This window comes from Xenopus tropicalis, chromosome 8, assembly GCF_000004195.4.
Source record: "Xenopus tropicalis strain Nigerian chromosome 8, UCB_Xtro_10.0, whole genome shotgun sequence".
NCBI lineage: Eukaryota > Metazoa > Chordata > Amphibia > Anura > Pipidae > Xenopus > Xenopus tropicalis.
This window is the reverse complement of record NC_030684.2, coordinates 143,246,380-143,318,468: the sequence shown is the minus strand read 5'-3', so window position 1 is coordinate 143,318,468 and position 72,089 is coordinate 143,246,380. Positions and strand designations below refer to the sequence as shown.

Genomic DNA, 72,089 nt, shown 5'->3' with positions numbered 1-72,089 from the left:
TCACTCTATTTTTCATTCACTCACACTGTGAGACTGTGCCATGCTGAGAGGTAGGAATGAACAATACAGTTACTCTGTTTCCTGTAGGTAATTATATATTGTCCGCTCTATTTTTCAGGTGAAAAGAGTTAGCCAGCCAGTCGTTGGGACACAGGGATCTCCTGCTGTACATTGCCATGTAAGTGTGCAGTGGCCCCCAAGAGTGCTTCTGGTGGACTTGGTTCAATTGGACCCCCCCTTTCCTTTTAGGGAACTGTTATTAATGAATTTCTTAGGACATTGGATCAACGCTTATGGATTTACTATTTGGCTTGTATGTTTTATTCACTTTGCACTTGTTTTTGATCATCTTATGTATTATTGTTTTGATAAATCTATGTACCATGTGGTATTATCTGTGCTTAATCGCTGCACTATCACTGGTGAACAACCCCTTTAGCCTTTGTGCAACAGGAGTGGGGGGTATTTAAAGAGTTTAAAGAGGCTGTTCATTGGTTACATTCTATGTGGGGGGTTTACTTGTCCTTTAAAGTGAGGAGACCTTAAATCCTATATATAATATATATATATATATATATATAACACTTCCAGAGAACATGGTTTGTCCCAAGGCACTTGGGGTGACTTTAACCCCTTCCAGAACTGGAACTTTTTTGTCGGTGAAGTTTAGTACTGAATCTTTACAGCTTTGCTGTTCTGCCCCAGCAGCCCCTGGGCCTGGCTTGGAGGGAGGGAGTAAGGGGGGTTGGCAAGGGGGCTACTTTTTTAAATTATAATTGTAGGTTGGGGCCCAAAAAGCACTGCCCTGCCTGGGGCCCCATTACCTAATAATCTGGCTCTGCGTGTGATATTGGTATCTAGATGACCTTTTGATGATTTTTTTTGCCAGGCAGGGATTCGCGGCAAATTTCCGCGTTTTTTTGTTTTTTTACCTAAGCTGATCAGAAAACCCTGCGCTACACTGATGAGCCTCCATAAGGGTGAAGCCGGTCTGTAGTTGGGAATCTGATCAGCTATTATCCCGGCATTTGCTTTAAACCCAGTGGGGGAGCTTTAGCCTATAGGATAAGCCCATGTAAATGGGATTTTTGTTTAGGAGTTTGGAATTCATTCCCAGAATTCCTTTTGTTTTTTTTCTATAGAAACTGTAACTGACTGTACATCCAATGTTTCCCACTGTAAATGCCTGAAATATCAATGGGCAGTTCTGGGGCTTTTCCCCCATCTTTGCTATTATGTGTAGGCAGGGGCAGGAATACAGGGGCAGTTAGAAGAGCCCCCGCTGATATGGGTATTGAACCTGGGCCTCATGAATAATAGCACTGGGGTTGGAACCTTTCTTTCTAAATATTATTACTGGGTTATGTGCAACACATTCTCATGATTTATACTCTCTGCTGAAACTGTGCCCCCTACTGATACAACAGCACCCCCCAGTGACACAGCACCTCCTAGTGACACAACTGCCCCCTAGTTACCCACACTGCCCCCTACTGATACAACAGCACCCCTAGTGACACAACTGCCCCCTAGTTACCCAACTGCTCCCTACTGATACAACAGCACCCCTATTGACACAACTGCCCCACAGTTACCCAACAATGCCCCCTAGTTACACAATTATAGAAGCTGTGAGTGACTTTCTGGACCTTTTTGCCAATGAATGAATTTCCTACAATCCTGCCATTCCCTTGCCCCTGTATACAGGATTAGTCTAGAGAAACAGCTTCCCTGCCAACCCCCCCACACACCTGCCACTATATGCCATTTACATCCCCCCATGAGTAAGATGTGTGCACATACACAGTGAGTATTCAGTGGGAGGTGTGTTCCCAATAAGCCCCACCCACCCACCAAATAGGCCCCACCCCCAGATAACTGCATTACAAAGTTGGCATCTCTAAAATAGGTTGTTTTTAGTTGATAACTTTGCCCCCCCCAGCCAGGCAGCAGGACCCACAGACACGGGCCCCATCCTCAGTGCAGAGATATCTCAGCAGCTCCCTGTGGGTACAGAGCAGTGTCTGTGCCCAAATAATACAGTTGGCACAGTTAATACATGTTGTGCTGCCCGGCTGGGTGCCCTCATGTGTGTAGCACTTACCTGCAGGTACAGGGGGGGCCCTGGGCTTTGTGTAAAGCAGGAAACACTCAGCTATGTTACACAGAGTCTCATTCTTCCTCAGTTCAGGCCGTATCTTATATCTCCATCTGCATTCAGGGCAGGAAGGTGTCCCCCACGTCACCATATTCTCTCCCCCTGTTCCCCCAATACAGCGCAGGCAGTAGTTATGGCCACAGGGCAGGGTTACAGGGTCGGTGTAGATCTCCCGGCACAGGGGGCAGGTCAGTTTGTCTCTCAGATCTGAGTGGTGCATCTCTGAGAGGAGAGAAAAAAATGGAAATGAATTCCTACCCTAGAATCCTCTGTCAGTAATTTACCCCATAGGGGCAGAGTGACTCTATATACCCCTGTATGAGTGCAGGTTCCTACTCATGAATCCCAGCGCATATCAGTGAGTGTATGGGCTCTGTACATTATAGTGCCATTTATACCCCAGCGCATATCAGTGAGTGTATGGGCTCTGTACATTATAGTGCCATTTATACCCCAGCGCATATCAGTGAGTGTATGGGCTCTGTACATTATAGTGCCATTTATACCCCAGCGCATATCAGTGAGTGTATGGGCTCTGTACATTATAGTGCCATTTATACCCAGCGCATATCAGTGAGTTATGGGCTCTGTACATTAGTGCCATTTACCCAGCGCATATCAGTGAGTGTATGGGCTCTGTACATTATACCGTAAGTTGCCAATTTATACCCCAGCGCATATCAGTGAGTGTATGGGCTCTGTACATTATAGTGCCATTTATACCCCAGCGCAATATCAGTGAGTGTATGGGCTCTGTACATTATAGTGCCATTTATACCCCAGCGCATATCAGTGAGTGTATAGGCTCTGTACATTATAGTGCCATTTATACCCCAGCGCATATCAGTGAGTGTATGGGCTCTGTACATTATAGTGCCATTTATACCCCAGCGCATATCAGTGAGTGTATAGGCTCTGTACATTATAGTGCCATTTATACCCAGCGCATATCAGTGAGTGTATGGGCTCTGTACATTATAGTGCCATTTATATCCCAGCGCATATCAGTGAGTGTATGGGCTCTGTACATTATAGTGCCATTTATACCCCAGCGCATATCAGTGAGTGTATAGGCTCTGTACATTATAGTGCCATTTATACCCCAGCGCATATCAGTGAGTGTATAGGCTCTGTACATTATAGTGCCATTTATACCCCAGCGCATATCAGTGAGTGTATAGGCTCTGTACATTATAGTGCCATTTATACCCCAGCGCATATCAGTGAGTGTATAGGCTCTGTACATTATAGTGCCATTTATACCCCAGCGCATATCAGTGAGTGTATAGGCTCTGTACATTATAGTGCCATTTATACCCCAGCGCATATCAGTGAGTGTATAGGCTCTGTACATTATAGTGCCATTTATACCCCAGCGCATATCAGTGAGTGTATAGGCTCTGTACATTATAGTGCCATTTATACCCCAGCGCATATCAGTGAGTGTATAGGCTCTGTACATTATAGTGCCATTTATACAGAGACACAGACAGTGTTGCACTTATTTGTATTATTATATTCCATATAGTTGAACTCTTACCTGCAAGGTAAATTGGCCTTACAGGGCCCCTTATGGCAGCTCCTGCTACGAGAGAAGTTTATCTCACACTCATCCCTGCTCTGGCCAGTCCTATACTCACTCTTATTCCATTTACTCACACTCACCCTGCTCTGGCCAGTCCTATACTCACTCTTATTCCATTTACTCACACTCACCCTGCTCTGGCCAGTCCTATACTCACTCTTATTCCATTTACTCACACTCACCCTGCTCTGGCCAGTCCTATACTCACTCTTATTCCATTTACTCACACTCACCCTGCTCTGGCCAGTCCTATACTCACTCTTATTCCATTTACTCACACTCACCCTGCTCTGGCCAGTCCTACACTCACTCTTTTTTTCATTTACTCACACTCATCCTGCTCTGGCCAGTCCTATACTCACTCTTTTTTTCATTTACTCACACTCATCCCTGCTCTGGCCGGTCCTACACTCACTCTTTTTTTCATTTACTCACACTCATCCCTGCTCTGGCCAGTCCTACACTCACTCTTATGTCATTCACTCATACTCATCCCTGCTCTGGCCAGTCCTACACTCACTCTTATTCCATTTACTCACACTCATCCCTGCTCTGGCCAGTCCTACACTCACTCTTATTCCATTTACTCACACTCATCCCTGCTCTGGCCAGTCCTACACTCACTCTTATTCCATTTACTCACACTCATCCCTGCTCTGGCCAGTCCTACACTCACTCTTATTCCATTTACTCACACTCATCCCTGCTCTGGCCAGTCCTATACTCACTCTTTTTTTCATTTACTCACACTCATCCCTGCTCTGGCCGGTCCTACACTCACTCTTATGTCATTCACTCACACTCATCCCTGCTCTGGCCAGTCCTATACTCACTCTTATGTCATTTACTCACACTCATCCTGCTCTGGCTGGTCCTATACTCACTCTTATTTCATTCACTCACACTCATCCCTGATGTAACCAGCCCTATACTCACTTCTTATTTCTTAAATTGCCCCCTAGTAACCCAACAGCTGTGAGTGACTTTCTGGACTTTTTTGCCAATTAATGATTGGCTGTAAGGACTTTCTTACAATCCTGGCAATCCTCAGTGTAGTGATATCTCAGCAGCTCCCTGTGTGTACAGAGCAGTGTCTGTGCCCAAATAATACAGTTGGCACAGTTAATACATGTTGTGCTGCCCGGCTGGGTGCCCTCATGTGTGTAGCACTTACCTGCAGGTACAGGGGGGGCCCTGGGCTTTGTGTAAAGGTGGAAAGGTTCTACTATGTTACACAGAGTCACATTCATCCTCAGTTCTGGCTCTTTCCCATATCTCTGTTTGCATTCAGGGCAGTAAGGATCTTCTCCCCTCTCCCCCTGCTTTCCCCCTTTTCCCCCAATACAGACCCGACAGTAGTTATGGCCACAGGGCAGGGTTACAGGGTCGGTGTAGATCTCCCGGCACAGGGAGCAGGTCAGTTTGAGTCTCAGGTCCAAACTGAGCATCACTGAGAGGAGAGAAAACAAAACTGGAAATTATTTCTGTACCTGAACCCTCTGTATGTAATGTACCCCATAGGGGCAGACTGACTCTATATACCCCTGTATCAGTGCAGGTTCCTACTCATGAATTCCAGCGCATATCAGTGAGTGTATGGGCTCTGTACATTATAGTGCCATTTATACCCCAGCGCATATCAGTGAGTGTATAGGCTCTGTACATTATAGTGCCATTTATACCCCAGCGCATATCAGTGAGTGTATAGGCTCTGTACATTATAGTGCCATTTATACCCCAGCGCATATCAGTGAGTGTATGGGCTCTGTACATTATAGTGCCATTTATACCCCAGCGCATATCAGTGAGTGTATAGGCTCTGTACATTATAGTGCCATTTATACCCCAGCACATATCAGTGAGTGTATGGGCTCTGTACATTATAGTGCCATTTATACCCCAGCGCATATCAGTGAGTGTATAGGCTCTGTACATTATAGTGCCATTTATACCCCAGCGCATATCAGTGAGTGTATAGGCTCTGTACATTATAGTGCCATTTATACCCCAGCACATATCAGTGAGTGTATAGGCTCTGTACATTATAGTGCCATTTATACCCCAGCGCATATCAGTGAGTGTATGGGCTCTGTACATTATAGTGCCATTTATACCCCAGCGCATATCAGTGAGTGTATGGGCTCTGTACATTATAGTGCCATTTATACCCCAGCGCATATCAGTGAGTGTATGGGCTCTGTACATTATAGTGCCATTTATACCCCAGCGCATATCAGTGAGTGTATAGGCTCTGTACATTATAGTGCCATTTATATCCCAGCGCATATCAGTGAGTGTATGAGCTCTGTACATTATAGTGCCATTTATACCCCAGCGCATATCAGTGAGTGTATGGGCTCTGTACATTATAGTGCCATTTATACCCCAGCGCATATCAGTGAGTGTATAGGCTCTGTACATTATAGTGCCATTTATACCCCAGCGCATATCAGTGAGTGTATGGGCTCTGTACATTATAGTGCCATTTATACCCCAGCGCATATCAGTGAGTGTATAGGCTCTGTACATTATAGTGCCATTTATACCACAGCACATAATAGTGAGCAGTAAATTGATAGTGAGAATTCTTGATACCATTCCATCCTGAACCTCTGGTTTGATACCATTGGGTTTAGCGGCTTTAAGTTTAGGACCGGCCTGAAGGTACCCTCTTTCTTCCGTACTAAGAAAAGATTGGAGTAAAACCCCTTGTATTTTTAAGTATATTAATAGTAAAAAGATGCAGGTTGAGGGTGTGGCCCCATTGAGTTATAATAACAATATGGTTACAGCGGATACAGAAAAGGCAGATGTGCTTAACCAGTTCTTTTCTTCTGTGTATACAGTAGGGGGAGCCAGTGGGCCAAGTCCCACCCAATAGCTGCACTGTTGCCTCAGCTCCAACTACACAGTGGTTGGCACAGGATATGGTGCTTAAAGGGTTACACACCATAAATGTAAACAAGGCACCTGGGCCAGATGGAATACACCCTCGGGTACTGAGAGAGCTAGGGGCAGAATTGCAGTGGCCCTTGTTTCTGATATTCTCAGACTCGCTTTCATCAGGTATGGTACCTAGGGATTGGGGGAAGGTGAATGTCATTCCTATATTTATACAGGGAGTAAGAGCTCAGCCTGGCAATTATAGGCCTGTAAGTCTGACATCCGTGGTGGGCAAGTTATTTGAAGACTTGTTAAAGGATCACATACAAAATTATGTAGTGGAGAATGGCATTATGGGTAGGAATCAGCATGGCTTTATGAAGGACAGGTCATGTCAGACCAATTTAATTGCTTTTTATGATGAGGTAAGAAGCTGGACAGTGGGGGGGAGGGCAGTAGATATAATCTATTTGGATTTTGCCAAAGCATTTGATACCGTTCCCCACAAAGTGAAGTCGTTTGCACATGGATAGAAAACTGGCTACAGGATCGGGTACAGAGGGGGGTTGTTAATGGTACATTCTCTACTTGGAATAAGGTTCTCAGTGGGGTCCCTCAGGGTTCTGTATATTGGGGCCACTTTTGTTTAATTTGTTCATAAATGACTTAGGGGAGGGTATTATGGGTAATGTATCAGTGTTTGCAGATGGCACAAAACTCTGCAGACCAGTCAATTCTATCCAGGATGTGACATCCCTGCAGCAGGATCTTGGCCAACTGGCAATCTGGGCGGCTAAGTGGCAGATGAGATTTAATGTGGATAAATGTAAGGTCATGCACCTGGGATGTAAAAATATGCAAGCCCCGTATAACCTTAATGGGACTGCACTAGGCAAATCCATAATGGAGAAGGAGCTTGGAGTCCTTGTAGATAATAAACTTGGCTGTAGCAAGCAATGCCAGGCAGCAGCTGCAAGGGCAAACAGGGTATTGAGCTGTATTAAAAGGGGTATAGATTCACGGGAGGAGGGGGTTATTCTTCCCCTTTACAGAGCGCTGGTAAGGCCCCATCTAGAATATGCTGTTCAGTTTTGGTCTCCAGTGCTCAAACGGGACATTACTGAGTTAGAGAGGGTCCAGAGAAGGGCAACTAAGCTGGTAAAGGGTATGGGAAGTCTCAGTTATGGGGAAAGACTGGCCCAGTTGGGATTGGTTACACTGGGGAAGGGGCAGTTAAGGGGGGGGGGTCACTGTATATAAATATATAAGGGGGGGCAGTAATGAAATAGAGAAAGTACAGGGAAGAGCGACTAAGCTGATAAAGGGAATGGGCTCAGTTATGGGGAAAGGCTGGCCCAGTTGGGATTGGTTACACTGGGGGGGGGGGGGGGGGGGCGCTTAAGAGGTGACATGATAACTATATATAAATATATAAAGGGATCATATAATAACCTTTCTAATGTTTTATTTACCAGTAGGGCCTTCCAATGGACATGAGGGTGTAGGGAGTGTGTGGGGGGGTCATGCATTTATATTATATCTGGTAATACATAGAACGTCGGTTGCAAATGTAATACAAGGTGTATGCTATACAACTGTGCAAACAGTTGTGTCATTGTTTTATAAATAGCTTACAACTTACATTGCCGGGGGGGCGGTTACATGCAATTTGTTTGTGCATAAACAACAGTGTAAAACATCAAAGCCACCTTTTCACAGGAAAAAGGTGGATAAGAGAGCCAGGATGTTTGGACTTAGCAGACTGCTTCTACTTTTAATTGTACCTATACTTCCAACAGAGGGCACCCACTCCGTTTAGAAGAAGGGAGATTCCATTTAAACATTCGGAAAGGATTTGTTACAGTGAGAGCTGTGAAGTTCTGGAATTCCCTCCCCGAATCAGTCGTGCTGGCTGATACATTATATAACTTTATATAGGGGCTGGATGGATTCTTAGCAAGTGAGGGAATACAGGGGTAGGGGGGATAGCTCTCAGTACAAGTGAGAGAATACAGGGGTAGGGGGGATAGCTCTCAGTACAAGTGAGGGAATACAGGGGTAGGGGGGATAGCTCTCAGTACAAGTGAGGGAATACAGGGGTAGGGGGGATAGCTCTCAGTACAAGTGAGGGAATACAGGGGTAGGGGAGATAGCTCTCAGTACAAGTGAGGGAATACAGGGGTAGGGGAGATAGCTCTCAGTACAAGTGAGGGAATACAGGGGTATGGGAGAATAGCTCTCAGTACAAGTGAGGGAATACAGGGGTAGGGGGGATAGCTCTCAGTACAAGTGAGGGAATACAGGGGTAGGGGGGATAGCTCTCAGTACAAGTGAGGGAATACAGGGGTAGGGGGGATAGCTCTCAGTACAAGTGAGGGAATACAGGGGTAGGGGGGATAGCTCTCAGTACAAGTGAGGGAATACAGGGGTAGGGGGGATAGCTCTCAGTACAAGTGAGGGAATACAGGGGTATGGGAGATAGCTCTCAGTACAAGTGAGGGAATACAGGGGTAGGGGGATAGCTCTCAGTACAAGTGAGGGAATACAGGGTAGGGGGGATAGCTCTCAGTACAAGTGAGGGAATACAGGGGTAGGGGAGATAGCTCTCAGTACAAGTGAGGGAATACAGGGGTAGGGGGGATAGCTCTCAGTACAAGTGAGGGAATACAGGGGTAGGGGGGATAGCTCTCAGTACAAGTGAGGGAATACAGGGGTAGGGGGGATAGCTCTCAGTACAAGTGAGGGAATACAGGGGTAGGGGAGATAGCTCTCAGTACAAGTGAGGGAATACAGGGTAGGGGAGATAGCTCTCAGTACAAGTGAGGGAATACAGGGTAGGGGGATAGCTCTCAGTACAAGTGAGGGAATACAGGGGTAGGGGGGATAGCTCTCAGGGAATACAGGGGTAGGGGGGATAGCTCTCAGTACAAGTGAGGGAATACAGGGGTAGGGGAGATAGCTCTCAGTACAAGTGAGGGAATACAGGGGTAGGGGGGATAGCTCTCAGTACAAGTGAGGGAATACAGGGGTAGGGGAGATAGCTCTCAGTACAAGTGAGGGAATACAGGGGTAGGGGAGATAGCTCTCAGTACAAGTGAGGGAATACAGGGGTAGGGGGGATAGCTCTCAGTACAAGTGAGGGAATACAGGGGTAGGGGAGATAGCTCTCAGTATAAGTGAGGGAATACAGGGTTATGGGAGATAGCTCTTAGTACTAGTTGCCCCAGGGACTGGTCCGATTGCCATCTTGGAGTCAGGAAGGAATTTTTTCCCCTCTGGGGCAAATTAGAGAGGCTTCAGAAGGGGTTTTTTGCCTTCCTCTCGATCAACTAGAAGTTAGGCAGGTTATACAGTATATAGGCATTATGGTTGAACGTGATTGACGTACGTCTTTTTTCAACCTAACTTACTATGTTACTATGTATGTAAGAGACATGAGAGACTGTTCAGTGAGAAGTCGGGTGAGAGACTTGAAATCACTGTCTGTCAAGCTGTGTGTGTGGGATCATAGCTGGTGAAAAATGGCAACATGGTTCTGAATGGTGATAAGCCAAACGGAGTGTCTGATGAATGTGAAAACGGAGACATGACTGTTATTGTGGGTAAGCCAGACAGTGTTTGAGGGGGTGAGTGGGGAAATGGTAGAACTGCCTCCTGATTCTGTGTGTGTCGGTGTGTCGGCCCCAGAACTGCTCTCCGGGGAGCTGAATTGTGTGAGAGAGGGAACTCAGTGTGCTGGGGCTGTTGGGTAACCGGGCTGGTGTACGTGTTGCGATGATTGAGTGTCAGGTATTGAGTGAAACGGGACTGAGTGTCGGGTATTGAGTGAAACGGGACCGAGTGTCGGGTATTGAGTGAAACGGGACCGAGTGTCGGGGTATTGAGTGAAACGGGACCGAGTGTCGGGTATTGAGTGAAACGGGACTGAGTTTCGGGTATTGAGTGAAACGGGACTGAGTGTTGGGTATTGAGTGAAACGGGACTGAGTGTCGGGTATTGAGTGAAACGGGACTGAGTGTCAGGTATTGAGTGAAACAGGACTGAGTGTCGGGGTATTGAGTGAAACGGGACTGAGTTTCGGGTATTGAGTGAAACGGGACTGAGTGTTGGGTATTGAGTGAAACGGGACTGAGTGTCGGGTATTGAGTGAAACGGGACTGAGTGTTGGGTATTGAGTGAAACGGGACTGAGTGTCGGGTATTGAGTGAAACGGGACTGAGTTTCGGGTATTGAGTGAAAACGGGACTGAGTGTCGGGTATTGAGTGAAACGGGACTGAGTGTCGGGTATTGAGTGAAACGGGACTGAGTGTCGGGTATTGAGTGAAACGGGACTGAGTGTTGGGTATTGAGTGAAACGGGACTGAGTGTCGGGTATTGAGTGAAACGGGACTGAGTGTCGGGTATTGAGTGAAACGGGACTGAGTGTCGGGTATTGAGTGAAACGGGACTGAGTATTGGGTATTGAGTGAAACGGGACTGAGTGTCGGGTATTGAGTGAAACGGGACTGAGTGTCGGGTATTGAGTGAAACGGGACTGAGTGTCGGGTATTGAGTGAAACGGGACTGAGTGTCGGGTATTGAGTGAAACGGGACTGAGTGTCGGGTATTGAGTGAAACGGGACTGAGTGTCGGGTATTGAGTGAAACGGGACTGAGTGTTGGGTATTGAGTGAAACGGGACTGAGTGTCGGGTATTGAGTGAAACGGGACTGAGTGTCGGGTATTGAGTGAAACGGGACTGAGTGTCGGGTATTGAGTGAAACGGGACTGAGTGTCGGGTATTGAGTGAAACGGGACTGAGTGTCGGGTATTGAGTGAAACGGGACTGAGTGTCGGGTATTGAGTGAAACGGGACTGAGTGTCGGGTATTGAGTGAAACGGGACTGAGTGTCGAGTATTTAGTGAAACGGGACTGAGTGTCGGGTATTGAGTGAAACGGGACTGAAAGAGAGCCAGATGGAGACGCTGAAGGAAAAGGTGCCTGAGTGGGACATAAAGGCACAAACTGCCTGTAAAACAGAGAGGGAGTATTTTGCTGGCAGCAAAGCCTCTGAATGTGGTATTGAAGTTAAAGGGGAAGTTAAGCCCGTGTGGCTGTGTGTGAGGGCAAACCCCTGGGTCGGAGGGAGAGGAAAGGTTTGTGAGGGCTCTGGCTCTGATGGCTGATGGGTGGTGGGATTCCCAAAATGTTTCTAACAAGTTGTCAGTGGGGAGCAGGAATCTGTATTGTGTGTGTCCGACCCCACTGGAAAGCAGGTGATGGATCCAGTGCCAGGTGAGTCTACCTTAAGGGCCAAGGGCAAGTAAACCTGACAGCCTGTGTGAGAAACTGCCATTAAATGTTGTGAGAATGACACTTGCCCCTTCTGCCCACCTGCCCCTAGTTCCGCTGCTGGATCTGCCCTGCAGGAAGCAAAATGTATGTTTGTTCAGTGTTACACACTCATTGTTATTTCATCTGTATTTGCCCCCCCCATGCTCTTCTCTTGCTCTGGTTTTATTCCCTCCCCTAAATCACACTTTGTACCCCAATGTTTGTTCCTATTTACCTTCAAGGAATCTTTCTTTTTCTTTACTCTCCTGCATTCTTTTTAGGGTTTGCACAGTTTTCTCATCCAGCTTCTCCACCCTGTGCCCCCCGTGTTCCGGGACACAATCCTCACAGATACAGGCTTCCTCCCCCCGGCAGTAATACCCCAGGGGCTTCTGGTGAGTGGAACAATCATTATCTCTGAATAAAGTGATGGAGTCTATCAGTTTGTGATCTTCTGACTGGCTGTGCTTCCACATATGTATGGCACACAGAGAGGCCTCACAGGTCAGGCAGGATTTAGCCGCGGGCACAGGGGGGGCACAGTAAGTGCAGGGGATCCAAGTAGGGAGGAAACTCTTTACTATATCACGAAGGTTCCTGTTCAGTTCCGGGCGTCTCCTATATGTCTCTCTGCATTCCGGGCAGGAACGTTCCACCTCTATCCCCTTCTGCCTGTCCCAATGTCTCTCAATACAGACCCGACAGTAGTTATGGCCACAGGGCAGGGTTACAGGGTTGGTATAGATGCCCCGGCACAGGGAGCAGGTCAGCTCAGATCTCAGCCTAGCAGCCGCCATCACTACCACAAATAGAGAGAATAAAACCAAAGTTGATTTGAGTCCCTGAGTTGCATGAGCTTTACCTTCCCCTCGTTTCTTTAGCTTCCTTACATTTCCACAGGAACCCTCATTCCCTAACTGAATGGCACGGGGATTCCCTAACCCTGCCCACGGGCTCCTGTAATCACTGCCCCAGGTACTGCCCATTAATATATTCCCTTTCCTATTGTCACAGTCTTTTTATTACAGTTCTATTCCAGACCTGAGAGAGTTAAGAGCTGCTGTCACTTATCTGCTCCTGTCTCACAAACAGCTTGAACTTGATGGACACGTATCTTTTTTTCAACTTAGGGCTCTGGCACAAAAGGGAGATTAGTCGCCCACAACAAATCTCCCTTGTTGCGGGCGACTAATCTCCCCGATATGACATCCCACCGGCGATTTACATTTTTGCCTGTGGGATGTCATATTGGGGAGATTAGTCGACTATAGCAAGAGATATATATATATATATGTATGTAATTCTGGAATGTTCTGGGCTAATTAACATGTTATTGCCATATACGGGCATGTTAGGGCGGGGCGGAGAGGGCCATACAGATACAGGGCACTAATGCTCTATAACTCACTGGGGCAGGGACTGATGGGAATGATGTATAATCTGTGTGAGACCTCAGCGCTATATGAATAAACAATAACTATGGGAAAGATTTCCTAACTTCCATGATAAGTAGAACCCCCCCCGGTGCCACAGCGCTGTGTGTGTGTAACTGCACTCCCTGCTGTACCAATAGAACTACAGTAGCCTGTCTGCAAGAATCACTTTCTCTCTGGGATTGGCTTACCTAGAATATGTTTCTCCATATTATCCTCATTCAGCAGCTCCACCCTGTGGCCCCGGTGCTCCCCAGCCAGGCAGCAGGACACACAGACAGGGGCCCCATCCTCAGTGCAGCGATATCTCAGCAGTTCCCCATGTGCGGAGCAGTTTCTGTGCCCAAAGGAAGCGGTGGGTTCAGTTAATACATGTTCTGCTGCCCGGCTATGTACCCGCACATGTCTGGCACACAGAGAGGCCTCACACAGCAGGCAGGATTTAGCCGCGGGCACAGGGGGGGCACAGTAAGTGCAGGGGATCCATATGTCGGCATGCTGTGGGTCAACAGGGAGGAATAGTTCTGCTACATTAGACAGAGTCAGATTCCTGTTCAGTTCAGGCTGTTTCCCATATCTCCGGATACATACAGGGCAGAATAGATCTTCCTCTATATTCCTCTGCCGGTCCCAATGTCTCCCAATACAGCGCAGGCAGTAGTTATGGCCACAGGGCAGGGTTACAGGGTCGGTGTAGATCTCCCGGCACACAGAGCAGCTCAGCTCCTCTCTCACTCCAGCAGCCGCCATCACTGGAATCAGGAAATGAAGCTGAGTCTCCTTTTTACCTCTCAGAGCCCCTGGGGGGGTTATATGGTGTCCCAGCCCAGTAAGTAACACCCGGCCCATGTATTTGGTTTGGGAGTTTCCCGCTGCTCATACACATCCCAGGGCTCAATAACAAAACAGACATACAGGTAATACATTTACATTTATGGTGGAGGTTCAATGATGTTTTGGGGTTGTTTTGCTGCCTCTGGCACTGGGTGAATGTGTGCAAGGCATCATGAAATCTGAGGGTTACCAAAGGATTTTGGGTCGCACTGTAGAGCCCAGTGTCAGAAAGCTGGGTTTGTGTCCGAGATCTTGGGTTGTGACCCCAAACATATGTCAAAAAGCACCCAGAACCAGATCTAAATCCCATTGAACATCTGTGGAGAGATCTTAAAATTGCTGTTGGGAAATGGCCCTTCCAATAAGAGACCTGGAGCAGTTTGCAAAGGAAGAGGGGTCCAAAATTCCCGGTGAGAGGTGTAAGAAGCTTATTGATGGTTATAGGAAGCGACTGATTTCAGGTATTTTTCCCAAAGGGAGTGCAACCAAATATTAAGGGTGCCAATAATTTTGTCCAGCCCATTTTTGTAGTTTTGTGTGACATTATGTCCATATCACGGTCGGCACCCTAAACCAGAACTGATGCCAAGTTCCCTGGTCTCGGCTCGGCTTCACCAGTATTGTGACCGCCTTTGGCTTCGGGAGGAGCCCTCAGATACTCGGATGCCACCTGGACTTAACGAGAGGAACAAGGCGAGGAGTTCTGGCAAGCAAAGGGGCACGACTGTAGTTAAAGTCAGTTAGGCCGAAGATCACGGTACAAATAGGATTAAGCAAGTTCGTCGTCAGGCAGGCTGGGTCGAGGCAGGCGGAAATCAGGGATTGTCAGACAGGCAAGGGTCAACCAGATAATCAAACCGCAGGATTAGGCAAAATCGGAGTCAAAAGTACAAGCCGGAGTCAGGTTACGGATTTCAGAATAGTCAGAAGCAGGCCGGGTCAAAACAGGAAAACACTAGCAGGAATACAGGAACAAAAACGCACAAGGCTCAGGAAGGCACCAGGAATCAAATCCTATCACGGGCAATGAAAAATGGCAAAAAGTCCCTTTAAATGCTTTTGAATTTTGCGCCATTGCGCGCTGACGTCATCACGCCAGTGCACATACACTTTAACAATGCGGAAGTGCGCCCGTGCACTTAGGAAGGAGCCGGCGCAGAGGGAGGACGGCGCGGTGGGCGTCCCCGCTGAGCCGGTAAGGCCCTCTTTGTTACAGTCCAATTTGCTTTTTTTCCTCCCTTTTTTGTTCTGTTCCTATACACACAAAGGGAATAAACATGTGTATAGTAAAAATGTGTTACTGCAATACTTTTCTGTGAGAAATACTTGCCCATTTCCCTCTCTCCCTTTCCCATGTGCCCCTGGAACTGACAATCTATTTGCATTAAACTCACTGCAGTTCAATGGGCTCTTTATACCCAAATCCCGTAACCTTCTGCCCATCCTTGGAACATGGCTCCCCCTACTGGCACTGCCCCCCCTGCTGCCCTCCCCTATGGGGGCCTCTCATGTAGTCAGACCCCTAGGCCTGCTGATCGTCAGGGCGATGGGGTTGGAAAGTACATTTCTAACTCAGCCAACTTCTCTTTCCTTCACGTACCTTACAGCCCCCAGCGTTGGCTTATTCCCCCCAATCTCCCTATGTGTTACAGTCAGATATCACCCCCTGGTCCCTATTCTACTTTCCTGGGTCACTTTGCTGCTCCCACACTTTCTCCCCAGTGACACCCCAGCTCTCACTATAGGTGCCCCCAACATTCCCACTGGCAACTCTGCTCCTCCCACTCCCTCTAACTCCTCCCACTCACAGCTTCATTCTGTCTCTCTCTGAGGAGCAACTCATGAGGGTCATGCTCTTGATCCTTTATTCTCTTATATACTCATGTAGATATTGGTGTTTTAGATTTCTGCTACTAACACTTATATCTTAGTAATTATTAAAGAAAAAAGATTTAGAACAGGACAGAAGCACAGAACAAACTGCAATTGTAGGATGATTTTAGACATCAAGACCAGAGGGCCTTAGAATGGTCACACAGAACAAGGAATGAATCTGTTGTCTCCTGTCACAAGTATCCCTAGTGCGAGGCTGAGTATCCATAGTGCGAGGCTGAGTATCCATAGTGGGAGGCTGAGTATCCCTAGTGCGAGGCTGAGTATCCCTAGTGCGGGGCTGAGTATCCCTAGCGCGGGGCTGAGTATCCCTAGCGCGGGGCTGAGTATCCCTAGCGCGGGGCTGAGTATCCCTAGCGCGAGGCTGAGTATCCCTAGCGCGGGGCTGAGTATCCCTAGCGCGGGGCTGAGTATCCCTAGCGCGGGGCTGAGTATCCCTAGCGCGGGGCTGAGTATCCCTAGCGCGGGGCTGAGTATCCCTAGCGCGGGGCTGAGTATCCCTAGCGCGGGGCTGAGTATCCCTAGCGCGGGGCTGAGTATCCCTAGCGCGGGGCTGAGTATCCCTGGAATATGACACCAACCTGCCCACTATCTCTCCCTTCCCCCTATCTACTATCTGATGTAGCACCGGGTATTGCTGTTAGCAGCCTACTGAGGTTGTGCTCAACTAAATGTGGGGAAGCTTCTCTAAATAAATGAGTTTTTAGAGATCTTTTAATGGCAGAGAGATTGGGAGAAAGTCTGACAGATTGTGGGAGCAAATCCCAGAGAAGGGGTGGGGGAGGCCTCGTAATGTCTTGAATGCGAGTGTGTGAGGGGGCAATGAGAGAGGAGTTGGGGCAGTAGGGGGGGTAACAAGGGTGTTGGTTGGTATCTATAGATAAGTTCAGAGATGTAGGTGGCAAAGTTATGGGCTGCTTCAAATGTGAGAGTCATTAGTTTGAATTTTATCCTGGAAGGTAGGGGAAGCCAGTGCAGGGAGTGGCAGAGTGGCACGGCAGGGACTGGCAGAGTGGCACGGCAGGGACTGGCAGAGTGGCACGGCAGAGGGACTGGCAGAGTGGCACGGCAGAGGGACTGGCAGAGTGGCACGGCAGAGGGACTGGCAGAGTGGCACGGCAGAGGGACTGGCAGAGTGGCATGGCAGGGATTGGCAGAGTGGCACGGCAGGGACTGGCAGAGTGGCACGGCAGGGACTGGCAGAGTGGCACGGCAGAGGGACTGGCAGAGTGGCACGGCAGAGGGACTGGCAGAGTGGCATGGCAGGGACTGGCAGAGTGGCACGGCAGGGACTGGCAGAGTGGCACGGCAGAGGGACTGGCAGAGTGGCACGGCAGGGACTTGCAGAGTGGCACGGCAGAGGGACTGGCAGAGTGGCACGGCAGAGGGACTGGCAGAGTGGCACGGCAGAGGGACTGGCAGAGTGGCACGGCAGAGGGACTGGCAGAGTGGCACGGCAGAGGGACTGGCAGAGTGGCACGGCAGAGGGACTGGCAGAGTGGCACGGCAGAGGGACTGGCAGAGTGGCACGGCAGAGGGACTGGCAGAGTGGCACAGCAGAGGGACTGGCAGAGTGGCACAGCAGAGGGACTGGCAGAGTGGCACGGCAGAGGGACTGGCAGAATGGTGTGGCACAGAGACTGGCAGCAGTGTGACTGAAGTTTATCAGAGCACAGGTCACATGGCTGTGGCACCCTGGGAAATGAAGAATATGGCCCCATGGGAAAAACAGATTACAATGCAGGATTCTGCTGGAGAAGCTCCATTAACTGATGTGTTTGTATCAAACAGGTTTTCCCATGTCAGTATTGCTTTATGGTATCATCAATGTAGCGGAGCTAGCCCATAGGTCGAGAGAAAACTATGAGGCTACAAGGGATCAGTTGTCAAGCAGTTTATCAGACCTATAGAATAGAGCTGTGCATGTCAGTTCTTTCACACTCTAATAATGACACAGCTGATTTAAGAGAAATCTCCCTTGTCGCGGGCGACTAATCTCCCCGAAATGGCATCCCACCGGCTAGAATGTAAATCGCTGGTGGGAGGGCATACGTGGCGCGGCGATTTCCCGAAGTTGCCTTGACTGGCGCCGCATATGCCCTCCCACCGGCGATTTACATTCTAGCCGGTGGGATGCCATTTCGGGGAGATTAGTCGCCAGCGACAAGGGAGATTTGTTGCAGGCGACTAATCTCCCCGTCTGTCACAGCCCTTAAGGGAAACTAATATAGTGGAATCCTTAGCATAGCTGAGTAAAACTGAGGCCTTAGATCAAGAGAGAGACCTTCTGGGGCTAAGTGCTAAAGAGAAGGCAGAGCTCAGGGTTGCACACCTGCAAGTGACCAGGTCTCACAGATCCACATCATCAAGGCTTCCATCCCGATCTTCTAAACCCTCTCACTCTAGGAAATCAGCACGGAGTGACAAGCTTATAGAGGCCCGCGCTAATGCAGAAGCAGCCAAGGTGCAAGTTTCCTTTGCTAAAAGAGAGGCAAGTCTTAGAGCAGAGATGCAAGCTGAGGCTGCACGCCAGCAATCGGAGGCAGCAGCTGAAGCGACACGCAAACAAGCTGAGGCCACACACAAGCAAGCTGAGGCTGCAACTGAGGCCACACACCAGCAATCAGAGGCAAGGAAGCTGAGGCTGCAACTGAGGTGGCACACCAGCAATCAGAGGCAAGTAAGCTGAGGCCACACACAAGGAAGCTGAGGCTGCAACTGAGGCCGCACGCCAGCAATCAGAGGCAAGGAAGCTGAGGCCACACACAAGCAAGCTGAGGCTGCAACTGAGGCCGCACGCCAGCAATCAGAGGCAAGGAAGCTGAGGCTTCAACTGAGGCAGCACCCAGCAATCAGAGGCAAGGAAGCTGAGGCTGCAACTGAGGCGGCACGCCAGCAATCAGAGGCAAGGAAGCTGAGGCCACACACAAGGAAGCTGAGGCTGCAACTGAGGCGGCACGCCAGCAATCAGAGGCAAGGAAGCTGAGGCCACACACAAGCAAGCTGAGGCTGCAACTGAGGCCGCACGCCAGCAATCAGAGGCAAGGAAGCTGAGGCTTCAACTGAGGCAGCACCCAGCAATCAGAGGCAAGGAAGCTGAGGCTGCAACTGAGGCGGCACGCCAGCAATCAGAGGCAAGGAAGCTGAGGCCACACACAAGGAAGCTGAGGCTGCAACTGAGGCGGCACGCCAGCAATCAGAGGCAAGGAAGCTGAGGCTGCAACTGAGGCGGCACGCCAGCAATCAGAGGCAAGGAAGCTGAGGCTGCAACTGAGGCGGCACGCCAGCAATCAGAGGCAAGGAAGCTGAGGCCACACACAAGGAAGCTGAGGCTGCAACTGAGGCCGCACGCCAGCAATCAGAGGCAAGGAAGCTGAGGCTTCAACTGAGGCAGCGCCCAGCAATCAGAGGCAAGGAAGCTGAGGCTGCAACTGAGGCAGCACCCAGCAATCAGAGGCAAGGAAGCTGAGGCTGCAACTGAGGCGGCACCCAGCAATCAGAGGCAAGGAAGCTGAGGCTGCAACTGAGGCGGCACGCCAGCAATCAGAGGCAAGGAAGCTGAGGCCACACACAAGGAAGCTGAGGCTGCAACTGAGGCCGCACGCCAGCAATCAGAGGCAAGGAAGCTGAGGCCACACACAAGGAAGCTGAGGCTGCAACTGAGGCCGCACGCCAGCAATCAGAGGCAAAGAAGCTGAGGCTTCAACTGAGGCAGCACCCAGCAATCAGAGGCAAGGAAGCTGAGGCTGCAATTGAGGCAGCACACCAGCAATCAGAGGCAAGGAAGCTGAGGCCACACACAAGGAAGCAGACCACACACAAGCAAGCTGAGGCTGCACGCAAGCAAGCAGAAGCTTCCCATAAAAAGGCAAAAATGGAAGCTGAATTAGACATTCTTCAGATGGAAAAAGAAAAGGCTTCAGATATTGCAATGTTAAAAGTTCTTGAATAAGCACTGGGAGGAGTGCAGGATCAGGGCTGCCTTATTCCAGCAGAGTCTGAAGATCCTGTTGAAAGTAAATATGTACTAAACCAGGATGCATCTAATACCAAAGAACTAAGCTTTCAACATCCAGGGACAACCCCTGCAACCCACAGTACAGGTCTGTCTCTTATACCTGTCACCTCTAACACTGCTGTTCCTTACAGTGCCCAACCTGCAGAGCTGCAAATGCCAGCACAGCAACAGGTCAGCTACACAGACGGGGTCACACAGCACAAATTACTGCCTCCTACCGTCACTCAGGTGGACTCGAGCAATAAACTGCAATTCATGCTACAGCCAGCAAAGGCCTTAGAGACTAAACCACTGCTGAATGCTAATGCCACTTCATTCTATCCTGCTTCATCTCTATACGCCAGAAACTTATACAACCCCAGGGTTCCACAAGTTACTCAGGCACCAAAGAGTGAGAGATCAGACGTATCTGACTTCACCAGGTATATGATACGTTGTGAGCTCATAAACATCAGTCTCTCAAGGTTTGATGATTGTTAAGAGAGTTACAGAGCCTTTAAAGCTGCAATTGCCGACCTCAACCTCACAGCCAAAGAGGAACTTGATGTACTTATTAAGTGGCTTTGTCCAGAGTCTGCCGATCATGTAAAGAGACTTAGAGCTGTACATGTTGACTATCCAGATGCAGGCCTTGCTGCGGCCTGGGGAAGGCTTGAGCAAACCTATGGGAGCTCTGAAGCCATAGAAAACGCCTTGTTTAAGAGACTGCAAAACTTCCCAAAAATAACTAACAAAGACAATCGCAAGCTGCAGGAGCTTAGTGACCTTCTGATGGAGCTAGAGTTAGCTAAGGCAGATCCTTGCCTGTTAGGACTCAGCTACTTGGACACTGCACATGGTGTAAGCCCGGTATTATTGAAGCTGCCTTATGGATTGCAAGAGTAATGCGCCATAACCGGCTCAAAGTACAAGAAACAATATAATGTATCTTTTCCTCCATTCTCATATTTCTGCAAATTCATCAGTGAATATGCCTGGACCAAGAATGATCCCAGTTTCAGCTTCAGTGAGCCTAACCCTCCTGCTTCATCATCTTCAAGGCATGACAATGTAACTGTTAAACACAAAGACTTGCAGAGAACAGTGTTGGTCAGAAAGACAGAAGTCCCTCCTGCCACAGCCTCTTCCACTGACAAATCTTCCTCTCTTGGGAAAACTGGGGATCCCAACCGCCAGTGCCCAATTCACAAGAAACCGCGCCCACTTAGAAAATGTTGTGGGTTCAGGACAAAGTCTTTACAAGAGCGCAAGGAGATTCTCCAAAAGTGTGGGGTCTGCTATAAGTGTTGTGCTTCCTCAGACCATTTTGCAAAAGACTGTAAGATGGTTATTAAGTGTACAGAGTGCAATAGTGACAAGCATGTTGCAGCAATGCATCCAACTCTTCCTCCTGATAATCTGCAGCCTCCAACCCCTGCCTCAATCATGGCGGGGAAGAACAAGGGTATGTTTCAGCTTCAACAAAGATTTCAACTTCATGCACTGAAGTCTGTGGGGAAGGTTGCAGTGCCAAATGCTGTGCCAAAGTATGCCTAGTACCAGTATATCCTGAAGGACAACCAGAGAAGGCAATCAGGATTTATCCCATCCTTGATGACCAAAGCAACAGATCTCTTGCAAAACCACAGTTCTTTGAGATTTTCAACATCAATGGAGATGCATCACCATATACCCTCAATACCTGTGCCGGTCGCATAGAGACTCTGGGCCGAAGGGCTAATGGGTATGTCATCTCCTCAATCAAAGGTAACATTCATCTACCTTTACCTACGTTACTTGAATGTGATGAAATCCCTAATAACAGGGAGGAGATTCCTACACCGGAAGCTGCATACTACCATTCCCACTTAAGGCACCTGGTCAACCAAATTCCTGCCATTGACAAAGATGCTGAAATCCTGCTCTTGTTGGGTAGAGACATTCTTAGGGCCCATAAGGTACGTCAACAGTGCAATGGTCCTCATGATGCTCCCTATGCAAAGACTTGACTTAGGCTGGGTAATAGTGGATGATATGTACCTTGACAAAATGCACAGGCCGTCTGAAGTAGACTCCTTTAAAACTCATGTATTGAGGAGTGGATGCACTACTCACTTCAGACCATGCCCTCATCATTTTATGGGGAAAGAGAATACTAAGGATATGATCCCAGCAACCAGTGTCACTCCTACTTCTTTCGATGACAGCTTTGGCAATACAGTATTTCATACTATAAATGATGACAACAAAATTGCACCTTCCATTGAAGACAAAGAGTTCATCAGAATAATGGACACTAAATTCTTCAAAGACAATTCCAACAGTTGGGTTGCACCCTTACCGTTCCGCACTACCAGAACCAAACTGCATAACAATTGTGAGCAAGCCATTTCCAGATTTGCCTCACTGCAGAGAACTCAAGAGCAAGCCTGAAATGAAAGACTTTGTTGCCTTTATAAAGAAAATATTTGAAAATGATCATGTGGAACCAGCCCCACCACTACAAGAACATGATGAATGCTGGTACCTACCTTCCTTTGGTGTGTATCACCTGTGCAAACCAAAACAAATTAGGGTGGTATTCAACTCAAGTGCCATGTATCAAGGTAAATCTCTCAATGATGTTCTTCTCACTGGTCCTAACCTAACTAACACCCTCGTAGGAGGGCTCATGAGGTTCAGAAGGGAGCCAGTTGCAATCACGGCTGATATCCAGCAGATGTTCCGTTGGTTTATCATATGAGAGGACCACAGAAACTTCCTGAGATTCCTCTGGCACTACAACAATGACGCAATCAGGAAGAAAGAAAGAAGATCAAAACACTGCACCACCCACAGCTGTATCAATTTGTCTAGGACCAAATTAAAACTTAACCTTTAATTAACCAGGTTTAAGGTCCTTTGTTTATTTAATTTTCTCCATGATCCGCCTGACCTTAATGCCTTTGAAAAAGCTTGGGCTTCCTGAGTGAAACGTGCGTCATGCACTTATTTTAACCTAGCTGGGTAGGCAGGTGTTGAAGCGCCTTTCTGCCTGGCTAAGCTCATAGGAGAGAAAGGCACAGGGAAGCCCCTTATTGACTTGCCTTTGGGAGAGAACTGCTCCAATGGCTACATCCAATACATCAACCTCTACAATAAAGGGCAGCTGGGGATCAGGATGAACTAACATAGGTGCGGAAGTAAATAGTGCCTTACGTTTAGAGAAGGCAGATTGAGCCACACCGGACCATTTAACAGGAGTGTTGTTATGAGTTAGCTGAGTGATTGGACCAATGAATGGAGAAAACCCATGGATAAATCTCCTATAGAAATTAGCAAACCCAACAAATTGTTGTACTTCTTTAACAGAGGAGGGAACTGGCCAGTGCAAAATAGTCCGAACCTTATGTTGGTCCATAGCAACCCGTTCTGGGGAAATCTCAGAACCCAGAAAGTTAATTTTAGGGGATTCAAAAATGCATTTTTCTATCTTTACATAAAGGTGATGTTTGCTTAAATGAAGCAAAACTACTTTTACATGGGTAAACACATAAAGGGTGTTATAGACCCCCCAGTTGGTTGGGTCCCCCAAGAACAGGCTGCAGGGGGCTTACACTGAATACCCCCAGTAATGAGTACAGGCTAGGGAACTGTGCCGGCACAGATAGGGGCAGTAACTCAGAAGGGCAGAACCTGTTCAGATGTTGGGGCAGTCTGTGAGGGAGTGGGGGAAAGGGCCAATCAGGGCACACAACAGAGCAGTTTGAGAAGCCTAACCGGTTCCTACACAGGAATAAACAGCACAGTAGCTGGGGTCAGGGATTAGCGGGTCAGAGGCAGATTTCACAAAATTATTTCCTCTAACTCCCAACAGAACCTGTTTGCCCAGGCAAGGAATGAAGCAAGGCAGGGTCTATATAAAGGTTTCTCCTGTTGCTGATTGGGGGAGAGGTGCAGGTAAGATTAACCCCTACCATTGCTGGAACTACACCTAACAACAGGTCCATTTTAGAACTGCGAGGACTTTCTCCTGAAGTAGTAAATAAAATAGTAAATGTCCTTATCCAGTGTAGGAAGGACTCCACTAACAGAGCTTATTCTGGAGTCTGACACTTCTTCTCGGAAGTGGGGTGCAACAGACACACGGCCTCCAGTTTTGGCCAAACCCTCATTCTCAGTAGCCATCACTCACCCCAGGAGAACTGGGGAACTCCAGGCTTTGTCAGTTGGAGAATGTTATTTAACCTATTTTGTTCTGGACTGTGTGGTTTTAAGAACTCCTGAATTCCAGACCCAATCAGGAGATTGTTCTACCTTCTATCCGGGAAACTCAAGATAAGACCTGCCAATGCTGGCGCTACTGCCATGAGGTGAGTCGGGAATTTCACCTAAGGCGGAACTGGGAAGGCCACATCAGAGCAGCCTGGCACCCCAAAATGCCCCTGCCTACCAACTCTTGGATGTAGGCAGTATTCTTACATTTCTATATGTCAGCATATCTGGAAAGAGCAAAGGGCTCAAAGCCTCCAAACCTTCCCTAGGCCAAGAGACTGCTGAGATGACCTACATTAGAGATGCCTGTTCCAGTTAGAGCTCACTCCCCCAGGAGAGTTCCTACTGCTTGGGCAGCTAACATTCCTACAGGGCAGATATTGTGGCCTCACAGAAAGCACCTATGGCAGGAAGATTCTATGGAAGCCGATGTAGAAGACTGCCCCCCCTTGTTACTCACTGTGCTGCCCTCTGGGATGTAAGGGAACAAGTACATTTATACTTAGGGATGTGCTTTTCCCTTAGCCCTTTCGGCAGTAAGATTTATCCCCCCTCCCTCAAAGATTTGTGAGCATTGCCTGTTGGAATCTTTTAAATCAAATATACTGGTCACTGCACTGGGCACCTCCTATTTATGGGTGTGGCAACATTTAGTCAATACTTTTTGTCAAACTAAAAGTGCCCTGAGCCCCACCCCTTCATTTCATCCCACCCTTGTGACATCATAGCCGTGCTTCTCTGTGATGTATAAAGGGAGCCCTCCAAAGGGCCACCCCGACCTATATCTGCCCAAAAATCAGTTAGACCTTGATTGGGCAGGTTGGATTTTCCCATCTTATTAAGGACAGTGTTGGCTCATTGATGAGGTCCTTGCCCTGATAGCCCAGATCCCTGTTGTTGTGATCCAATGATCTGATTGGGCCAAACAATCCAGTTAGCCGATATAGCCAACCATTAGGGAAAGATCGACTCATTTGCAGATGGTCACATGTACGGCAGCTTATTCACAGGAGACTCATTCCATGTTATCTTAGTTTGCCTTGTTTGATTGAATACTGTCTGTTCCTGATGGAATCATTTGCAATTTGCCAGCTGTAAGTATATTTATTACAGGTATCGGACCCCTTATCCAGAAACCCATTATCCAGAAAGCTCTGAATTACAGAAAGCCTGTCTCCCATAGACTCAATTTTAATCAAGTAATTCAGATTTTTAAAACTGATTTCCTTTTTCTCTGTAATAATAAAACAGTACCTGTACTTGATCCCAACTAAGATATAATTACCCCTTATTGGGGGCAGAACAGCCCTATTGGGTTTATTTAATGGTTAAATGATTCCCTTTTCTCTGTAATAATAAAACAGTACCTGTACTTGATCCCAACTAAGATATAATTACCCCTTATTGGGGGCAGAACAGTCCTATTGGGTTTATTTCATGGTTAAATGATTCCCTTTTCTCTGTAATAATAAAACAGTACCTGTACTTGATCCCAACTAAGATATAATTACCCCTTATTGGGGGCGGAACAGCCCTATTGGGTTTATTTCATGGTTAAATGATTCCCTTTTCTCTGTAATAATAAAACAGTACCTGTACTTGATCCCAACTAAGATATAATTACCCCTTATTGGGGCAGAACAGCCCTATTGGGTTTATTTACTGGTTAACATAGTAACATAGTAAGTTGGGTTGAAAAAAGACACATGTCCATCAAGTTCAACCATAATGCCTTTATATAACCTGCCTAACTACAAGTTGATCGAGAGGAAGGCAAAAAACCCCATCTGAAGCCTCTCTAATTTGCCGCAGAGGGGAAAAAAATCCTTCCTGACTCCAAGATGGCAATCGGACCAGTCCCTGGGGCAACTTGTACTGAGAGCTATCCCCCCTACCCCTGTATTCCCTCACTTGTACTGAGAGCTATCCCCCCTACCCCTGTATTCCCTCACTTGTACTGAGAGCTATCTCCCCTACCCCTGTATTCCCTCACTTGTACTGAGAGCTATCCCCCCTACCCCTGTATTCCCTCACTTGTACTGAGAGCTATCTCCCCTACCCCTGTATTCCCTCACTTGTACTGAGAGCTATCCCCCCTACCCCTGTATTCCCTCACTTGTACTGAGAGCTATCTCCCCTACCCCTGTATTCCCTCACTTGTACTGAGAGCTATCTCCCCTACCCCTGTATTCCCTCACTTGTACTGAGAGCTATCTCCCCTACCCCTGTATTCCCTCACTTGTACTGAGAGCTATCTCCCATACCCCTGTATTCCCTCACTTGTACTGAGAGCTATCTCCCCTACCCCTGTATTTCCCTCACTTGTACTGAGAGCTATCTCCCCTACCCCTGTATTCCCTCACTTGTACTGAGAGCTATCTCCCCTACCCCTGTATTCCCTCACTTGTACTGAGAGCTATCCCCCCTACCCCTGTATTCCGCTCACTTGTACTGAGAGCTATCTCCCTACCCCTGTATTCCCTCACTTGTACTGAGAGCTATCTCCCCTACCCTGTATTCCCTCACTTGTACTAAGAGCTATCTCCCATACCCCTGTATTCCTCACTTGTACTGAGAGCTATCTCCCCTACCCCTGTATTCCCTCACTTGTAGCTGAGAGCTATCTCCCCTACCCCTGTATTCCTTCCTCACTTGTACTGAGAGCTATCTCCCATACCCCTGTATTCCCTCACTTGTACTGAGAGCTATCTCCCATACCCCTGTATTCCCTCACTTGTACTGAGAGCTATCCCCCCTACCACCTGTATTCCCTCACTTGTACTGAGAGCTATTCCCCTACCCCTGTATTCCCTCACTCTGTACTGAGAGCTATCCCCCCTACCCCTGTATTCCCTCACTTGTACTGAGAAGCTATCATCACCTACCCCTGTATTCCCTCACTTGTACTGAGAGCTATCCCCTACCCCTGTATTCCCTCACTTGTACTGAGAGCTATCCCCCTACCCTGTATTCCCTCACTTGTACTGAGAGCTATCTCCCCTACCCCTGTATTCCCTCCACTTGTACTGAGAGCTATCCCCCTACCCCTGTATTCCCCTCACTTGTACTGAGAGCTATCCCCACTACCCCTGTATTCCCTCACTTGTACTGAGAGCTATCTCCCCTACCCCTGTATTCCCTCACTTGTACTGAGAGCTATCCCCTACCCTGTATTCCCCTCACTTGTACTGAGAGCTATCTCTCCTACCCTGATTACCTCACTTGTACTGAGAGCTATCTCCCACCCTGTATTCCCTCACTTGTACTGAGAGCTATCTCCCATACCCCTGTATCCCTCACTTGTACTGAGAGCTATCTCCCCTACCCCTGTATTCCTCACTGTACTGAGGCTATCCCTACCCTGTATTCCCTCACTTGTACTGAGAGCTATCCCCCTACCCCTGTATTCCCTCACTTGTACTGAGAGCTATCTCCCCTACCCTGTATTCCCTCACTTGTACTGAGAGCTATCTCCCCTACCCCTGTATTCCCTCACTTGTACTGAGAGCTATCCCCCTACCCCTGTATTCCCTCACTTGTACTGAGAGCTATCTCCCCTACCCCTGTATTCCCTCACTTGTACTGAGAGCTATCCCCCCTACCCCTGTATTCCCTCACTTGTACTGAGAGCTATCTCCCCTACCCCTGTATTCCCTCACTTGTACTGAGAGCTATCTCCCCTACCCCTGTATTCCCTCACTTGTACTGAGAGCATTCTCCCCTACCCCTGTATTCCCTCACTTGTACTGAGAGCTATCTCCCCTACCCCTGTATTCCCTCACTTGTACTGAGAGCTATCTCCCCTACCCCTGTATTCCCTCACTTGTACTGAGAGCTATCCCCCCTACCCCTGTATTCCCTCACTTGTACTGAGAGTTCCCCTACCTTCCCTCCTTGCTACCCCTGTGTATTCCCTCACTTGTACTGAGAGCTATCTCCCCTACCCCTGTATTCCCTCACTTGTACTGAGAGCTATCTCCCCTACCCCTGTATTCCCTCCACTTGTACTGAGAGCTATCTCCCCTACCCTGTATCCCCACTTGTACTGAGAGCTATCTCCCCTACCCCTGTATTCCCTCACTTGTACTGAGAGCTATCTCCCCTACCCCTGTATTCCCTCACTTGTACTGAGAGCTATCCCCCCTACCCCTGTATTCCCTCACTTGTACTGAGAGTTATCTCCCCTACCCTGTATTCCCTCACTTGTACTGAGAGCTATCTCCCCTACCCCTGTATTCCCTCACTTGTACTGAGAGCTATCCCCCCTACCCCTGTATTCCCTCACTTGTACTGAGAGCTATCTCCCCTACCCCTGTATTCCCTCACTTGTACTGAGAGCTATCTCCCATAACCCTGTATTCCCTCACTTGCTAAGAATCCATCCAGCCCCTATATAAAGCTATATAATGTATCAGCCAGTACGACTGATTCGGGGGGGGGTCCCACAACTTCACAGCTCTCACTGTAACAAATCCTTTCCGAATATTTAAATGGAACCTCCCTTCTTCTAAACGGAGTGGGTGCCCTCGTGCCCGTTGGAAGGACCTACTGGTAAATAAAACATTAGAAAGGTTATTATATGATCCCTTTATATATTTATACATAGTTATCATGTCACCTCTTAAGCGCCCCTTCTCCAGTGTAAACAGACCCAACTGGGCCAGCCTTTCCCCATAACTGAGACTTCCCATACCCTTTACCAGCTTAGTTGCTCTTCTCTGGACCCTCTCTAACTCAGTAATGTCCCGTTTGAGCACTGGAGACCAAAACTGAACAGCATATTCTAGATGGGGCCTTACCAGTGCTCTGTAAAGGGGAAGAATAACCCCCTCCTCCCGTGAATCTATACCCCTTTTAATACAGCTCAATATCCTGTTTGCCCTTGCCCCCGCTGCCTGGCATTGCTTGCTACAGCCAAGTTTATTATCTACAAGGACTCCAAGGTCCTTCTCCATTATGGATTTGCCTAGTGCAGTCCCATTAAGGGTATACGGGGCTTGCATGTTTTTACATCCCAGGTGCATGACCTTACATTTATCCACATTAAATCTCATCTGCCACTTAGCTGCCCAGATTGCCAGTTGGTCAAGATCCAACTGGCAATCTGGACAGCTAAGTGGCAGATGAGATTTAATGTGGATAAATGTAAGGTCATGCACCTGGGATGTAAAAATATGCAAGTGATTCCCTTTTCTCTGTAATAATAAAACAGTACCTGTACTTGATCCCAACTAAGATATAATTACCCCTTATTGGGGCAGAACAGCCCTATTGGGTTTATTTCATGGTTAAATGATTCCCTTTTCTCTGTAATAATAAAACAGTACCTGTACTTGATCCCAACTAAGATATAATTACCCCTTATTGGGGCAGAACAGCCCTATTGGGTTTATTTAATGGTTAAATGATTCCCTTTTCTCTGTAATAATAAAACAGTACCTGTACTTGATCCCAACTAAGATATAATTACCCCTTATTGGGGCAGAACAGCCCTATTGGGTTTATTTAATGGTTAAATGATTCCCTTTTCTCTGTAATAATAAAACAGTACCTGTACTTGATCCCAACTAAGATATAATTACCCCTTATTGGGGCAGAACAGCCCTATTGGGTTTATTTAATGGTTAAATGATACCCTTTTCTCTGTAATAATAAAACAGTACCTGTACTTGATCCCAACTAAGATATAATTACCCCTTATTGGGGCAGAACAGCCCTATTGGGTTTATTTAATGGTTAAATGATACCCTTTTCTCTGTAATAATAAAACAGTACCTGTACTTGATCCCAACTAAGATATAATTACCCCTTATTGGGGGCAGAACAGCCCTATTGGGTTTATTTAATGGTTAAATGATTCCCTTTTCTCTGTAATAATAAAACAGTACCTGTACTTGATCCCAACTAAGATATAATTACCCCTTATTGGGGCAGAACAGCCCTATTGGGTTTATTTAATGGTTAAATGATTCCCTTTTCTCTGTAATAATAAAACAGTACCTGTACTTGATCCCAACAAAGATATAATTACCCCTTATTGGGGCAGAACAGCCCTATTGGGTTTATTTAATGGTTAAATGATTCCCTTTTCTCTGTAATAATAAAACAGTACCTGTACTTGATCCCAACAAAGATATAATTACCCCTTATTGGGGCAGAACAGCCCTATTGGGTTTATTTAATGTTTTATTGGTTTTTCAGTAGAAAGGACCCGATTATCCAGTTCCCAGAACCTCTTCTGACACCGAGCCAGGAAGTTATCCCCAACCTGGAACCTTCTGATAGGGTTTAGCAGCTCCCCCCACTGGAACCCTTGCAGGACATCTCAGGCCATTGTTCCTCTTGGGAATGAGCTCAGTAAGTAGGGGTGAAGGTCTCTTTGCTGCCTTCAACTCTACCCAGAGGGATTAATAATAGTAATAAAACCAATATGCTTCCCATTATAACCAGATGCTAAGGGACAATCACTTGGGCCCCTGGGATGCCATAGGACCTCCATACCCTCACCCTGAGGTGATGCCAGGGGGCAGCAGAGGGATGGGTGCCAGGCTTGGGGTAACCCTGGGTCAGGAAATTAGCAGTAACAATACAAATAAAGAGACAAGGAAACAGCTCATTGGACAATTCTGTGCCTTCTGTATCAGCTCACACAATGTTTTTTCACTGACCACAGTGCTAGGGCCCCTAAACTAAATCGGTTGTGTATGGGGCACCCAAATTTGCCCAAAAAATACACTTAAAAGTGGAACAAAAAACAAGGAACCCAGTAAACCAGGTGCCACAAGTGAAAGGACCAGGGCCACATTTATCTGAAGTACATGAAGGTATGGGAGTGCACAGCAGGAGCAAGAGGGCCACATGTGACCCCAAAACCCCAGTCTGAGCTGTTGGTGTGAGGGTTAGCGCACAGAATAGCCACCCTGTCTGGAGATTCAGCACTTTCTAAAATAAGAATTGTCCCCCAGAGACTGGACTGTTACCCCTCAATCCCCCAGGCAAGATTCCTCATGGGGCCCCTGGTACTCCCAGCACCTCTCATATACAGAATATTCCTCCTGGGAGTCTCTGCTTATTGCTGTATCTTTCAGTCTTTATTCATCAACAACTGCACCAACTAACCCTTTCACTGCCAACAACGTAGCTCCCATAAAGAGTCATTAAGCGCCAAGCACGTAGGAGCGACATTTTCTATTGTTATTGCTCATTCTCTGCGCTCGCCGCTCCCCACTGCACAACCCCCTAGACAATGAGCTTGCCTGTCTGGCACATTATTTACTGTTTTTGCTTATTGATTGTTCTTGGTTGTATTGACAGAACTTTGCTTGCGTCACTTTTATTTCAATAGCAATTAGGTCATAATCACTTTTTTTGCATATTCACTGATTTTATTGTATTTTTATTTGTGTGTTGCTGTTTATCTACTGGCTTTTGTGCTTTCTTGCTTGTTCTGGATTGTTCCTGATTGTTCTTGATCTTCTTTGTTCTTGGCTATATTTACTGAATTTTCAGTTTTGTTTAGCTTTACTACATTTGTTTGCTTACGTTACTTTTGTTAGCGATAAGGTCATAATCACTGTTTTTGTGTTTTACTGCATATTCAGTGATTGTATTGCACTTCTAGTTTATTGCTGTTCATTTACTGGCTTTTGCTTTTTCTTGCCTGTTCCTAATTGTTCCTGATTCTTGTCGATCTTCATTGTTCTTGGTTGTATTTACTGAATTTTCAGTTTTATTTTCTCTCCTACTTTTTTTTATTGCTCACAAAGGTTTTATTTTGCTAGTGATTAGGTATTTCTTTAGCTTGAATCACACGGCATAATTGTGTTTTCTATTTTATTGCGTTTTTAGTGATTTTATTGACTTGGCTATTCAGGAGCGGTACTGTTCATTGCTTGTACAGGTAAGGCACCCATTATCCAGAATGCTCGGGACCAAGAGTATTCCAGATAAGAGGTCTTTCCATAATTTGGATCTCCATATCTAAACTAAAAAATCAATAAAACATGAATTAAACCCAATACGGCTGTTCTGCCCCAATAAGGGGTAATTATATCTTAGTTGGGATCAAGTACAGGTACTGTTTTATTATTACAGAGAAAAGGGAATCATTTAACCATGAAATAAACCCAATAGGACTGTTCTGCCCCCAATAAGGGGTAATTATATCTTAGTTGGGATCAAGTACAGGTACTGTTTTATTATTACAGAGAAAAGGGAATCATTTAACCATTAAATAAACCCAATAGGGCTGTTCTGCCCCAATAAGGGGTAATTATATCTTAGTTGGGATCAAGTACAGGTACTGTTTTATTATTACAGAGAAAAGGGAATCATTTAACCATTAAATAAACCCAATAGGGCTGTTCTGCCCCAATAAGGGGTAATTATATCTTAGCTGGGATCAATTACAAGGTATTGTTTTATTTTTACATAGAAAAAGGAAATCAGTTCTAAAATTCTAAATTATTTGATTAAAACGGAGTCTATGGGAGATGGGCTTTCCGTAATTTGGAGCTTTCTGGATAACGGGTTTCCGGATAAGGGGTCCGATACCTGTATTGTGCATTACAACAGATTTGGTCATTTCAAGAACATGGCTCATATTAAATGCACTAACTTAACATTATCCTGTGGCGGATCTGCTTTTGTCGTTCCTTTTCTCGTCTATTTAAGTCATTCCAGCGCCGCTGGGGTTGGCATTCTTTGCACCTCCTGAATTATGCTAATACGCATAAAGTGATAGTTTTGTGCATAGCTTGGGATGGGGTCATATCTGCACATAGGTTTAAAAAGAACAAGTAAAATTAAAAATTTGAAAGCACAATCTATGATTATGCACCCAAAAATACATACACAATAAACAACCAAAAATTCACTTAGATATAATTCATCTTTTGTAAGATTATTATTAATACATTACTACATTGTGACAAATTATTTTTTAATGTTGTAAAGGGTTTTATAGACTAACATGTCTTCCTTTGAAGATAAATTATCATTGTAAATTTGGTAAATATACTCACTCAGGCACCTTGAGAAAATCATACATTCCCTTACGTCCCTTTGCGGCAGCAACCATGAGATTATTTCATTCCCCTGTCAGGTAGGACAAGCACAAAGAGTTAAAAATAAAAGGAAAAAACCCCACCTATAAGTAGGAGTTACCTTCCAGCCTTCATTAGTGTTTTTTTGTCCTAGTCGGTAGGTTCAAGTGAAATCTTTCTAATTTCTCTTTCTTTGTTTTTTCAGGTTTTTTGTGCCAGGTCCTGAGGGGACTTGAGGACCAATGGATTACCTGTCCAAGGGGCAGAATATCCAGAGGACGCATTATGTCCTTAGGTGGAGCGGCGCCACAGTAAGGGAATGCAGCCTAGGGCTGCCTCTTACCAAGATGGCCGCCGCGTAGTGAATGTGCTGCTCGGAGCATGCGCAGTACGATCGCGGGTCGCGATGACGTCACACGCGCGCCAATCGGGAATCCAGAGGGCGGCGTAACCTTAGACCCACCCTAAACTACTCGTTAGTTCTCATGGTTGCTGCCGCAAAGGGACGTAAGGGAAGAAGTAAATTTATACTTACCGTAATTTACATTTCCCTTAGTCCCTGCGGCAGCAAGAATTACCCTCCCATTAAAGTTTGGTTAAAGCATTTTTTGTCTGTGTTACTTTTTAAATACACTAATGAAGGCTGGAAGGTAACTCCTACTTATAGGTGGGGTTTTTTTCCTTTTATTTTTAACTCTTTGTGCTTGTCCTACCTGACAGGGGAATGAAATAATCTCATGGTTGCTGCCGCAGGGACTAAGGGAAATGTAAATTACGGTAAGTATAAATTTACTTTGTTGTGTGTATGGGTAAAACACAAGAACATGCATCGATCCACCTGCATTTGGCAAGTACAGGTATGGGATCCCTTATCCGGAAACCCAATATCCGGAAAGCTCCAAATTACGGAAAGACCGTCTCCCATAGACTCCATTTTAATGAAATAATTCAGATTTTTTAAATTGATTGGCTTTTTCTCTGTAAAAATAAAACAGTACTTTGTATTTTATTCCAACCAAGATATAAATAATCCTTACTGGATGCAAAACAATCCTATTGGGTTTAATTAATGTTTTATTGATTTTTTAGTAGACTTAAGGTATGGAGATCCAAATTACGGAAAGACCCCTTATCCGGAATACCCTTGGTCCCGAGCATTCTGGATAATGGGTCCTATACCTGTACATGTACGTGAGTACAGTTGCATAATTTACAATGATTTGTAATGATGTCTTCAAAGGAAGCCATGTTAGTCTATATAACCCATTACAACATTCAAAACACATATATATTACTGTGCATTTGTGCAAAAATGTCATATGGGTCCAGATACACAGAATTCATTTTATTGGATGTGGTAAGCTATTAAAATAACCATCTCACAAAAGATGTATTGTAAAGGGCAGGTTGTATTGTCTGGTGTATTGTATAATTATTGAACCCCTATTTATTGAAATAAAGTTATCATTTTATCATTTGATAATTGTTAATTACACAATCGTGCTAATGGTATTATAATAATCAAAATCATTGATCATGAATGAAGTACAGGTATAGGACCCATTATCCAGCATGCTCGGGACCAAGGGTATTCCGGATAAGGGATCTTTCCGTAATTTCGATCTCCATACCTTAAGTCTACTAAAAAATCAATAAAACAGTAATTAAACCCAATAGGATTATTTTGCATCCAATAAGGGGTAATTATATCTTAGTTGGGATCAAGTACAGGTACTGTTTTATTATTACAGAGAAAAGGGAATCATTTAACCATTAAATAAACCCAATAGGGCTGTTCTGCCCCAATAAGGGGTAATTATATCTTAGTTGGGATCAAGTACAGGTACTGTTTTATTATTACAGAGAAAAGGGAATCATTTAACCATTAAATAAACCCAATAGGGCTGTTCTGCCCCAATAAGGGGTAATTATATCTTAGTTGGGATCAAGTACAGGTACTGTTTTATTATTACAGAGAAAAGGGAATCATTTAACCATTAAATAAACCCAATAGGGCTGTTCTGCCCCAATAAGGGGTAATTATATCTTAGTTGGGATCAAGTACAGGTACTGTTTTATTATTACAGAGAAAAGGGAATCATTTAACCATTAAATAAACCCAATAGGGCTGTTCTGCCCCCAATAAGGGGTAATTATATCTTAGTTGGGATCAAGTACAGGTACTGTTTTATTATTACAGAGAAAAGGGAATCATTTAACCATTAAATAAACCCAATAGGGCTGTTCTGCCCCAATAAGGGGTAATTATATCTTAGTTGGGATCAAGTACAGGTACTGTTTTATTATTACAGAGAAAAGGGAATCATTTAACCATTAAATAAACCCAATAGGGCTGTTCTGCCCCAATAAGGGGTAATTATATCTTAGTTGGGATCAAGTACAGGTACTGTTTTATTATTACAGAGAAAAGGGAATCATTTAACCATTAAATAAACCCAATAGGGCTGTTCTGCCCCCAATAAGGGGTAATTATATCTTAGTTGGGATCAAGTACAGGTACTGTTTTATTATTACAGAGAAAAGGGAATCATTTAACCATTAAATAAACCCAATAGGGCTGTTCTGCCCCAATAAGGGGTAATTATATCTTAGTTGGGATCAAGTACAGGTACTGTTTTATTATTACAGAGAAAAGGGAATCATTTAACCATTAAATAAACCCAATAGGGCTGTTCTGCCCCAATAAGGGGTAATTATATCTTAGTTGGGATCAAGTACAGGTACTGTTTTATTATTACAGAGAAAAGGGAATCATTTAACCATTAAATAAACCCAATAGGGCTGTTCTGCCCCAATAAGGGGTAATTATATCTTAGTTGGGATCAACTACAGGTACTGTTTTATTATTACAGAGAAAAGGGAATCATTTAACCATTAAATAAACCCAATAGGGCTGTTCTGCCCCAATAAGGGGTAATTATATCTTAGTTGGGATCAAGTACAGGTACTGTTTTATTATTACAGAGAAAAGGGAATCATTTAACCATGAAATAAACCCAATAGGGCTGTTCTGCCCCCAATAAGGGGTAATTATATCTTAGTTGGGATCAAGTACAGGTACTGTTTTATTATTACAGAGAAAAGGGAATCATTTAACCATGAAATAAACCCAATAGGGCTGTTCTGCCCACAATAAGGGGTAATTATATCTTAGTTGGGATCAAGTACAGGTACTGTTTTATTATTACAGAGAAAAGGGAATCATTTAACCATGAAATAAACCCAATAGGGCTGTTCTGCCCCCAATAAGGGGTAATTATATCTTACTTGGAATCAATTACAAGGTTCTGTTTTATTTCTACATAGAAAAAGGAAATCAGTTTTAAAATTCTGAATTATTTGATTCAAATGGAGTCTATGGGAGACGGGCATTCCGTAATTCGGACCTTTCTGGATAACGGGTTTCCGGATAAGGGGTCCGAAACCTGTACAAGTTTATAGTGTTAGCATAGAGGAACTTTTGTATATCATATGTTAACAATCAAATTAAAAAGTATTACTCACTTAATTGAATTTATATAATAATAATAATATAGGCTAATAACACAAGCTTACCTTCTTTTATCTAGAATTTTTACTAGAAAATAAATTTCTGTGGAAGAGAATGCTTCACTTCTTTGAATGGCTGTCATAGTGCTCCTCTACCTTTCTATGCGACTAGCAATCGGGCGGGCTCCAGTGCGCCGGTGTTTTCATATATTGCCACAACCAGCTGACCTATCGAAGAAGCGCCGCTATCAATGCAAATAAAGCCAAAGCAGGCGTGAGATGGATGTGCTGCATCGCTACTGTTGCACACTGCATCATAATGCTGCTATGCACAACTTATGCGTTTGTTAAGAACATTGTTGCATGAAGGTTGTGGTACTACTCTGCCTAGAGGCAGTCCCAGGACTAAGACCTCACAGCACATGGCTGCATCCCTTTTTATAACCTTACACACCACCATGTGGCTGTAACCCAAACTGCAGGGATACTCCCTGTTAACTACTGACATCCCAGACCATACCAAGTTTCCCATTAACCAGTTCCACCCTGGGCCTGTGCTAGGGGTGACTATCCTACGGGGCCATTTTTGTCAAACCCCTACATGTACAAAGGATAAACTTGGTCAACTTGAGAAAATAAGACACAAAACTGGTGGTGGTGAAGAGAACACTGCATCTCTTAATCAGTTTGAAATGCAGGTAAATGAAATGAAATAATTAAAAGAATTTTTTAGTAAAAAAACAGCTCTACTTAATACACCACAAATTTTAGACACTTCTTCTATGTAAAAGAACCCAAAACAATAGATGAATGCATAATATAAAGTGATCACACAAAAATAATAATATTGAATTCTTAAAGATGACCAAGTGTTCATTCAACAAGCCATGTAGCTGTCATGTTATTTTGATATTGAAATGTTTTTAGGTGTGTCAGAATATTTATCTGTCTTTCTATCCCTATCTTTCTGTGTTTATGAAGTTGACATGATGTATGTATGTATGTATGTATATGTTTATTTATAAAGTGCTACTTATGTACCCAGCGCTGTACAGCAGAATACATTAATACAAACGGGGTTATTAAGATAATAGATAAATACACAGTATAACAATAAATACAAATAAATACAAGATACAGTTGCAATAAGTTAAGAGTCAGAAACACAAGATGAAGGAGGTCCCTGCCCCGTAGAGCTTACAATCTATATGGGAGGGGTAACTAACAGACACAAATGGGCAAATGTAAGTGCTGTAGGTCACAGTGGGTGACACTACAATATAAGTGCCAGTTCCCAGATCAGGTGCTGGGTGAGTGCTCCAAAAGGTAGTCTTTAAGTTTAGTTTTAAACAGACTGGGGGAGGATTCTCTCCGGAGGAAATCAGGGAGGGCATTCCCAATGTGAGGGGCAGCAGGGCAGGAAGGTTTAAGGCGGGAAATGGCAGTAGTAGTGGGGGGCGCAACCAAACGGTTGCTCTGCGAGGAACGAAGGAGTCGGCCAGGAACGTACGGAGACACAAGGGAAGAGATGGAGTGAGGAACGAAGGAGTCGGCCAGGAACGTACGGAGACACAAGGGACGAGATGTAGTGAGGAACGAAGGAGTCGGCCAGGAACGTACGGAGACACAAGGGAAGAGATGTAGTGAGGAACGAAGGAGTCGGCCAGGAACGTACGGAGACACAAGGGAAGAGATGTAGTGAGGAACGAAGGAGTCGGCCAGGAACGTACGGAGACACAAGGGACGAGATGGAGTGAGGAGCAGAGGAGTCGGCCAGGAACGTACGGAGACACAAGGGACGAGATGTAGTGAGGAACGAAGGAGTCGGCCAGGAACGTACGGAGACACAAGGGACGAGATGGAGTGAGGGGCAGAGGAATGGGGGGAAGGTTATGGGAAGCCATGATAAGGGGAGGGGCATGTACTCTCTTGGATGAGAGGGGGAGGAGTTGGCCAGGAACGTACGGAGACACAAGGGAAGAGATGGAGTGAGGAACGAAGGAGTCGGCCAGGAACGTACGGAGACACAAGGGAAGAGATGGAGTGAGGAACGAAGGAGTCGGCCAGGAACGTACGGAGACACAAGGGACGAGATGGAGTGAGGGGCAGAGGAATGGGGGGAAGGTTATGGGAAGCCATGATAAGTGGAGGGGCATGTACTCTCTTGGATGAGAGGGGGAGGAGTTGGCCAGGAACGTACGGAGACACAAGGGAAGAGATGGAGTGAGGGGCAGAGGGATAGAGGGAAGATTATAGGAAGCCATGATAAGGGGAGGGGCCTGTACTCTCTTGGATGAGAGGGGGAGGAGTCAGCCAGGAATATAGGGAAGAGATGTAGTGAGGAGCAGAGGAATGGAGGGCTTTGAAGGTTAAAGTGGACCTGTCACCCAGACATAAAAAGCTGTATAATAAAAGTCCTTTTCAAATTAAACATGAAACCCAAAATAATTTTTTTATTACCACATCCATACCCATTATAAAGGCATTTTAAAACCCCAGCTGTCAATCATATAATGCCTGCCCCGCCTCTATGCCTTAGGGATAGGGGTGGGGCAGAGAGTTACTTTCACTTTCAATTCAGAGCTTCTTAGATGTTGCTGCATTCCTCACATTCCCCCTCCCTCCTCACCATGTAACTGTGTAACCAGTGCATGGATATGGGTATCAGCTCCCCCCCCATACTGGCACAGAAACAAGCTATTGGCAGGATGCAATGCCTGCTTTGATAACAGTGTCCACAAAATGGCGCCTGCCTGCTTGCTGCAATTGTGAATTCCAAGGCTGAAGAAAATAAGATTCAAATAATTTATATAGTGTAAGTAAAGTTTATTTTGCTTGCCAAACACAATAGAAAACAATTTGAAATTATTTCTTAAGGGGACAGGTCCGCTTTAAGAGAAGGAGTTTGAAAGATATCTATTCTTAAGATATGAGTTTAGTTTCTGTGTAGCATTGTCAGCACATCATTTTTTATTCAAACCATTTAAACTGGATCTGTGTTTCTTTAAGGTACATGAGGCCATACCTGAGATCTTAATTAAAGGAGATTCCATGCTGGATAGTAAAGATGTCAGATCTGTCAGCACATATGGTAATTGAAACCTTCAAGTATTTCTTTTAAATTATAATATGAATTAAGTAAAGTGAGAGAGACATCATTGATTGAGATTTGTGATCATTTGTAAGTAAACATTAACCCTTAAAAATACTTGAAAATATTATATTTTATATTAATTTGTTAATAATATACATCTTTATATTAGGCAGTATTTGCTCCATAATGCTAATTGTGAAACTATTTTAAAGCTTCCAACTACACTTTTAATATACTTCTTAGTAGTGTATTAGGCATATTGGGAGAAGATCCACTCGTCTAGTTCCCTTGCCAATATCCTCTAACACAATTTAAATTTTACTATGTGTGTATTTTATATAAATAATGGTTTTTTTTGGGGGGGGGGTTTCAGCTCAAATAGAGAAAATGTTCATGGATGAGGATTCGCTATTCAACCCACAAATACTGATGATCTCGCCTCCACTTCACAAATCCAATATACATTTGTGCAAGGAAACTGGACCTGCACAAGAAAAATTATAACCCTATTTTGGCTACTGTTGTACTTTTAACACGCAATCCCCTGTGTGTGGCACTACAGGAGCCCCCGCTTATTTATGGGGGACAGGTATGATATAAATCAGTGCTGTCCAACTGACCCCCCTCTGTGTGGCCCCCCACCTGTCTGGCTGCTTTGATGGCTTACCTTTGAGTAAGCATTAAATGGTATCAGTACTGAGATTAACTGCCCCCCCTGCATGGTTCTCACCTCAGATTCAGGCTGTAATCCCCCTGTATTGTTTAAACATGTAATCCCCTGTGTTTTTCACACCTTTTAATACCTGCATTGTTCTACCCCCTGCAGTGTTTACACCTCAGGCTCAGACTGTAATCACTCCCATTGTTCACTTCTTCACACCTCAGACATAGGTACTGTAGGCAGAGTATGGCACATACAGCCAGCATAGGGCAGGTAGAGTATGGCACACACAGGCAGCATAGGGCAGGTAGAGTATGGAACATACAGCCAGCATAGGGCAGGTAGAGTATGGCACACACAGGCAGCATAGGTCAGGGAGGGTATGGCACACACAGGAAGGGTAGGGCAGGCAGAGTATGGCACACACAGTCAGGGTAGGGCAGGCAGAGTATGGCACACAGAGGCAGAATAGGGCAGGCAGAGTATGGCACACAGAGGCAGCATAGGGCAGGCAGAGTATGGCACATACAGCCAGCATAGGGCAGGTAGAGTATGGCACACACAGGCAGCATAGGTCAGGGAGGGTATGGCACACAGGAAGGGTAGGGCAGGCAGAGTATGGCACATACAGCCAGCATAGGGCAGGTAGAGTATGGAACATACAGCCAGCATAGGGCAGGTAGAGTATGGAACATACAGCCAGCATAGGGCAGGTAGAGTATGGCACACACAGGCAGCATAGGTCAGGGAGGGTATGGCACACACAGGAAGGGTAGGGCAGGCAGAGTATGGCACACACAGTCAGGGTAGGGCAGGCAGAGTATGGCACACAGAGGCAGAATAGGGCAGGCAGAGTATGGCACACAGAGGCAGCATAGGGCAGGCAGAGTATGGCACATACAGCCAGCAGAGGGCAGGTAGAGTATGGCACACACAGGCAGCATAGGTCAGGGAGGGTATGGCACACAGGAAGGGTAGGGCAGGCAGAGTATGGCACACACAGTCAGGGTAGGGCAGGCAGAGTATGACACTCTGCCTGTGTGTGCCATACTCTGCCTTCCCTATGCTGCCTCTGTGTGCCATACTCTGCTTGCCCTATGCTGCTTGTGGGAGGTGAACCTGGCAGGGGTTTGTTGTGGGAGATTGTTAGCAGTTGGAAATAGCCATTAAATGGTCCCTAAGGTGTTTAATTATGTACTGGGGGTTGCTGTGCTATCCACAGGGGAGGAGGAGGCATATGGAATTTAAGGGTATATCTTAATATGACATAATTCTTTCAGATATGAATGATGGTTGATATCCCCACTGAAAGGACCAAGCATTTGGGATTTTGCTGTGCTACCACCATTGTGATAAAATAGGTGTGGTTTGAAGTGGGTGTGGTTTCAAAAAGGGGAGTGGTCAAAACTGGCTTCCATTAGCGGCCCTCCACTATGTATGCTAGAGAAATTCCGGCCCTCGGCACCGTAGAAGTTGGACAGCACTGATATAAATGAATGGCGTGCTTCCACCCAGGGCAGGTATAGGTAGAACTATAAATCACCTCCCTGGGAAACTCAGTGATGTCCTCCTTGTGCAGGGACTCCCAGCAACTCCCGGTACCTTGCCCCTCCCTTGGGGTAGCTGCTTACCAGCCAGTTGAGGATCCTCAGTATATGAACAGCCAAGACACTGGTTATGATGATGAACCAGATGAACTTGTTTATTGATGCAGGCAGAACTTTCAGGGGATGTCACACAGATGGCTCAAGTCACACACACTCTCTTTGGGCTACCCCTGGTACTCCCGCCGGATGATCCCACCTAGGAACTCATCCCGGCCCAGGCATAGGGCCCCTTCACTGGGAACACACCCAGGTGCTGACTTGGCTCCCCTTACTACACACTACAGGTCCTGAACTCCAGCCATGAGTGCTGGGGGGTCTTAACCCCGCTCTCTCCTGTTGGGGGCTATCTCTGCCTGTTCTCTCTAGCCTACCTATCACTCCTAGAGTGACCTATTACAGTACCTCCTGTTTTAGAACACTAGCCTGTTGTGCACCTCCTTACAGAGGGGGTCCCAGGCAGAAAGACCTTCACAAAATGGGTGTCATCCCTTTTTAAATTGTAGCACACTGCCACCTAGTGGTTGCTGCTGCATAACAGGGAAACTCCCTTTTCACACATAAACACACAGGACCACCTTTAGGTGTCCAAATCACATAAGGCCACCCTCATGGTGCCTGTCTAAAGGGGAACTAATCCTGAAGGGGCCCAATTCTTTGGGGTCCCTACAAAATGTTTTAATGTATTAAATGAAATCTTGCTGTTATCTAAAGAACAACTCAAAATAGCACAAGACAATAGTAACATATTTTATTATATTAGACAAGTACAATAATCATTGGGAAACAAACAATCCCAAACGGGATTAATAAGGTACATAAGTAGATCAATACAATGAGCAATTCAAACAATTTTACAAATGACTATGGATGAAAAGGTAATGGCAGAAAAACATGGATTATTGTGATACAATTGGATAAGATTAATATAATATTAAACAATTCTTATTGATAGAATTAAGCAGGCTAGTAGAGTTTGTAAGTATTCATGGAACTATGGTTAGTAAAGAAATGAGTCCAAATGAGAACTATCATTGGGAGAATCTCCATTTAGATAAGAATCTTGTGCGATTTTTTTGTGTTACTAAATTTGAAAGCAATGGCTTCATTTGTACAGAGAACTTGTAACTCCAAAATGACCTCCAATAATAATGGAGGGCTTGGATCGATCCACTTTTTGAAAATAATCCTCTTTGCTGTATTATGTCTTCTGAAAAATGTAATAAGGCAGATTTTGGAGTCAGATTATGTTTAAAGTCCAATGTAGATTTTAAATGGCTCTCAATGACTTACCAAAAACTTGTAATATGAGGGCAATCCCAAAGTAGATGAATAATGTTTGGAAGCGATGTATTGCATTTGGGACGATTTTTAAGGAAATTTGTTTTTTTGCAATCAAAGTTAAAACCTTTATAGGCTAGATCAGTGCTGTCCAACTTCTGTGGTACCGAGGGCCGCAATTTTTCCGACCTACGTGGTGGAGGGCCGATAATGGACGACAGTTTTGACCACTCCCCTTTTTGAAACCACACCCGTGTTATCGCATGACCATACCCATATTAATGGTTGTAGTACAGCAAAAACCTGCCATACTCTGCCTTCCCTACCCTGCCTGTGTGTGCCATACTCTGCCTTCCCTACCCTGCCTGTGTATGCCATACTCTGCCTGCCCTACCCTGCCTGTGTATGCCATACTCTGCCTTCCCTACCCTGCCTGTGTATGCCATACTCTGCCTTCCCTACCCTGCCTGTGTATGCCATACTCTGCCTTCCCTACCCTGCCTGTGTGTGCCATACTCTGCCTTCCCTACCCTGCCTGTGTGTGCCATACTCTGCCTTCCCTACCCTGCCTGTGTGTGCCATACTCTGCCTTCCCTACCCTGCCTGTGTATGCCATACTCTGCCTTCCCTACCCTGCCTGTGTGTGCCATACCATACTCTGCCTTCCCTACCCTGCCTGTGTGTGCCATACTCTGCCTTCCCTACCCTGCCTGTGTGTGCCATACTCTGCCTCCCTACCCTGCCTGTGGCCATACTCTGCCTCCCTACCCTGCCTGTGTGTGCCATACTCTGCCTTCCCTACCCTGCCTGTGTATGCCATACTCTGCCTTCCCTACTCTGCCTGTGTGTGCCATACTCTGCCTTCCCTACCCTGCCTGTGTGTGCCATACTCTGCCTTCCCTACCCTGCCTGTGTGTGCCATACTCTGCCTTCCCTACCCTGCCTGTGTGCCATACTTTGACTGTGTGTGCCATTCTTGGCTGGTTTGTGCCATACTCTGCCTGCCCTATGCTGCCTGTGTGTGCCATACTCTGCCTTACCCTGCCTCTGTGTGCCATACTCTGCCTGCCCTATGCTGCCTGTGTGTGCCATACTCTGCCTTACCCTGCCTCTGTGTGCCATATTCTGCCTGCCCTATGCTGCCTGTGTGTGCCATACTCTGCCTGCCCTAACCTGCCTCTGTGTGCCATACTCTGCCTTCCCTACCCTGCCTCTGTGTGCCAGCATACAGTGACACAATGCTGGCACTGATCCTACAGTCTGCACAATAACTATATATTAAAAAACTTTTTAATTGCAGTACCACCTCAGTATATATTCTTTTTGTAGTGTGCAGGGATTATTTGTGGGTTTCTAGTCAGTCTGAGGTGTGAACAGGGGAACAATGTGGGTGATTACAGCCTGAGCCTGAGGTGTGAACACTGCAGGGGGGAACAATGCAGAGATTAAAAGGTGTGAACAACACAGGTGATTACATGATTAAACAATACAGAGGGATTACAGCCTGAATCTGAGGTGAGAACCATGCAGGGGGGGCAGTTAATCTCAGTACTGATACCACTTAAAGCTTACACAAGAGTAAGCCATCAAAGCAGCCAGACAGGTGGGGGGCCACACAGAGGGGGGTCCGGCCCGCGGGCCGCCAGTTGGACAGCACTGGGCTAGATGGATTAGTCTAAAGTTTTGCTCCCTCCAGATTTCTGTTTGGATGAGTTTATCAAAACGCTTTATGCAATTTGTTAAGGTTTCTGGGGAAATTTCTGTATGTAGATAGATGGACCATTTTTTCGCAGTTGATTCCAGAGGATGAACTTTAAGAGTCGGGTTGCTCCATAATGAAGTTTGTATACTCCTGATGTTATTATGGGATTGAGAAGCCATAAGATTATCAAGAGCAGTAGTGAGTAGTGGATTATATTCTGATAAGGAGTCTAGGTGATTATGGTGATGAGACCAGTGTGAGATTTGGAAATAATGTAATTTTTCTTATTCTGAAATTTGGTATTTACTACTGAATTCTGACCAATCCATAACTTTATCAGAAGATGGTGAAATAATGTCTTTTATATGTTGTATTCATTTTTGTTTCCAGGTGGTAGACATAGGAGGTTGGAATGAGTTGGGTAGTGTTGAAATCTTCACTAGGGGAAAGTATGGAGTTGAGATATAGTTTGACTTATATGTCTTATGCATTAAGTTCCAGACTGCGAACGTATCCCTAAATAAAGGGTTCTGTAGGTTGAAATTTCAGAGGTTTATATATTTGTTCCAGAATGTTATCATGGGAATTAGTTAAAAGTTCCAGAGGTAGGTTGGTAAATTAACTTTTTTCCGAAAACCATTCGACTATATATCGAGTTAAAGCTGATAAATTGAAAGTTCTAAAGTCGGACAAATCCAATCCACCGAAAGACTTAGAATGGTTTAGTTTGATAAGTGCTATTTTGGGAGTCTTGCCTTTCCAAAGGAATTCTAGAAGGGCCGATTTTAATTTAATAATATCGGTTTGATTAGGAGAGGTAAGTTTATGATAGTATATATACATTTTGGAAAGATCATCATTTTGTAGAAAGCTATTTTTCCTTTTAAGTTCAATGGTAAATTCTTCCATTTTTGACTTAGTGAAATTATATTTTTTATCATAGGAACATAGTTTAAGGAATATAGCCTTTGAAGATCAGTCGGTAAATGTATTCCGAGATATTTAATGCTTGAGAGGCTTTTGCCAATTCCTAACTGCTTTAGAATATTTGGTGATGTTTGACCATATACATCCATAAGTTCAGTTTTGTTCAGATTTACAGTGGTGTGAAAAACTATTTGCCCCCTTCCTGATTTCTTATTCTTTTGCATGTTTGTCACACTTAAATGTTTCTGCTCATCAAAAACCGCTAACTATTAGTCAAAGATAACATAATTGAACACAAAATGCAGTTTTTAAATGAAGGTTTACGTTATTAAGGGAGAAAAAAAACTCCAAATCTACATGGCCCTGTGTGAAAAAGTGATTGCCCCCCTTGTTAAAAAATAACTTAACTGTGGTTTATCAATTTCAATTTTCAATTTCAATATCAATTTCTGTAGTCACCCCCAGGCCTGATTACTGCCACACCTGTTTCAATCAAGAAATCACTTAAATAGGAGCTACCTGACACAGAGAAGTAGACCAAAAGCACCTCAAAAGCTAGATATCATGCCAAGATCCAAAGAAATTGAGGAACAAATGAGAACAAAAGTAATTGAGATCTATCAGTCTGGTAAAGGTTATAAAGCCATTTCTAAAGCTTTGGGACTCCAGCGAACCGCAGTGAGAGCCATTATCCACAAATGGCAAAAACATGGAACAGTGGTGAACCTTCCCAGGAGTGGCCGGCCGACCAAAATTACCCCAAGAGCGCAGAGACAACTCATCCGAGAGGCCACAAAAGACCCCAGGACAACTAAAGAACTGCAGGCCTCACTTGCCTCAATTAAGGTCAGTGTTCACGACTCCACCATAAGAAAGAGACTGGGCAAAAACGGCCTGCATGGCAGATTTCCAAGGCGCAAACCACTTTTAAGCAAAAAGAACATTAAGGCTCGTCTCAATTTTGCTAAAAAACATCTGAATGATTGCCAAGACTTTTGGGAAAATACCTTGTGGACCGACGAGACAAAAGTTGAACTTTTTGAAAGGTGCGTGTCCCGTTACATCTGGCGTAAAAGTAACACAGCATTTCAGAAAAAGAACATCATACCAACAGTAAAATATGGTGGTGGTAGTGTGATGGTCTGGGGTTGTTTTGCTGCTTCAGGACCTGGAAGGCTTGCTGTGATAGATGGAACCATGAATTCTACTGTCTACCAAAAAATCCTGAAGGAGAATGTCCGGCCATCTGTTCGTCAACTCAAGCTGAAGCGATCTTGGGTGCTGCAGCAGGACAATGACCCAAAACACACCAGCAAATCCACCTCTGAATGGCTGAAGAAAAACTAAATGAAGACTTTGGAGTGGCCTAGTCAAAGTCCTGACCTGAATCCTATTGAGATGTTGTGGCATGACCTTAAAAAGGCGGTTCATGCTAGAAAACCCTCAAATAAAGCTGAATTACAACAATTCTGCAAAGATGAGTGGGCCAAAATTCCTCCAGAGCGCTGTAAAAGACTCGTTGCAAGTTATCGCAAACGCTTGATTGCAGTTATTGCTGCTAAGGGTGGCCCAACCAGTTATTAGGTTCAGGGGGCAATTACTTTTTCACACAGGGCCATGTAGGTTTGGATTTTTTTTCTCCCTAAATAATAAAAACCCTCATTTAAAAACTGCATTTTGTGTTTACTTGTGTTATCTTTGACTAATAGTTAAATGTGTTTGATGATCAGAAACATTTTGTGTGACAAACATGCAAAAGAATAAGAAATCAGGAAGGGGGCAAATAGTTTTTCACACCACTGTATTTTAAATCCGGAAATAGCCTCATAGCATTGGATAATGGAAAATACGTTGGTAAGGTTTTTATTGGGGTCTTTAACAATTAGAAGTAAATTGTCAGCAAAAGCAGTTAATTAAACTCTTGTTTTATAAATTGATAATCCCGGCAATGAATCAGTTAATTTTAGGGGCACATTTACAAAAGCACGAACGATCCGAGCGTATTTTTGCCGATTTTTTTGGGCGTCCGCACGACTTTTTCATACAGCGCACGACTTTTTCGTACGGCGCACGACTTTTTCATACAGCGCATGACTTTTTCGGACGTTTGTACGGAAAAATCGGAAAGGTTTTACCGCTGTTTACAATTGTTCGGTACGAAAATTTTGTGATTTTCGGATTGCCAATACGATATTATCGTGACTAATACGATTTTTTCGTAAGCATTTTCGTGATATTTGCGATCTTCCGAAATTTTCGTTTCCAATTAGATTTTTTCCCATTCGTGATTCGGATTCATGGATTAGTAAATGTGCCCCTAAGTGTTCTAATTAATGGTTCCAAGGATAAATCAAATAATAGAGGAGATAAAGGACAATCTTGTCTGGTTCCCCTTTTTAGATTAATTAATTTTTTTTAGATTAATTTTGAGATTTCACCTGCTGCCAATATCTGAGTAGTTGGGGCTGAATATAATAATTGAATTAAATCAATGAAAGGGCCATGGAAACCGAAAGCTTTTAGAGTGTCCAACAAGTGGTTCCAACAAATGTTATCAAAAGCTTTCTCTGCGTCTATTCCCACCAAAGAGATTGGAATTTTATTAGTTTTTGCTGAATATATGACCTTAATTAAAGTTCTCAGATTTTTTGTTCCTGATCTCCCCTTGACGAATCCACATTGTTCTGGGGAGATGAGTTTTGGGAGAATTATAGATAAACGATTTGCAATAATTTTTGTTAATATCTTTACATCCTGGTTGATTAATGCAATGGGTCTGTACGATGAAGTAATGGTTGGATCTCTTTCTTGTTTAAGTAGTACTGAAGTATATGAGTTGAGACTGGAGGGTAGAGATTGTTTTTGATTAATGATGAAATTATACAAATCTTTGAGAAAGGGTGAAATTTCGTTAATTAGGCACTTATAAAAAGGACCGGATAAACCATCAGGAACACCAGCTTTGTATTTCTTAAGGGATGATATTGTGAATCTTACTTCTTCTTCAGTGATAGGAGAGTTAAGTTTTTTCAAATCTGATTGGGATATCTTGGGAAAAGTTATGTTGTTAAAGAATGAACTTCTCAATTTGCTATTAGAGTTGGTAGAAGAGTATAAGGACTCATAGTATTTCCGAAAGGTCTCAGCAATCTCCAATGGGTTATGTGTGATTTTATCCTCGATGGACTTAATAGCACAAATCTTATGAGACTTTGACCAGTTCTTTGTCATATTGGCTAGTAATTTGTTACCTTTGTTACTTAGATTGAAGTATTTGGACTTCACAAAACTCTGGTTAATAGAATCTTTAGTAGATAACCAGGATTTGAGTTCTTTTAAGGATTTTTCAAATTTCTCGCGGTTGACTTGAGAAGGAGTTGATTTAAAAGCAATATAGGCTTCGTTTTGTTTGTTACTGAGATCCAAAATTTTGGAGTTAATTTTTTTAGTGAATTGTGATCTGAAAGAAGTGATCTCTCCTCTGATGAATGCTTTCCACGTGTCCCAGAAGAGAGTTGGATTATTGGAATGAATAACATTGTCAGATAGGAAGGTTTTCCACTTCTCTTTGAGCATTTGCTGAAAATCTGATCTGGAAGCTAAGAATACTGGAAATTTCCAAGGAATGTAGGATTTGGAAATATAATTAGCTGTAACGCTGATCGGAGTGTGATCTGAGTAGGTAAAATTCCCAATAGTTTTATCCAAAATATGGGATAGTAGGTTGGTGGATGTGAGTATATAGTCTATTCTTGTCCCAGTTCCATGGGGATGTGAGTATATAGTCTATTCTTGTCCCAGTTCCATGGGGATGTGAGTATATAGTCTATTCTTGTCCCAGTTCCATGGGGATGTGAGTATATAGTCTATTCTTGTCCCAGTTCCATGGGGATGTGAGTATATAGTCTATTCTTGTCCCAGTTCCATGGGGATGTGAGTATATAGTCTATTCTTGTCCCAGTTCCATGGGGATGTGAGTATATAGTCTATTCTTGTCCCAGTTCCATGGGGATGTGAGTATATAGTCTATTCTTGTCCCAGTTCCATGGGGATGTGAGTATATAGTCTATTCTTGTCCCAGTTCCATGGGGATGTGAGTATATAGTCTATTCTTGTCCCAGTTCCATGGGGATGTGAGTATATAGTCTATTCTTGTCCCAGTTCCATGGGGATGTGAGTATATAGTCTATTCTTGTCCCAGTTCCATGGGGATGTGAGTAAAAGGTGAATTCTTTGCTAGAGGGATTCAAAATTCTCCAGGCATCCTTCAAGTTTGAATGATCCAGAAGGTCCGAAAATAATTTTGATTTGCTGTGAGAAGAATTAGTGTGTATGCCACATTTATCCAAAGACCATAAATGTGATTCGTTAAAATCACCTCCCACTATCACATTAAAGGAGTTCAAAGAATTAATTCTGTGGATTAAATCTCGGTAGAATTCAGGTTTATTGTTGTTTGGGGCATAAATTTAAGAAATATTCCATTGCTGGTTCTGCAGAAGAATCTCTACGTGTATAAACCTGCCATTGTTATCCCTGGCCAGGGTCGGACTGGGCTGCCGGAACACCGGGAAAAATCCCGGTGGGCCCCGGGCCTAATGGGCCCCAGCGGCCCAGTCCGACCTTTGCCGGCGATCCCCCCTACTGACTGTTCCTCCCCGACGCGTTCAATTTATACACACTCAGGGAGGATGTCAGGCGGGGCCCTGCGGGGGGTTTAGAGGGGCCCCTGGGGGGGTTAGGGGACGCAGCTGGGGCACCTGCAGGGCCCCTGGGGCGGGAGCCCCGGTGGGCCCTGCACCCCCCGCAGTCCGACCCTGTCCCTGGATGTATTTATAAGCTGGAAACTTAACTTTTTGCTAAATAAAATTGAAACACCACCCTTTTTGTTTATTGCAGGGGAATAAATATTATCAGCCACCCACGAAGAACAACGTTTCTGGTTTTTACCTCCATTGAAGTGTGTTTCTTGGAGCAGTGCAATATCAGCATCAAGTTTTTTTAGTTCTTTAGTATATAGTAATATAGTAATATAGTTTAGTAGAATTCTTTTGCATTTTATTGGTGAATTAATTCCATTCACGTTCCATGAAATAACTTTGATGTTATCCATATAATATCCAGATAATAAATGCAGTATACATAACATAAGATTAAGTGCGTGCGCGCATGAAACGCGTCAGGCGTTATGTTTTTTAATGGAAAAATAAAGATCAATTTTTAAAGAATATATCCCAGTCCGGTGCGCTTGGTGTTACCTGCCTTGGATTTTACATAACATAAGACATCAACATTAGACTAGCCTTAAATAGGTGGTTATCTGTAGAATCAATAGAATGAAGGTAACAGCTTATGTTTATTAGGAAAAGAATATTAAATAACAACATTGTGAAAAAGATATAGTAACAAAATATCATTACAATATATATAACAAATAGAGTAGGTGTAAATAACAATGGATGACAGTTTAAATAAATGAATTAAATCACATGACCGCTTTTTTCCTTAAGTGGATTAGAAGCCAAATAAACTCTTTATAAAGAATCTAACCAGTGAGACACTGCACCGTACCCCCCAGGTGTGTATAATAGCCCTGTATAGTACATGCAGTAAATGAAGTGAATGTAGTCTCCAGCATAGCAAAGGTTAAGTCTCCATCAGTGAATGATCAAGTGAGGAGATATTTTTATCGATAGGAGATCTGGACCTGGGTTGAGAGTTAGGATCTCTCTTTATAAATGGACTGACTTTTCTGGCACTCTGAGAGGAGTGAGCTCCTGAGGTTTCTCTCTGCTCAGCAGTAAATTGCCCTTTTATTTTATTTTTTTTTAAAGATTTTATTTTGCTTTTTTCATTTTAAACAACAACATTAAGGGAACAGTCCCTTCATAGATCAACAACACAAAGGGGTCGAAGGAAGTAAAGAGAGAAGAAGAAGAGGGGGGAGAGGGAAAGGAGGAGGAGAGTGAGCTGGGGGGAAAGCAGGTAAGGTACATTTATATTATTTTCAATATCCCTATGTTCAGAGTCTGTTAAGGTGGTGCGTTTGCTGTAAACCATGATCCCCATATGGCCTCAAATTTGTCCGGGCATCCACGAGCTTGGTATACCAGTTTCTGCTTTGGTAGGGTATCGTTTATTAGCTTTTTCCAGAAGTTCAATGAGGGTGGTCCTGTAGATTTCCAATGTAGTAGTAGCGCCTTTTTGGCATAATATAGGAGTTGCAGGTAGCATAGTTTGGTTGTAGAGTGTCCATTATGCCCAGTAGGCACAGACTGGGTGACAAAATATTAGGGAGTGCTAAGGCTGACTCAGCATAGTTGAGTACTTCCCGCCAGAATCCCTTTACTATTGGGCATTCCCAGAAGACATGGTAAAAGGATCCCACCTCGTTGAGACATTTAGGGCACTGGTCAGAGGCCCCCGGGTATGTTCTGGCCACTCTTTGCGGGGTGAGATACACGCTATTGAGGAATTTAATCTGTACATTAAACTGTCCTTTTAAGTTGAGAGACTTTGTCACATGAGAAGAGGATTTACCCACATGTGAAGTAAAATCATATACAAATCTCTCAGCTTCTTTATAATCCTCAAATGAATGCCCCCCCGAATCCGGGAACATTTTTAAAATGGCGGGAAATAGCGATGCAAACTTTACCTCATGGTGAAACAGCATTTGACAGACATTTTTTTGCCTCTTTTTGAGAGAGTAGCAGAGAAATCTTGAAACATTAATATTTTGTCTTTTTCCAAGTAAAGGTTTTTGGATTTCTTGTATGTCTGGAGTATTAGGGGCTGATTTACTTACTCACGAACGGGTCGAAATGAGTCCGATTGCGTTTTTTTCGTAATGATCGGTATTTTGCGATTTTTTCGTATTTTTTGCGATTTTTTCGGCTTCTTTACGAATTTTTCGTTACCAATACGATTTTTGCGTAAAAACGCGAGTTTTTCGTAGCCATTACGAAAGTTGCGTAAAATCTGGCGATTTTTCGTAGCGTTAAAACTTGCGCAAAAAGTTGCGCTTTTTTCGTAGCGTTAAAACTTACGCGAAACTTTGCACCATTTAAGTTTTAACGCTACGAAAAAGGCGCAACTTTTCGCGTAAGTTTTAACGCTACGCAAAAAGCGCAACTTTTTACGCAACTTTCGTAATGGCTACGAAAAACTTGCGTTTTTACGCAAAAATCGTATTGGTAATGAAAAATTCGTAAAGAAGCCGAAAAAATCGCAACAAATACGAAAAAGTCGCAAAATGCTCGTTTTCAAGTCGGAACTTTTCCAATTCGGGTCGGATTCGTGGGTTAGTAAATCAGCCCCTTAGTGTTTTATCAGAATAGTCAGGGAATTTTACCAGAACTGTTCTGGGTTTGTGACGTGGCGATTGTTTCCCAGGCCCCACTCTGTGAGCTCTTTCTATGTTTAGGGATAAAATGTCATTTTGCAGCCCCAGAGCTTTAGGGAGCCATTGTGATATTAGTTTAATGAGAGAGTCCTGTGTATAATGCTCGGGTATGCCTACAAAGCACAAATTATTCCTTCTGGGCCTATTTTCTAGGTCTTCAGTTTTATTTTCTAAGTCAGAGATTTTTTCCAGAAACTGTATTTTTGACTTAGCTGAGGGAGAATAATCTTCCAGAGAAGAAATCCCTTCCTCCATTTCTGATATGTGAGGTAACTTGCTCCACTATCTTATTAATCTCTGATTGTAGGTTTTTAACTGCCAATTCAATCGATTTTTCTATTGTAGGATTAATTAAGTTTGCTACCGCGAGTGCCATTTGCTTGTAATTCATTGCTTGTGTCTTTAAATCAGAGCAGCTTTCTGATAATGCGAGGTTTTGAGAGTTCTCGTCGGCCATTTTGGATGTATGCTGAGCGTCTCTCCCTCCTGCAGAATTCGGCGTTGGCGAATTTTTTTGGTCTCTTCTTTTGCTTTGGGGAGGTCCCCGCCATGGAAGAAACAGGTTAGGGGGGGGGTCTATTCTTACTGATTGGTTGATATAGGGGCGCTTGGAGCTCTCTCACAGTGCGACCGCTCCCTCAGGCGCCATCCCGGAAGTCATGTTATCACTTTGTGATAAAAGGGAGGGTACCTAAAATTCTCCCACCATAGATTTCATCTTCAATATGTTATCACTTCATGATACAAGGAGGGATTGTAAGGTTTGATATAATAACCTATGTTTTCATATTCATATAATCCTATATTCATATACGCATGTATTTTGATACTTTGATACACTTTGATGCTTAGCATATCATACTCCATTTTAGAAATGTATCTCTATTTTGTAACAGCAACCAGCAAGGCTTGAACATCCCATAAGAGTTGTTTTTCCCAAATAGTGTGCCTGCATGGCTTGCACCTTGCGAAATACACGGTTTGAAAAACAACTTGATCTTATGTGTGCACTGACGCCTCTTCTACTCCTTGTGTCCTCCTTAAAATCCCTGTCCCATTAGCCATCCTTGTAGGCCATCTCTGAAGCTAATGAGCTAGGCCATCCCTGAAGCTAATGAGCTAGGCCATCCCTGAAGCTAATGAGCTAGGCCATCCCTGAAGCTAATGAGCTAGGCCATCCCTGAAGCTAATGAGCTAGGCCATCTCTGAAGCTAATGAGCTAGGCCATCTCTGAAGCTAATGAGCTAGGCCATCTCTGAAGCTAATGAGCTAGGCCATCTCTGAATGAGCTAGCATTGAGCTAAGGGCCATCTCTGAAGCTAATGAGCTAGGCCATCCCTGAAGCTAATGAGCTAGGCCATCTCTGAAGCTAATGAGCTAGGCCATCTCTGAAGCTAATGAGCTAGGCCATCTCTGAAGCTAATGAGCTAGGCCATCCCTGAAGCTAATGAGCTAGGCCATCTCTGAAGCTAATGAGCTAGGCCATCTCTGAAGCTAATGAGCTAGGCCATCTCTGAAGCTAATGAGCTAGGCCATCCCTGAAGCTAATGAGCTAGGCCATCTCTGAAGCTAATGAGCTAGGCCATCTCTGAAGCTAATGAGCTAGGCCATCTCTGAAGCTAATGAGCTAGGCCATCTCTAAAGCTAATGAGCTAGGCCATCTCTGAAGCTAATGAGCTAGGCCATCCCTGAAGCTAATGAGCTAGGCCATCTCTGAAGCTAATGAGGTAGGCCATCTCTGAAGCTAGTGAGCTAGGCCATCTCTGAAGCTAGTGAGCTAGGCCATCTCTGAAGCTAATGAGCTAGGCCATCTCTGAAGCTAATGAGGTAGGCCATCCCTGAAGCTAATGAGCTAGGCCATCTCTGAAGCTAATGAGCTAGGCCATCCCTGAAGCTAATGAGCTAGGCCATCTCTGAAGCTAATGAGCTAGGCCATCTCTGAAGCTAATGAGCTAGGCCATCTCTGAAGCTAATGAGCTAGGCCATCTCTGAAGCTAATGAGGTAGGCCATCTCTGAAGCTAATGAGCTAGGCCATCTCTGAAGCTAATGAGTTAGGCCATCCCTGAAGCTAATGAGCTAGGCCATCTCTGAAGCTAATGAGGTAGGCCATCTCTGAAGCTAATGAGCTAGGCCATCTCTGAAGATAATGAGCTAGGCCATCTCTGAAGCTAATGAGCTAGGCCATCTCTGAAGCTAATGAGCTAGGCCATCTCTGAAGCTAATGAGTTAGGCCATCCCTGAAGCTAATGAGCTAGGCCATCTCTGAAGCTAATGAGCTAGGCCATCTCTGAAGCTAATGAGCTAGGCCATCACTGGAGCTAATGAGCTAGGCCATCGCTGAAGCTAATGAGCTAGGCCATCTCTGAAGCTAATGAGCTAGGCCATCCTTGAAGCTAATGAGGTTCTACTCTATTTTTTATAATGATTCCTTTGTATCTGCACGTACACGAGGGGTATAAATATTATGATCACGGAAGAATAAACTGAACAAGTTTGAACTTCCATTTGGTTGTGTCCTTCTTGTCCCCGTATATGTCTTTGTCCCGGCAGGAGGGCTCCCATGGATTACTAAGGTTCCTGCGGTCAGGAACCCTAACAGCCGGTAGGTGAGAGTTTATTAATTTAAGTGAATATCACTCTTAATTAGTAGAGCAAGCAAATTATTCATTTATTGGTCAGTTAGTTATTACGGCATACTGGGGTTTAATATATTACAGCATTGGTAAGTACTGACGGGCCCACTGAGACTCAACTAATACAGCAGATTGCCTACCCAAGGTGGCACTGGATCATCTCATCGTACAAGTCCTACAAGCAGCAACTGAAAGAGCTAATTTGACTTCCTCCACACAGAACAGAAAACTGGATTCTAACAAGTGCCCTGGAGGAGTTAGTGCACGGTTTATAGACACACCCATTCCTTTCAGTTTTAGTTGCTCTTCCTGGTTCCAGCGATGGCGACTGCTAGTGTGAGATCTGAGCTAACCTGCTCCCTGTGTTGGGAGATCTACACCGACCCTGTAACCCTGCCCTGTGGCCATAACTTCTGCCTGCGCTGTATTGGGAGACATTGGGACTGGCAGGAGGGGATAGAGGAGGATCATTTCTGCCCTCTATGCTTGAAAACATACAAGAGACGCCCAGAACTGAACAGGAACCTGACTCTACGGAACATAGCAGAGCGATTCCGTCCTACTGACCCGGAGCAGGAATGTTATGGGATATTCTGCACTTACTGTGACTCCCCGGTACCTGCGGCTAAATCCTGCCTGCACTGTGAGGCCTCTCTGTGTGATTATCATGTGAGGGAGCACAGCCGGGCAGCAGAACATGTACTTACTGACCCCACCGCTTCCTTTGGGCACAGAAAATGCTCCGAACACAAGAAAATCTTGGAGCTTTACTGCCCTGAGGATGGGGCCTGTATCTGTGCCTTCTGCCTGGCTGGGGAGCACCGGGGCCACAATGTGGAGACGCTGAGTGAGGCCTCCGACAAGAATAAAGAGAAACTGAGGGAAGTTCTAGGGAAACTGTCCCTACAGAGAGAGGAGACTGAGGGGCAAATGCAGAGGCTGCAGGAGCGCAGGAGGGAAGTGCCGGGCAAAGCAGCCGGAGAGACAGAGAGAGTCACTGCCCTGTTTAGGGGCATCAGGGAACGGCTGGAAGCCCTAGAGAAGCAGCTCCTGAGGGACATCTCTGAGGAACAAGGGAGGGTTTCCTTCCAACTTCATGGTCTGATCCAGCAGCTGGTTATAAATAAGGATGAGCTGTCCAGGAAGATCCGTCACATTGAGGAGCTGTGCAACATGGCAGATCCACTCACTGTCCTACAGGCACGGGCACCTGAATTTCATGGGGCTGAAGGGGCAGATAATGAGGGCAGAGAGGGACATAATATAAATGTCCTGGCTGTAGGGAATTGGGACATGGATGGAGTCTTAGATACATCAATCACAGACTTAGATGATATAGTGAAAGTAGTGGAGGAGAAAGTACATAACTCGCAGGTTTCAAAGATGAGTAGAAAATTAAGATTGCTAGGAGATGAATTGGGTGTACGTTTTGAGGTGCATGTTCGGGAGAGGTTGAGGCCCGTGAACTGGCTCCCACTTAAAGTTTTAGGACCCCTGGTATAGCACAAAGGCACATTGGTGGTTGTTGCATTTTCAGCATTGTAATATACTGTACATCACAATAACACACAGTCATACAATTTCTGCTGTATTATTATTTTTATAGTGCCACCATGTTACGCAGTGCTTTCCATATATTATACATCCTTTTCATCAGTCCCTACCCCAGTGAGCTTACAATCTAAGGTCTCTATCCCATTCCCATCAGTCCCTGCCCCAGTGAGCTTACAATCTAAGGTCCCTATCCCATTCCCATCAGCCCCTGCCCCAGTGAGCTTACAATCTAAGGTCCCTATCACATTCCCATCAGTCCCTGCCCCAGTGAGCTTACAATCTAAGGTCTCTATCCCATTCCCATCAGTCCCTGCCCCAGTGAGCTTACAATCTAAGGTCCCTATCCCATTCCCATCAGCCCCTGCCCCAGTGAGCTTACAATCTAAGGCCCCTATCCCATTCCCATCAGCCCCTGCCCCAGTGAGCTTACAATCTAAGGCCCCTATCCCATTCCCATCAGCCCCTGCCCCAGTGAGCTTACAATCTAATGTCCCTATCCCATTCCCACCAGTCCCTGCCCCAGTGAGCTTACAATCTAAGGCCCCTATCCCATTCCCATCAGCCCCTGCCCCAGTGAGCTTACAATCTAAGGTCCCTATCACATTCCCATCAGCCCCTGCCCCAGTGAGCTTACAATCTAAGGGCCCTATCACATTCCCATCAGCCCCTGCCCCAGTGAGCTTACAATCTAAGGTCCCTATCCCATTCCCATCAGCCCCTGCCCCAGTGAGCTTACAATCTAAGGTCCCTATCACATTCCCATCAGTCCCTGCCCCAGTGAGCTTACAATCTAAGGTCCCTATCACATTCCCATCAGTCCCTGCCCCAGTGAGCTTACAATCTAAGGTCCCTATCACATTCCCATCAGTCCCTGCCCCAGTGAGCTTACAATCTAAGGTCCCTATCCCATTCCCATCAGTCCCTGCCCCAGTGAGCTTACAATCTAAGGTCCCTATCCCATTCCCATCAGCCCCTGCCCCAGTGAGCTTACAATCTAAGGTCCCTATCCCATTCCCATCAGCCCCTGCCCCAGTGAGCTTACAATCTAAGGTCCCTATCACATTCCCATCAGTCCCTGCCCCAGTGAGCTTACAATCTAAGGTCTCTATCCCATTCCCATCAGTCCCTGCCCCAGTGAGCTTACAATCTAAGGTCCCTATCCCATTCCCATCAGCCCCTGCCCCAGTGAGCTTACAATCTAAGGCCCCTATCCCATTCCCATCAGCCCCTGCCCCAGTGAGCTTACAATCTAAGGCCCCTATCCCATTCCCATCAGCCCCTGCCCCAGTGAGCTTACAATCTAATGTCCCTATCCCATTCCCACCAGTCCCTGCCCCAGTGAGCTTACAATCTAAGGCCCCTATCCCATTCCCATCAGCCCCTGCCCCAGTGAGCTTACAATCTAAGGTCCCTATCACATTCCCATCAGTCCCTGCCCCAGTGAGCTTACAATCTAAGGGCCCTATCACATTCCCATCAGCCCCTGCCCCAGTGAGCTTACAATCTAAGGTCCCTATCCCATTCCCATCAGCCCCTGCCCCAGTGAGCTTACAATCTAAGGTCCCTATCACATTCCCATCAGTCCCTGCCCCAGTGAGCTTACAATCTAAGGTCCCTATCACATTCCCATCAGTCCCTGCCCCAGTGAGCTTACAATCTAAGGTCCCTATCACATTCCCATCAGTCCCTGCCCCAGTGAGCTTACAATCTAAGGTCCCTATCCCATTCCCATCAGTCCCTGCCCCAGTGAGCTTACAATCTAAGGTCCCTATCCCATTCCCATCAGCCCCTGCCCCAGTGAGCTTACAATCTAAGGTCCCTATCCCATTCCCATCAGCCCCTGCCCCAGTGAGCTTACAATCTAAGGTCCCTATCACATTCCCATCAGTCCCTGCCCCAGTGAGCTTACAGTCTAAGGTCCCTATCACACAGCCCATCACTAAATGGCGGCTAAAAGGGCAATATTTACTGATATATATATTACAATTTGGGGAGATTCTTTAATAGGCGACTTAACACTTAATGAAGCTATATGGGAGGATTTTCGGAAGTTAACAACTGTCGTTGTTAATAATATACATTGTAATGTTATTATTGTTTCTTTTGTGGGAAAGGGAATATTCTTAAGGCTGTGGAATCTGCTGATGTGAAATGAAACAGATTTAGAAAAAACTTCAATCCAGATAACATGCTGTATAGGGAAACACCGTACATTGTACTAGATTCCCTCATCTGTACCAATCATATGGAAAATAACATTGGTAAAGTAATGTCTGTGTGTAATGCTTATGTTACCTCCTTTTCTGTATGCTTCTGGGTAATAAATATGCAGCTCAATATGTTCTGTTATATTATATGTTTGTGGATTATAGCAGTTCGGTATCTTCTCTCAGTGTCTGTGTTGGGCAGTTACATCCATGAAGTTTATGGTTTTCACTAATCTGTGTAAAAAAAGATTAAATGTTATTATATATATATATATAGCAATGTGCCAACTGCCCTTCCTGTGGTGGTTGCCATTGGGGGTGCCGGAGCCCCCCGATGCAGAAGCCCCAGTGGGCCCTGCACCCCCCAGTCCGACCCTGCCCATGTAGGAGGGTAAAGGTTTTGCAGAGTAATTGTGTTAGTTGCCCCAGGAGGGTTATGGGACATCTAAGTGTGGTCGTAGGTTTTAGATAGGAAGCTGTTTCCTTATCCTGAGTTAAAGTATTCCCCTAGCAGTTCAGTAACCGGCCAGTAGATCACTGTTCTATTCTATAAAATGGAAGCACCATGTTCTTGCTCTCTTTTGGTTCCCCCATTTGCTGGAGGGAGAGGGGGGTGATGGGAGCCTGGGAAGGAGGAAGGTTTCAGTAGGAGAAGTGCAAAGATAGGGTAATAGTTCACTGTATGAATAAGAGGCAGGTTCGTGGTAGTTAGTAGAGCAGCCAACGAGGAGGCCAGTAAGGGTAAGTACCCTGCCGTATAGGGACCCAATCGGTCAGGCTCAAGGATGGAAAGGTCCTTGGTGTGTGGGATCACTGTGAGCTTGGCCTAGTGCTAGGGATTGTTTCACCAAAGGCACCCAATACTACCTCTGGGTGCTGTGAATGTTACACCTGAAAGTGTCAGTAACAACTGATAAGGAATGTACCATAAGCATTTACTTATTTGGTATTTGTACCATCAATGTCAGCACCCCCCCCCCTGAGTTGTATCATCAGTTGGATAAATAGCTTCCTCCGTTCTATAAGAACACCTAGCACCCAACTTTATTTCATTAATCTGTCTTTTCGGGAGTTTTGACCAATATGACTGGGTCTAAGGTAAACTAACAGAGGTATCACTGATTTTTGGGTCCCCCCCAACCATCTGTATTTCTCTAGCGGCCCTCCTGTCAGTGCAGAACGTGTGGGTTTTGTCTGTGATCACCTCTGGAGGCAGGACAGAGAATTGAAACTTAGTGGCTCCTGGTCCCTCCCACTGTATATAAGGCTCCACCCTCACTCCTCAGTTCTTTGTCCTGCCTCGGAGGTGTAGGACAGCTATCTATATCATTTTAGTTTATTTATTTATTTATTTTTTATACAAGAAATATACTAGGACACATAGCTGTTCTAGTGGGACACTGACACTTGGGCACGCAGAGCTGCCACTACAAGTGTGGATTACATTACATCATGGGCACTGGGACACGCAGAGCTGTCCATTGAGGTGCTGGCAGATGCCAATTGGTTACACTTGGGTACGCAGAGCTACCCCTATAAGTGCTTGCAGGGGCAATACACAGGGTACGCAGAGCTGCCCAGAAGTGTAACCTCCAACGCTGGACCACAGCAGGCGCTGAAATGGCAGCGTTATAATAAGATAGCTCAATGGGACAGGCAGAGCGGTTCCTAGAGCATACTCATATACTGGGGGAAAAACGGAGAGGTAAGTTCCCTTGGGCTATATATAGATAAATAAGCAGAGCAAGCCCTACCTGACTAACGCGGGAGAAAGTCCCGCCCGTAGTATCAGCGCCACGAGCGCACTTCCGGGTACTGGGGAATGCGCGCCCTACGTGAACGCGCTCCTGGGGTTTCGCGCCAGAACGTCGCGCGATGACGTCACTCTAGGCACCCCTGTACCGCAGGCACACAGCGCCATCGCAGGAGCGCTCCCAAACGGCAGCATTATAATAAGAAGCTGCAGATCTCCTCTCCTCCACTAAAGGAGCACTCGACTCTTACAGGAGAGCCCTTATTCACATTGTACATACTTTTACCAATAAGCACCATAAGAACAGCATGGAGAAGGCAGATTCACTCAAGGACCTCAGAGAGGTTATACAGTCAGCTAAACAGCAGAAGAAACCAGACAAACTACCTAAGTGCAAGGTATGTAAGCACTCCCTGAGAAAGTCAGAGAGAAATTATTGTTCTGACTGCAAACCTGCCTCACAGACTCCTGCTGTAGCTGAGCCTCCTATTCTCTCCCCACAAGCATCACAGACTCAGGATGCAGCCTCACTGCCAAACACCCCTCAGGCCAACTCCCCATCACCCCCAGCCTCCTATTCTCTCCCCACAAGCATTACAGGCTCAGGATTCAGCCTCACTGCCAAACACCCCTCAGGCTAACTCCCCATTACCCCCAGCCTCCTATTCTCTCCCCACAAGCATTACAGGCTCAGGATTCAGCCTCACTGCCAAACACCCCTCAGGCTAACTCCCCATTACCCCCAGCCTCCTATTCTCTCCCCACAAGCATTACAGGCTCAGGATTCAGCCTCACTGCCAAACACCCCTCAGGCTAGCCCCCCATTACCCCCAGCCCCAGCCTCCTATTCTCTCCCCACAAGCATTACAGGCTCAGGATTCAGCCTCACTGCCAAACACCCCTCAGGCTAGCCCCCCATTACCCCCAGCCCCAGCCTCCTATTCTCTCCCCACAAGCATTACAGACTCAGGATTCAGCCTCACTGCCAAACACCCCTCAGGCTAACTCCCCATTACCCCCAGCCCCAGCCTCCTATTCTCTCCCCACAAGCATTACAGGCTCAGGATTCAGCCTCACTGCCAAACACCCCTCAGGCTAGCTCCCCATTACCCCCAGCCTCCTATTCTCTCCCCACAAGCATTACAGACTCAGGATTCAGCCTCACTGCCAAACACCCCTCAGGCTAACTCCCCATTACCCCCCAGCCCCAGCCTCCTATTCTCTCCCCACAAGCATTACAGGCTCAGGATTCAGCCTCACTGCCAAACACCCCTCAGGCTAACTCCCCATTACCCCCAGCCTCCTATTCTCTCCCCACAAGCATTACAGGCTCAGGATTCAGCCTCACTGCCAAACACCCCTCAGGCTAGCCCCCCATTACCCCCAGCCCCAGCCTCCTATTCTCTCCCCACAAGCATTACAGGCTCAGGATTCAGCCTCACTGCCAAACACCCCTCAGGCTAGCCCCCCATTACCCCCCAGCCCCAGCCTCCTATTCTCTCCCCACAAGCATTACAGACTCAGGATTCAGCCTCACTGCCAAACACCCCTCAGGCTAACTCCCCATTACCCCCAGCCCCAGCCTCCTATTCTCTCCCCACAAGCATTACAGGCTCAGGATTCAGCCTCACTGCCAAACACCCCTCAGGCTAGCTCCCCATTACCCCCAGCCTCCTATTCTCTCCCCACAAGCATTACAGACTCAGGATTCAGCCTCACTGCCAAACACCCCTCAGGCTAACTCCCCATTACCCCCAGCCCCAGCCTCCTATTCTCTCCCCACAAGCATTACAGGCTCAGGATTCAGCCTCACTGCCAGACACCCCTCAGGCTAGCTCCCCATTACCCCCAGCCTCCTATTCTCTCCCCACAAGCATTACAGACTCAGGATTCAGCCTCACTGCCAAACACCCCTCAGGCTAGCTCCCCATTACCCCCAGCCTCCTATTCTCTCCCCACAAGCATTACAGACTCAGGATTCAGCCTCACTGCCAAACACCCCTCAGGCTAGCCCCCCATTACCCCCAGCCTCCTATTCTCTCCCCACAAGCATTACAGACTCAGGATTCAGCCTCACTGCCAAACACCCCTCAGGCTAACTCCCATTACCAACTCCAGCCCCACCCACTGACCAGCCACCTATAACAGAGGCACCTATACCCATGCCCTGGGATGATAATCCGCTGGCCCATACTTCTAACCAAGTACCAGCCCAGTTTGGGGAATTCCTACAGTGGATTATGAACACAGTACAACCACCACAAGCTCAAGGGGGGCAGACTAAAGCCCGAGATAACAGGAAGCGCAAAGCCACAGTCACCCTACCTTCCTCCTCAGAATCAGAAGAGGGCTTAGCTTCAGACTCAGAGGCAGACGAATTACTTAGCCAGAACTCGGATTTTTCAACACATTCACAACCCCAGTCAGAGTCAGAGTCAGACTCGGACGAAGAGGGAACATCCTCTGCCTCCCCAGAAACCTCAAAAAGGTTATTAAGGGAGATGATGCAGACACTAGAGATTAAGGATGAGACAGTACCTTTATCTAAGGCTGATAAACTCTTGGGAGTCCAAAAAAAGACCAAACTAGCCTTCCCGGTAATCAATTCCCTCACACAGGCAATTGAGGCAGAGTGGGCCCAATCGGAGCGCCAAATTGCGCTCACACAAAGATTTTTCAAAACATACCCTGTGCCAGAGGAGCACCAAAAGAAGTGGGATAGAGCACCTAAGGTTGACTCCGCAGTAGCCAGGCTATCTAGACAAACTGCCATACCAGCCGAGGAGGCAGCATTTAAAGACCCATTAGACCGCAGGATGGAATCCATCCTAAAACGCTCCTATACACAAGCAGCAACGATCCTTAGACCCGCAGTAGCATCAGCAGGCCTAGCCCGAACAGCCAGACATTGGGCCTTGGAGTTAGCACGTCACCCACCAGCATCTAAACAACAATTACAGCTGGAGGTGGACAAACTATCCACCACCTTGTCATTTCTAGCAGAATCCACCCTAGAAATTACCAGATTAGCAGCCAAAGTGACTTCCAATGCAGTGGTGGCCCGCCGAGCCCTGTGGCTACGGCATTGGTCGGGAGACACTGCTTCTAAAATGAGATTACTATCACTAAAGTTCACAGGGGAGTCCTTATTTGGACCTGACTTGAAACAAATCATAGCAGATGTTACTGGGGGGAAGAGCACTTTCCTACCCACCGGCAAGAAACAAAAATTTGATTCCTCGAACAGATACTTCGGGAGGAGAGGGTGGAACTCACAATCGAGACCATTTTGCCCCTTTCGTCCGGGATTCAGGAACTCCCCAGCTGATCAGGGAACAAGACGTGGCAGACCCACATGGCAGCAGCACGCCCGCAGCAATACCAAGAAACCCAATGCGACCAAACCCAATTCAGCCTGACTCAATCAGGCAGCCGGGGATACAATTCGTTGGGGGCAGATTACAGCAATTTCGGGGAACATGGGAAACACATGTTACAGACAAATGGGTACTAACCATAATCAGCCAAGGCTACAGAATCCCTTTCACCCCACAACTTCCACAAGGAAGGTTTCTCCCATCATCTACCGCACAAACAACACTTACTTCAGCAAGCGGTAAACACCCTACTACTTTCAGGGGTAGTGGAAGATGTCCCGGAACATCACAAATACCGGGGCTTCTATTCCAATCTGTTCCTGGTACGAAAGAAGGAGGGATCCTTCAGACCAGTCCTCAACTTGAAACCGCTAAACCCAATGGTCCTAAACCAACGTTTCAAAATGGAATCCGTACGGTCAGTAGTAGCTGCTATGGAACCAGGGATCTTCATGACGACAATAGACCTACAAGATGCCTACCTACACATACCAATCCACCCAGCATCGCGCAAATACCTCAGATTTGCAGTCAACAATTCACACTACCAATTCACAGCATTACCCTTTGGGCTATGTACCGCACCGCGCATTTTTACCAAAGTGCTTGCACCAGTAGTGGCATACCTCAGAACCCTTGGAGTGCACATCATACCATATCTGGACGACCTGTTGATAGAAGCACCCACGGCACAACAAGCAGTGAACGACACCAGCCTGTGTCTTCAAGTCCTAACACAACACAGTTGGTTGATAAATCACCGCAAGAGCTCCCTGACACCATCCCAGACGATACTTTTCCTGGGCCTAATTTTCGACTCCAAGACACAGAAAGTCTTCTTAACCCAAGACAAGGTCGACAAAATAGCCTCGACAACCTGAGCCCTCCTAACCAAAACCAGAACCTCAGCAGAGGATTGTCTACGCCTCCTGGGTCTCATGGTATCAACAATACTATTAGTTTGTGCCACATGGTTTTATGCGTAACAGATCTTGCCAGACTAATTTAGTTGCCTTTTATGAGGAGGTGAGCAGGAACCTTGATGCTGGAATGGCAGTGGATGGGATCTACTTGGACTTTGCTAAAGCGTTTGATACAGTACCTCACAGAAGGTTAATGATCAAATTAAGGAATATTGGCCTAGAACATAATATCTGTAATTGGATAGAGAACTGGCTGAAGGATAGATTACACAGAGTGGGGTAAATGGAACATTTTCTAATTGGACCAGTGTGGTTAGTGGGTATCGCAGGGGTCAGTCCTTGGGCCTTTGCTTTTTAACTTGTTTATTAATGACCTGGAGGGGGGCATAGACAGTATTGTTTCTATTTTTGCTGATGACACTAAATTGTGCAAAACTATAAGTTCCATGCAGGATGTGCCGCTTTGCAGAGCGATTTGACAAAATTAGATAACTGGGCAGCAAACTGGGAAATGGGGTTCAATGTTGATAAGTGCAAAGTTATGCACTTTGGTAGGAATAATATAAACGCAAACTATCTACTGAATGGGAGTGAGTTGGGGGGATCCTTAATGGAGAAGGATCTAGGGGTTTTTGTTGATAACAAGTTGTCTAATTCCAGGCAGTGTCATTCTGTGGCTACTAAAGCAAATAAAGTGCTGTCTTGTATAAAAAAGGGCATTGACTCAAGGGATGAGAACATAATTTTGCCTCTTTATAGGTCCCTGGTAAGGCCTCACCTTGAGTATGGGGGGCAGTAACAGTGAGTATGGGGGGCAGTGACAGTGAGTATGGGGGGCAGTAACAGTGAGTATGGGGGACAGTTACAGTGAGTATGGGGGGCAGTTACAGTGAGTATGGGGGGCAGTAACAGTGAGTATGGGGGGCAGTAACAGTGAGTATGGGGGGCAGTAACAGTGAGTATGGGGGCAGTTACAGTGAGTATGGGGGGCAGTAACAGTGAGTATGGGGGGCAGTAACAGTGAGTATGGGGGGCAGTTACAGTGAGTATGGGGGGCAGTAACAGTGAGTATGGGGGGCAGTAACAGTGAGTATGGGGGCAGTTTTGGGCTCCAGTCCTTAAGAAGGATATTAATGAGCTGGAGAGAGTGCAGAGACTGCAACTAAACTGGTAAAGGGGATGGAAGATTTAAGCTATGAGGTGAGACTGTCGAGGTTGGGGTTGTTTTCTCTGGAAAAGAGGCGCTTGCGAGGGGACATGATTACTCTGTACAAGTACATTAGAGGGGATTATAGGCAGTTGGGGGATGTTCTTTTTTCCCATAAAAACAATCAACGCACCAGAGGTCACCCCTATAGATTAGAGGAAAGGAGCTTCCATTTGAAGCAGCGTAGGTGGTTTTTCACGGTGAGGGCAGTGAGGGGGTTGGGGAATGCCCTTCCTAGTGATGGGGTAATGGCAGATTCTGTTAATGCCTATAAGAGGGGCCTGGATGAGTTTTTGAACAAGCAGAATATCCAAGGCTATTGTGATACTAATATCTACAGTTAGTACTAGTGGTTGTATATATAGTTTATGTATGTGAGTGTATAGATTGGTAAGTATAGGTTGTGTGCTGGGTTTACTCGGATGGGTTGAACTTGATGGACAATGGTCTTTTTTCAACCCTATGTAACTATGTAACTATGTAACCCTGGAGGCAATACCATTTGCCAAATTTCACCTCAGACCACTACAGCTCAATTTCCTGAAGTGCTGGAACAAGAACCACCAGGACCTACAACAAGAGATCCATATTACTCAGACAACCAGGACCAGTCTCCGCTGGTGGACGGAGAACGTCAACCTCCAACAAGGAAGGAGTTGGACAACTGCTACCTGGGAAGTGATAACTACCGACGCCAGCCTCAGAGGATGGGGGGCAGTGTACAAAAACCTCACACTCCAGGGAACCTGGTCCAGAGAAGAGAGCCAATTACCAATCAATGTGCTAGAACTCCGAGCAATCGCTCTAGCTCTAGAGAACTGGTCAACAATCCTACAAACTCAAGGGGTCCGAGTACAATCCGACAACGCAACTGCAGTATCTTATATCAACAAACAGGGAGGCACACACAGCAGATTGGCTATGCAGGAAGCCTCCAGGATACTTACTTGGGCAGAACGCACAGTACCGAGTATCTCAGCAGTCTTCATACCAGGGGTACTGAATTGGGAAGCGGACTATTTGAGCAGAACAACCATCGACCAGGGGGAATGGTCACTCAACGAAGAGGCCTTCCAACAACTGATTCGCAGGTGGGGGACACCAGAGATAGACATTTTGGCTTCAAGACACAATACAAAGCTAACACTCTACTGTGCCAGAACGAGAGATCCAAGGGCAGCGTTTGTGGACGCTTTAGTGATACCATGGGACTTCAGGATGGTATATGCATTCCCACCACTAGCCATCCTACCCAGGGTAATCAGGAAATTGAAACAGTCCAACACAGTCACAATACTGATAGCCCCGGACTGGCCGAACAGAGTTTGGTACTCAGATCTCATCAAATTGTCAATTGCCAGACCCTGGCGACTACCTCCTCGACCCGACCTCTAACTCAAGGGCCAATAAAGCACTCCAACTTACAGATGCTCCACTTAACTGCGTCTCTCTTGAAACCGAGTGGTGGCGGCAACAAGGATTTTCCCAGAACGCCATAAATATCTTCTTACGAGCCCGCAAACAGTCCACAGACAAAACATATCATAGGGTCTGGAGGACCCTTCTCAAATGGTGCAAACAGAGGGACATTCCTTGGAAGAATATTTCCACAATCCAGGTGGTAGAATTCCTGACGGAGGGGTTTCAGAAAGGACTAGGGTTACGCACCCTAAAGACACAGATTTCAGCAATTACAGCGCTGACACATTCAAAATGGGCTGAAGACCCTACAATACAACAATTTATCAGGGGTGTTACCAGAACACGACCACCCCTTAGGGAACCCCTAGCAACATGGAATTTTACGTTTGAACCTTTATCATCATGTGAACTAAAGTGGCTATCACTTAAAGTAACGTTCCTAATAGCGATTACATCAGCTAAACGGGTATCTGAGATGGCGGCACTGTCCAGCAAGGAACCATGGCTCACACTTCACCATGACAAGGCGGTACTCAGGACCTCACCAGGGTTCCTACTGAAGGTAGTTACAGAACGCCATATGAACCAAGACATAATTTTACCTTCCTACTGTCCAAAACCGTCTAACGAGAAGGAGAGACTCCTACACAAATTAGACGTGGTCCGGGCACTCCGGATTTACTTAAAAAGATCGGAAGAATACAGACGGTCAGAGAGCCTCCTAATATCATATTCTACTACTCACAAAGGAAAAGCTGTATCAAAAAGGACTATAGCCCGTTGGCTAGTTGAAACTATCCATACAGCATATGACAAAAAAATGTGCCCAGACCGTTCACAGTTAAAGCCCACTCTACACGGGCACAAGGCACGTCATGGGCACTACAGAACTTGGCAACCGCAGACCAGATCTGCCGAGCAGCCACTTGGGTCTCACCAAATACTTTTATTAAGTTCTATAAGTTAAATGTTTACGCTTCTCAACCGGCCGCGTTTGGCCGAAAAGTTCTACAAGCGGCTGTGGCATAGTGCCAGAAACACTATACACGGCATACTAAAGTTCTACCCACCCAGTTAAGGGACAGCTTTGGAACGTCCCCATACATTCTGCACTGACAGGAGGGCCGCTAGAGAAAAGGAGATTTTATACTCACCGGAAAATCCTTTTCTCGTAGGCCCGAACTGTCAGTGCGGTAAGTCCCACCCAGGCTGATTTAGTATGGGCACCGGGACCTCTTTCTCGCTATCCTTCTACCTTATGTCTCTTGGCCTTCCTTCTATCTGTACTGTCTCCACCGACTGAGCTTACCAACAGAACTGAGGAGTGAGGGTGGAGACGACCTATATATACAGTGGGAGGGACCAGGAGCCACTAAGTTCAATTCTCTGTCCTGCCTCCAGAGGTGATCACAGACAAAACCCTAACGTCTGCACTGACAGGAGGGCCGCTAGAGAAAAGGATTTTCCGGTGAGTATAAAATCTCCTTTTCTGACTGAACTGCAGTTATCCAATAGGACATATATCTTATAAACAGGCGTGCCCCCGGAACCTTACTGTGTGACTTACTAAACACTTACTGGCATGTTCAAAGCAAAATGCAACCTCCTTGATAAGGTTCTCGTAAGAGACACTAATTACTACCCAAGCAGAGACACTGGCCAAGTGCCACCATATTTGTTTATATACCATAGTAATGGGCTGAACAGCATTGCCAGGGCTGCAAAAAGCTCCAAGGCAACCTTGAAGGTACGGAAGCTTTGGGGGAAGGGGGTGGTAGAGGAGCCTTGGAGTTGGGTAGAAAAGTGGCCCCTTACGGCATATTAAAGGGGCTCTGTAGCTGCACAGAAACATCTGTAAGTGCTGGACTGTATTCAGGGTCAGACTGAGCCAGTGGGGCACTGGGAATAAACCTGGTGGGCCCCCGGTGGCCCCAAACCAATCCCTGATGTTCCTAACTATGTGCACTTAGGAGAGGGGGTTGTGCGGGTGGGCCCTGCTCCTACCCAGGGTATCAGGTAAGTGATTCAAGTCACTGGGGGGCACCTAACATTTATCACACCCCTTCGATTGTACCTTTCCTTCTCACTTGGGGGTATAAACCCGACACGGTATAAATCTGAATTAAACTCGATCATTGTTCATCATCTCTTGGGCAGGAGCTATGAAGGGGAGCTGGAGTGGTATCCATGGGCCCAGTACCTGGAGAGCCGGCAGACCGAAAGCACCGTATAGAAACCGACTGAGAACCGGTAACTTTTAACCCCCCCTCTATTCCACCCCCCCTTACCCCATTAACTCTACCTCTCTATCTCTACCCCACTCACCCTATCACCTTTACTACTCAATCAACCATAGCCCAATAGAAATGAGACATAACCATGTAAACAAAAGGAAAAAAGCACATTATGTTATCAATGTAAAGAAAAGCTGTTGACGTGCATGGCAAGTTTGTTGATTGTTCTACTTTTTCTCTTTAAAAAAACAATAAAAACTTTCAAATTAAAAAAATTAAAAAAAAACTTAAGTTGAAACGGATGTTTGTTTTATTTTTCCCAAACAGGAAGTGCTCCAGCGGCCATTTTAGGAGCATCGACGCTCGTTCCTGGAAAACAATAATGTGTTTAAGTTTCACTTGAAACTGGGTGAAATGAAAACAATGAGGGGGTTAACTTCCCCTTGAACTATTCACGGAGGGTGTAGGGGTTTTTATGGATGATAAGAGGCAACAAACCTCACCGTGGGCAATGCTCCCTACTTTGTGGAAGAGTTTATTGGGGGCCCTTTCCTGTTTCAGCACAATAGCCCCCCAGGAACAGATCCAGGTCCATACAGAATGGGTTTGCTGAGATGGGAAGAACCTGACTGCACTGAGCCCTGACCCCCAACCCAACTGACCCCCCGTGGGATAAAGTGGAGCCCCCAACATTGGTGCCCAGCAAATCCCCCAAAGTTTTAGTATATAGTAGGAACCTTCCCGACGAGTAGGGGCCATTATAGCAGCAACAGGAAGGGCAACTGCATATGAATCCCCTTGGTTGGGAATGAGATGTTGGGCAAGCAGGTGTAGGGGATAATTGTGCCCATATACTGTATATGTGAGCGGTACTTTCCTTATCTGTAGCTACAATCACATAATACCTTCCAAAACCCTGACTGGCTTTTGGAAATGGAGAGGTTGATTTATATAGTGGCTGTAGCTACACGGGGACAGAAGGGTTAATCTATCCTGGCTCCCTAAATGAATTGCCTATTAACAAGCTATTAATAAATGGCTGCTGGGTGCTTGGTTTGCCAGTCCTGCCTCCATCTTGCCCCAGGAGGGGCCCCAGCTGCCAGCCACTCCCACTATTGGGCACCAGTGTTGTACCCTGTGTGTGTGCTAGGGAAATGATGGACCGGACTGGGCCGCCGGGACACTGGGAAGAATCTGAG

The 72,089-nt window shown here is 45.7% G+C and overlaps 2 protein-coding genes and 2 long non-coding RNA genes across 4 annotated transcripts in view; 3 read left to right on the top strand and 1 right to left on the bottom strand.

Moving 5' to 3' along the window:
* LOC116406626 overlaps positions 1–388 on the top strand; it is a 6,985-nt gene extending 6,597 nt beyond the window's left edge. The window contains exon 2 of the long non-coding RNA XR_004219714.1: positions 119–388. This is a non-coding gene — a long non-coding RNA (uncharacterized LOC116406626). The remainder of the gene's footprint in view (positions 1–118) is intronic.
* Positions 1–14,157, bottom strand: part of LOC100491349 — a 24,870-nt gene extending 10,713 nt beyond the window's left edge. The window contains exons 1-3 of the mRNA XM_031891009.1: positions 13,565–14,157; positions 12,176–12,739; positions 2,105–2,380 (exon numbers count right to left, since the gene is read on the bottom strand). Of these exons, the coding sequence (XP_031746869.1) occupies positions 2,105–2,380; positions 12,176–12,739; positions 13,565–14,123 (1,399 nt within the window). The 5' untranslated portion in view covers positions 14,124–14,157. The remainder of the gene's footprint in view (positions 1–2,104; positions 2,381–12,175; positions 12,740–13,564) is intronic.
* Positions 14,158–25,066: 10,909 nt separating this feature from the next.
* LOC116406585 lies at positions 25,067–51,585 on the top strand. Its single transcript, XR_004219592.1, has 3 exons — positions 25,067–25,445; positions 39,915–39,996; positions 51,074–51,585. It is a non-coding gene; the product is annotated as an uncharacterized LOC116406585 (long non-coding RNA).
* Positions 51,586–55,955: 4,370 nt separating this feature from the next.
* LOC100485752 (E3 ubiquitin/ISG15 ligase TRIM25) lies at positions 55,956–57,793 on the top strand. Its single transcript, XM_004919347.4, has one exon. It carries the CDS (start codon positions 56,535–56,537, stop codon positions 57,714–57,716), a length of 1,182 nt encoding a protein of 393 aa, XP_004919404.1. The 5' UTR covers positions 55,956–56,534; the 3' UTR covers positions 57,717–57,793.
* The last annotated feature ends 14,296 nt before the right edge of the window (positions 57,794–72,089 follow it).

Bases quoted from the DNA above. Each gene is read 5' to 3' on its own strand.
- LOC100485752 (XM_004919347.4), top strand. From the start codon at position 56,535: ATGGCGACTGCTAGTGTGAGATCTGAGCTAACCTGCTCCCTGTGTTGG.